General features: G+C 42.2%; 5 protein-coding genes and 1 pseudogene across 8 annotated transcripts; 2 read left to right on the top strand and 4 right to left on the bottom strand.

Annotated features, from left to right (window-relative positions):
• Positions 1-5186: 5186 nt before the first annotated feature.
• On the top strand, positions 5187-10961 carry LOC139555870 (bactericidal permeability-increasing protein-like). 2 transcript variants are annotated; one of them, XM_071369244.1, is made up of 17 exons: positions 5253-5339; positions 5421-5437; positions 6778-6895; positions 7030-7144; positions 7321-7452; positions 7599-7754; positions 7913-7976; positions 8066-8126; positions 8955-9046; positions 9234-9410; positions 9511-9570; positions 9788-9955; positions 10046-10113; positions 10195-10237; positions 10327-10390; positions 10476-10552; positions 10668-10961. In XM_071369244.1, the coding sequence occupies exons 3-17, from the start codon at positions 6793-6795 to the stop codon at positions 10707-10709; spliced, it is 1422 nt and encodes a 473-aa protein (XP_071225345.1). In that variant the 5' UTR covers positions 5253-5339; positions 5421-5437; positions 6778-6792; the 3' UTR covers positions 10710-10961. The 2 variants fall into 2 exon arrangements, with proteins under 2 accessions (XP_071225342.1, XP_071225345.1); XM_071369241.1 differs by lacking the exon at positions 5421-5437 and having other exon boundaries at positions 5187-5339.
• A 10710-nt stretch (positions 10962-21671) lies between these two features.
• LOC139555829 (dolichyl-diphosphooligosaccharide--protein glycosyltransferase subunit 2-like) lies at positions 21672-31429 on the bottom strand. Of its 2 annotated transcripts, XM_071369225.1 has the most exons (17): positions 31291-31429; positions 30572-30759; positions 30296-30391; positions 29948-30123; positions 29660-29735; positions 29385-29519; positions 28856-29032; positions 28462-28580; positions 28168-28273; positions 27596-27687; positions 27371-27485; positions 26988-27269; positions 25236-25331; positions 24889-24964; positions 24093-24222; positions 23132-23226; positions 21672-22347 (listed from the first exon to the last, which is right to left on the bottom strand). In XM_071369225.1, the coding sequence occupies exons 1-16, from the start codon at positions 31331-31333 to the stop codon at positions 23175-23177; spliced, it is 1959 nt and encodes a 652-aa protein (XP_071225326.1). In that variant the 5' UTR covers positions 31334-31429; the 3' UTR covers positions 21672-22347; positions 23132-23174. The 2 variants fall into 2 exon arrangements, with proteins under 2 accessions (XP_071225326.1, XP_071225330.1); XM_071369229.1 differs by lacking the exon at positions 23132-23226.
• Positions 31430-31936: 507 nt separating this feature from the next.
• mybl2b (v-myb avian myeloblastosis viral oncogene homolog-like 2b) lies at positions 31937-46236 on the bottom strand. 2 transcript variants are annotated; one of them, XM_071369219.1, is made up of 15 exons: positions 46127-46236; positions 42182-42278; positions 41997-42068; positions 41746-41838; positions 41312-41532; positions 40963-41107; positions 40807-40860; positions 38556-38762; positions 38072-38344; positions 35693-35865; positions 35472-35571; positions 35251-35358; positions 35038-35154; positions 34818-34949; positions 31937-34591 (listed from the first exon to the last, which is right to left on the bottom strand). In XM_071369219.1, the coding sequence occupies exons 2-15, from the start codon at positions 42257-42259 to the stop codon at positions 34463-34465; spliced, it is 1902 nt and encodes a 633-aa protein (XP_071225320.1). In that variant the 5' UTR covers positions 42260-42278; positions 46127-46236; the 3' UTR covers positions 31937-34462. The 2 variants fall into 2 exon arrangements, with proteins under 2 accessions (XP_071225320.1, XP_071225313.1); XM_071369212.1 differs by lacking the exon at positions 46127-46236 and adding an exon at positions 42765-43021.
• Positions 43515-44761, top strand: LOC139555849 (uncharacterized). Its single transcript, XM_071369234.1, has 3 exons — positions 43515-43644; positions 43794-44501; positions 44675-44761. The coding sequence occupies exons 1-2, from the start codon at positions 43620-43622 to the stop codon at positions 44498-44500; spliced, it is 732 nt and encodes a 243-aa protein (XP_071225335.1). The 5' UTR covers positions 43515-43619; the 3' UTR covers position 44501; positions 44675-44761.
• A 105-nt stretch (positions 46237-46341) lies between the features above and the next one.
• LOC139555859 (intraflagellar transport protein 52 homolog) lies at positions 46342-58533 on the bottom strand. Its single transcript, XM_071369236.1, has 5 exons — positions 58070-58533; positions 47157-47225; positions 46922-47072; positions 46690-46773; positions 46342-46443 (listed from the first exon to the last, which is right to left on the bottom strand). Exons 2-5 carry the CDS (start codon positions 47171-47173, stop codon positions 46342-46344), a joined length of 354 nt encoding a protein of 117 aa, XP_071225337.1. The 5' UTR covers positions 47174-47225; positions 58070-58533.
• LOC139540618 (general transcription factor II-I repeat domain-containing protein 2A-like) lies at positions 50277-53390 on the bottom strand (annotated as a pseudogene).
• Positions 58534-70444: the final 11911 nt, after the last annotated feature.

Genomic DNA, 70444 nt, shown 5'->3' with positions numbered 1-70444 from the left:
ATTGCTTGATGATGGGGAAGCTGGACCTGTCTATCTATTTGAGGACTAAGAAACTTTTATGTCACGTCTCTTGTGAGACGTGAAGAGGGGGAATCAAAAATTTGTCTTCTGACAAATTTTATCCCATAGCTTTGTCTTTTTTTACTTTTATGTCACGTCTCTTGTGAGACGTGAAGAGGGGGAATCAAAAATTTGTCTTCTGACAAATTTTAACAAGTTTATTCACGTCTATAAGACGTGAAGAGGGGGATTTGTAAGAAATTGTATTAGATACTGGTAACTTGTTTTACAACTTCTCAACACAAGCTATACTTGACACAACATGCACCCATCCCCACTATACCCCCACTACTTTGTCAGACCCACACACACACTCCCCTCCCCCATGAATAGGGCCTGTGAAAACAAACGCACATGCAGGATGCTTTTGGATGAGACTAAGACAAAGAATTGTGTGAAGAGCCAATGGAATGTCGACATCAGGCCCGGACAGGACTACCCACGACCCAGATCGACCAATCGGAAGGCCAGACTACAAGATCAACCTACTTTGCTTGTTGCCTATATAATCTGTATGAACTGTTTAGAGCGCTCTCTCCTCCGACGATTCCATACGAGTCAGACAGAAGGAGCCGTGCTGCACGATTTACTAAGATATTTTTACATGTGAATAAACGGCCTTATTATATAAATATCCACCTCGTCCTATGTCTCCACTTGATCTCCTGTCTCCAGTAAACGTTTTATCAACACTTGGCAAAAACGAATGTAGACATTCCAAAATATTTTTTACAATAGTGGAGAAGTACAAAAATGGCTGTGCAGTTGCTTGAAAACTCCTGTCAGTAATTTAGGGTATATACACATCCTTGGGCCAGACTGTGGATGAACGTAACCATCTAGTCTTCATAACATTTCATTCTCTGATCCTCGCCACTTTATTACAGATTATATTTGTAATCAAGAATATATAAATTAATGTAAATAAAATGCATTCTTAATCTAAACACTACTCGTGTTTCAGAATACACTGTAAGGGTTCAGATGACACAACACTGTTTTTTTAGCATCTACAGAATCATCGTTGCAGTGTCTAAAAGAAGGAAAAATGTCACACATTCCACAACTTTTTATAAAAATATAAAGAATTGGATACAGATTTCAAAGGTATGCCGAACATCCTTCCCCCAAAGGACCTTTTTAGGGATTTAATTTCAGGAAGATCAAAAACATGATAAATATCTTTAGGCCATCCATCCTTTCATGGAATTGCCCCACTATGGAAACATTGACTAGATTGCCCTTCTTTGCACAATGTTTGCTCCATGCTCTCTCTGTTACCTACAGAATGGGTAGTCTCAGTGAGTCCATTTCTCAAGCAGCTCTTCCTGGTTTAAAGAAGTGAATAAAAGGCCATGTGCATCTCTTTGCCACTTTCTTACCAGTTCATAGGTAACTACAGACTTGTAGATTTTTTCTAATACATGTACCATATGTCCATGAGTTTGACCTTGACTCCAGGGTTGGCGGCCAGTGATGTGGAGAGAATGTTGTTGAGAATGTTGTTGTTGATACTCTGTATTTTCAAGTATTGTGATGGCAGCATCATGTTACGGGTATGCTTGTCACCAGCAGGGACTGGGGAGTTTGTTACGATCAAAATAAATATGAAAGGAGCAAGGCCCTGGTAAGTTACAAGCACACATTTTAATGCCAGACACACAAGAATGGCTTTCCAAGAGATGCTAAGTGTTCCTGAGTGGTCCAGTCTCAGTCCTGACTTAAAATCTGCTTTAAAAAAACATGTTTAAGTATAGCTTTTTTTCACTTTGCCTTCTTTAAGGCAGCACAATGTGAAGACTAGGCACTGTACACTATACTCCTCGCAGCCCAAACTGCCTCAATGCTTTGCTCTGTCCCATTCACAGGGAAACAGACTGGGATGGCATCTCTGCAGCAGAAAGACCATTAAGGTCCCAGATCTCTCTGGAGAAAATAGAATGCGACCATTGGCAAGGTCAAGTACAGCATGACAGGGTAAGGGAACAAATTGAAAGTATCCTTTTCAAATATATTGCGGTCAAATACATTGTCTGCATATCTCATTTATGCCTTGGTTGATAATCAACTGTGTTTACAAATGCTATAGTGTTCACAACACGCCCCTATCCTACCAACTATGTACTGTGTTCTATGCTCCAGAATGACTATAGTGAATCTTCCCAAGTCTGCTTTGGTACTGGTGCCAGGTACTGGTGCCAGGTACTGGAGTCAGGTACTGGAGTCAGCCTTGCAATTACTAATGCCTTCATCAACCTGCACGGGAACTGGAAGGTCCGATACTTCAGGTTCATGTGAGTTTTTATTTTTATTTTATTTCACCTTTATTTAACCAGGTAGGCAAATTGAGAACACGTTCTCATTTACAATTGCGACCTGGCCAAGATAAAGCAAAGCAGTTCGACACATACAACAACACATAGTTACACATGGAGTAAAACAAACATACAGTCAATAATACAGTGAAAAATAAGTCTATATACAATGTGAGCAAGTGAGGTGAGATAAGGGAGGTGAAGGCAAACAAAATATATATATAAATAAATAAAAATATAAAAAGGCCATGGTGGCGAAGTAAATACAATATAGCAAGTAAAAAAAAAAAACACTGGAATGGTTGGTTTGCAGTGGAAGAAAGTGTAAAGTAGAGATAGAAATAATGGGGTGCAAAGGAGCAAAATAAATAAATAAATACAGTAGGTAAAGAGGTAGTTGTTTGGGCTAAATTATAGATGGGCTATGTACAGGTGCAGTAATCTATGAGCTGCTCTGACAGCTGGTGCTTAAAGCTAGTGAGGGAGATAAGTGTTTCCAGTTTCAGAGATTTTTGTAGTTCGTTCCAGTCATTGGCAGCAGAGAACTGGAAGGAGAGGCGGCCAAAGGAAGAATTGGTTTTGGGGGTGACCAGAGAGATATACCTGCTGGAGCGCGTGCTACAGGTAGGTGCTGCTATGGTGACCAGCGAGCTGAGATAAGGGGGGACTTTACCTAGCAGGGTCTTGTAGATGACCTAGTTCATGAGTGTTCTTCTGCCCTGGTTCTAGGGAACCTCTGGGTTGTGCAGGCTTTTGTTCCAGCACAAGAGTAGCACACTAGCCATTTAAAACACTGTACAATTTCCTCTTGGGTCTATCCACACTCCAAGGGGCTCAATCAACAGCTCTTACTTTCTGTGTGACATTACAGAAAAGACTGACGGTAAATGGACTCACCATCACTGCCAGTATTGCACTCAAGAGGGATAAGACTGGTAGGCCAACGGTCAGCACTGTCAACTGTGTGGCCAACGTGGGCAGCGCCAGCATCAAGGTCCATGGTGGGGCCAGGTAACTGGAGCATATACATGTATCTGAACTAAACACTATGGTGCACTTAAAACTTTTAGAACAGACGTTACCGACTTAATCAATCCACAATGTCATCAAATTATTGCAATGTGGATTTATTGTGTTACTTGTTTCCTCAAATGCTTGGTTTCTGTTTTCCAGCAGGCTGGACAATCTTTTCACGTCCTACACTGACAAGGCCCTGCACAGTGCTCTGTAGAAACAGGTGAGGGAGAGAGATACGGACAGTAATGCCAGACTACAAACTCAGCAGGTTAATCTCGTTCTGTTCTCGTGACAATAATAATCCCTCTGTTCATTTTTACAGATTTGCCTCCTAGTGGCTGATCCTATTACTGACATGAACCCACACCTCAAAACTCTCAAAACAAGATTTACAGAATTTAGCTTAATGAACATATGTGATTATTATTGTGTTATTCATAGGCTACTAAATGGATCCTAAATATTTCATATTTTCTGCCATCTTGACGATCTAGCCAAGAGGACAAGGATGCTGAAATTGAATATTACATTTTGAAATCATCCATTGACAGTCTGAAGGTGAGAACTCCAGATTTGTGACTCCTAATCTTTCCTCATTTCAGAGTTGGAGTCACTAAGGCAAGAGGCTAAAGGTAAAATCTCTCTCGCTCTCTCTCCCTTTCTCGTTCCACCTCTCTCCCTCGCTCTCTCCTTCCATCTTTTTCTCCCTCCTTCCGTCTCTCTCTCTCTGTCTGTATCTGTCTGTCTGTATCTGTCTGTTTGTATCTCGGTTTGTATCTCGGTTTGTATCTCGGTTTGTATCTCGGTTTGTATCTCGGTTTGTATCTCGGTTTGTATCTCTCTCTGTTTGTATCTCTCTCTGTTTGTATCTCTCTGTTTGTATATCTCTCTGTTTGTATATCTCTCTGTTTGTATCTCTCTCTGTTTGTATCTCTCTCTGTTTGTATCTGTCTGTCTGTCTGTCTGTCTGTCTGTCTGTCTGTCTGTCTGTCTGTCTGTCTGTCTGTCTGTCTGTCTGTCTGTCTGTCTGTCTGTCTGTCTGTCTGTCTGTCTGTCTCTGTCTGTCTCTCTCTGTCTGTCTCTGTCTGTCTCTGTCTGTCTCTGTCTGTCTCTGTCTGTCTCTCTGTCTCTCTGTCTCTCTCTCTGTCTGTCTGTCTGTCTGTCTGTCTGTCTGTCTGTCTGTCTGTCTCTCTGTCTCTCTGTCTGTCTGTCTGTCTGTCTCTCTGTCTGTCTGTCTGTCTGTCTGTCTGTCTGTCTGTCTGTCTGTCTGTCTGTCTGTCTGTCTGTCTGTCTGTCTGTCTGTCTGTCTCTCTGTCTCTCTGTCTCTCTGTCTCTCTGTCTCTCTGTCTCTCTATATCTCTATATCTCTCTCTCTGCAGGGTGAGTTCTACAACATTGTTAAGCACCAGACGCCTCCGTTCTCTCCCACGCCCTTCTTCCTGCCTCCTCAGGACAAGTTTGGCTTCAAGAAGCCAGACCACAGTAATTCTTATGTTCTTGATAAGAGCCTATGACCGAATGATACACTCTACAAGACATTACTTTATTACCGCAATTATTGGTTGGATTTGTATCAAACCTTGTGACCTAGTTCTCAATGGCACCCATAAACATGCCATTGTTTACTTTCTCTTTACTGTATGTCCTGAACAAATCCTTCTCTGAATGGTATGAATGGAAGTCTGAAAATATGAATCTATTAGATTTGCAGACATAACTAAGGGAATAGCTTAGATTGTTCTTCTTTGCACCATGTTTGCTCCATGCTCTCTGTGTTATTTACAGAATGGGTAGCCAAGTATCAGCCAGCCCATTTCTCAAGCAGCTCTTCCTGGTTCAGAGAAGTGAATCAAAGGCCATGTGAATCTCTTCTCCTTTCACTCTGCCCTGCCGCCAGCCAGGGAGCGACAACAACAGAAAAAATCCACTTTCTTACCAGTGCATGAGGTAGGTAACAACAGAGTCGTGCATACAAAATAGACTGGCCTGTTTCTCTCTGTCAATTTAAAAGTTATCTCTCTTTTACAGAAGTGTGTCAGGTTTAGGTGAGCACCCCATTTTATCATTTGTGCTAATGTGTACATACTGTATGTGGGAGTGTTTTGCAGGTATTCAGGGAAAATGTATTGTAGGGTAATTTTATGAAAGCTGTCACTCCTCAATCTCCACTAAGTAAGCAGGCTAGATGATGGGTTGACATGGACATACAGTGTGGAAATTATACAGTATGTCAAAAGTGATATCTTTGTCCCTGGGTAGTTGAGAAACTGTCTATACGATTAGCGTTTTTAAACATTCTCCATTTGCTCAAGCGAGGTAAAAAAAAAACACAGAAAACTGATTCCAATGGGGAAGTGGGGAAGCAATCAAGAAACAGCTAACTTTCTATAGATACAGACAGTGGTGTAAAGTACTTAAATACAAATACTTTAAAGTACTACTTAAAAGGTTTTTTGGGGTATCTGTACTTTACTATTTCTATTTTTGACTACTTTTCATTTTACTTCACTACATTCCTAAAACAAATAATGTACTTCATACATTTTCCCTGACACCCAAAAGTACTCTTTACATGTTCAATGCTTAGCAGGACAGGAAAAGGGTCCAATTCATACACTTATCAAGAGAACATCCCTGGTCATCTCTACTGCCTCTGATCTGGCGGACTCACTAAACACAAATGCTTTGTTTGTAAATGATGTCTATCTACATTTTAAAACAAGAAAATGACATCGTCTGCTTTGCTTAATATAAGGAATTGGAAAGTATTTACTTTTGATACTTAAGTATATTTAAAACCAAATACTTTTAGACTTTTACTCAAGTAGTATTTTACTGGGTGACTTTCACTTTTACTTGAGTCATTTTCTATTAAGGTATCTCTACTTTACTCAAGTATGACAATGGGGTACTTTTTCTATCACTGGATACAGAGTTCCTTGAGAAACACACCAGTCACATGTCTGTGAACCAAAGAAGGTGCCACTGCTCCGTAAAAGGATTGAAAATATGGGACTTTGTGTCACAAAGTGTTGATGGTATAAGGGAAGCTGCATGCAACAAAACAGGAAGTATTTGTCCATTCTAGAAATTCCCCTGCTCAGTTATAAGATTGTGGCAAACATATGGTTTCATTATTGGTCAAAAGAAACCACGTCAGACATAGGTCAATATTAGTGTTGAGACTACGTGTCTAGAGCGAAAATCAGTACAGTGGAAAATAAGGCTTTACACAAGAAACTGTCCAAACTTAATGTTCCTCCCATAAAAACGGAAGCCTAAAAGTCATACGATTTCATACCTACCCAATTCTATTCATTAGACAATACACAATACACCTGTATTGTAATGTAGATATATTATTGTTTGTTCATCTTCCCTACAGGTGACTGCAGTCAAGATGTCTCCATGCTGTTTGTTGGCTCTGTTGGCTCTAATCACCTTAACTCTGGCTACCAACCCTGGAGTCAAGGTCAAACTCACAGACAAGGGCATTGAATATGGTATGTTTGAGGCAGGTGCAATAACATTGCATGATTTTAGATCAAGATGAGGCTGTGTATTATGATCATGTGGCAAATAAATATACTCCTCACAGCCCATTCTGCCTCAATGCCTTGCTCTGTGCTGTCCACAGGTAAACAGATTGGGATGGCATCTCTGCAACAGAAACTTAAGACCATTAAGGTCCCAGATCTCTCTGGAACAGAGAAAGTGCCTCCCATTGGGAAGGTCAAGTACAGTTTGACAGGGTAAGGGAGAAAATCCTATGTCTTTTCCCAAACAAAATACATTGCAGTCAAACACATTGTTAATTGTCTGCTTATCTCATGTAATCATTTGTTGATAATCAACTGTGTTTACAAATGCTATAGTGTTCACAACACGCCCCTATCCTACCAACTATGTACTGTGTTCTATCCTGCAGAATGACGATAGTGAATCTGGGACTTCCCAAGTCTGCTTTGGTACTGGTGCCAGGTACTGGAGTCAGCCTGGCGATTACTAATGCCTTCATCAACCTGCACGGGAACTGGAGGGTCCGATACTTCAGGTTCATGTGAGTTCATGAGGGAGGGTCTGAACACCCAGTGCATCCCCAGGACCAGGATTGAACAAGACTAAAACACTGCACAATTTTCTCTTGGGTCTGCCTATCCATACCCAAAGGACTCAAACAATATTATTTTCTCATTAACAATCTAGACAAGACCGTGGCTCCTTCGACCTGGCAGTAAATGGACTCACCATCACTGCCAATATTGCAATCAAGAGTGATGAGACTGGCAGGCCAACGGTCAGCACTGTCAACTGTGTGGCCAACGTGGGCAGCGCCAGCATCAAGTTCCATGGTGGGGCCAGGTAAATGGAGTATATAGAGGCACTTAACACTATGCTGTACTTAAAACACTTGTGAGAACACATGTTATCGATTTAGGAATCATCAAACCACAATGTCAAAAAATGATTGCAATGTGGATTTACTTGTTTCCTCAAATGCTTTGGTTGCTGTTTTCCAGCTGGCTTTACAATCTTTTCAAGTCCTACATTGACAAGGCCCTGCGCAGTGCTCTGCAGAAACAGGTGAGGGACAGTGTCATGCCAGACTACAAACTCAAATTAATCTTGTTTGGTTCTCTTGACAATAACAATCACTCTGTTCAATGTTACAGATCTGCCCCCTAGTGGCTGATGCTATTACTGACATGAACCCACACCTCAAAACTTTCAATGGTAAAACAATATTTAAGGCCAAATGCAGCCAGTTTTTTATATCAAATCATTTCTGGGTAACAATTAAGTACATTATTGTAATATATTTATATTACAATGAGCAAAAATGAGCAACTCCCGCCCATGCAAACCTGATGATTAGAAGGTCCTGTGTGGATTGTATTTTCAACCAGAAACTATCAAGAAATAAACACTGATACATTTTTTTATACTTTTACAGTGTTATTTCATCAACTGTTGTACAATATGATACAAAACACAGAAAAAACATCATTTTGACTGCACTGGGCCTTTAAACACTTATCCTCATGAACATATTTGTATAAATCAAATCAAATCAAATTTTATTAGTCACATGCACCGACTACAACAGGTGTAGACCTTACAGTGAAATGCTTACTTATGTGCCCCTAACCAACAATGCAGTTTTAAAAAAGAATAAGAAATAAAAGTAAAAGTAACAAGTAATTAAAGAGCAGCAGTAAAATAACAATAGCGAGACTATATACAGGAGAGTACCTGTACAGAGTCAATGTTGAGGTAGAGTTATTTCGGAGCGGCAGGTAGCCTAGTGGTTAGAGCGTTGGACTAGTAACCGAAGGGTTGCAAGGTTAAATCCCCAAGGTTAAAAAAACTGTTGTTCTGCCCCTGAACAAGGCAGTTAACCCACTGTTCCTAGGCTGTCATTGAAAATAAGAATTTGTTCTTAACTGACTTGCCTGGTAAAATAAATATATATATTTTTTTATGTTATTACATTGACAAATTACGGTGTTATTCATAGGCTACTAAATGGATCCTAAATATTTATTTTCTGCCATCTTGAAGTTCTAGCCAAAGTGGACCAGTATGCTGAAATTGAATATTCCATGGTGACATCACCCACCATTTCAAAGTCCTCCATTGAATTCAGCTTGAAGGTAAAAACTTCAGACTCCCAATCTACCTTTCAACGCTACAAACATATGGGCTCAGTAAGGCAAGATGTCAATTCTCCCTCTCTCTCTGTCTTCCTCTCTGTCTGTATCCCTTTCTCTCTCTGACTCTCCCTCTAACTCGCTCTGTCTATGTATCTTGCTCTCTCTCTCTTTCTTTCTCTCTCTGCAGGGTGAGTTCTACAACATTGTTAAGCACCAGGAGCCTCCGTTCTCTCCCACGCCCTTCTCCCTGCCTCCTCAGGACAACAACATGCTCTACATCGGGGTCTCTTCCTTCACCCCCAACTCTGCAGGCTTTGTGTACAACAATGCTGGAGCACTCAGCCTATATGTCACAGATGATATGGTGAGTCTAAATCTGATTCCCATCTACAGGGAGTGAGGTTTAACATAGTCCCATCTGCCTCAGGGGTGAGGTTAAACATAAGTGTTTCTTCCCCTGACAGATCCCTCCTAGCTCTCCCATCCGTCTGAACACTGGAACGTTTGGAGTCTTCATTCCAGAGGTGATACACCAGACCCCACTTTCACCATTCTACCTCCATATCACTTCACTTCACTTGTTTACAGTAAAAAATCTATGAAATTAGTTTGGCTTTAGTGTCCATCCAGAGATGGAAATTAGCCTTTTGTTCAAACACATTTACTCTGTGTTTGTATCTAAGAGAGGATAAAGTTAACATTCTTCTCAGGATTAAAGAAAGATGATGTATGTTGTTTCAGATAGCGAAGCGTTTCCCTGGAATGATGATGAAGCTGCTGGTGAAGACGGTGAAGGAGCCCACCATCTCCCTTGAGCCCAACAACGTGACAGTCCAGGCCAGCGGCACGGTGACGGCCTACGCCATCCAGCCCAACACCACGCTCTCTCCCCTCTTTGTCCTCAACATGGTCAGTCTGTCAGTCACTCAGGAAGTAGAATACTGTAGCTTAGACTGTGAGAGTGATAATTAACTCTACAAGCTTTCTCTATCTCTGCAGGAGGGTAGTGTCAGCGCTCAACTGAACGTGACTGGGGTGAAGCTGGCTGGGGCTATCACTCTGAACAAGTAAGTATGATTGGTGCAAAAGGGGAACAAAAGCCCTTCAAACACTGACCAAAGTAAATTAATACTGTCTGCTTTTCACAGACTTGAGATGACATTGGGAACTAGTTACGTAGGACAGTTTCAGGTAAGAATGATATTTTCAGAGCTTATGACATGCATATAACTTGCTAACACTGAACCACTGAACCTAAACAATGAAATTATATCAAACAGGTTCAATCTCTTGACAACATCTTCCTGATGGTTCTGAAAGTGGTTGTGATACCTAAGGTCAATGGTGAGTGCTTTATTTCCATGTTTATTTATATTCATTGTTTCTGCACTGATTGGCCACTGGAAAACCATGTGTTTGTATCTTATAGCTCGCCTAGAGAAGGGTTTTCCCCTACCCTCTATTGGAAAGATGAACCTTATCAACACTCAACTGCAAGTCCTGAAGGTACAGTCAGATATCTAAGAGCTCATTGCTTCCTACATCTCTTCTCACGTCCAATATTTCCTATACTGTAGCCAGTGTGTGTCCTAACAAGCTACTGCTGCTTTTCTGTCTCCAGGACTACATGCTGATTGGGACAGACGTTCAGTTCACAGGATAAGTGCCATGTAAATCCCAGTGCAAGTCATCATTAATCGATGATTGATCATGCATCAAATCATAAATCAAACCAATGAGACATGTAATGAATGTTTGCAAATCAAATCTATTATACTGTACATTTATACTCTCAAACAATGCACCACATTCTGAAATGAAATACTGTATCTTCCAATCTTTTCAGTATTCCACTTCTATTCAATGTTGTAATTTATATTAAATACATATGTATAAATAAACAAATATCAGTAAAGCTTTCTTTTATTCGACAACAGTCTTCTTCAGTCTGTTGTCTCTGGTTTGAGGTAACATCTTTGTCCATCAACTGCTGGCTTTATAACGAGCTATGCCCACAAAAATCCTGCAAAGCACTGCTCAGCACCGTGGTGCCACAAAGGATATCCACTCCACACTCACCTTCAGGGAACAGAGGACTAGAGGACTAGACACTGTGTTGGTGGGTCAGACTGCCAGTTGTCCGTTATGGTGGTGGTCAGATGTGTAGCTGTGTCACGCAGAGAGGTGTGGCTGAGGGCGTGGCCTCTCAGGCTCTCAGAGTTGGCTGATGTTATCTGCTATCTGAGACAGGCCAGTCAGTCACAGGGCAGGAACAGAGCAGGTCTGAACATGGTGCCCCAGTGACGGTAGTGTCTCATAATCCCTATAAAAGCACTCATAAGCCATTATAAGCAATAGATGGACATGAAATGAAACATTTGAATCAAATCGAAGTTTATTTGTCACGTGCGCCGAATACAACAGGAGTAGTAGACCTTACAGTGAAATGCTTACTTACCAATAGTGCAAAAAAGGTATTAGGTGAACAATAGGTAAGTAAAGAAATAAAAACAGTAGCGAGGCTACATACAGACACCGGTTAGTCTGGCTGATTGAGGTAGTATGTACATGTAGATATGGTTACTTTCATACAGTATAATTGAGAGAGTGTGAGAAGTTAAAAAAATATATATATATATTTATTGAATATTCGAAACATACAATATACTTGCAGTGAAGCCGCTCAATAACCACATCATACCAGTCATCCAACAGATTCCCATTCAGAGCGACACACAGAAGCATCCAGGGTCAATGCCCTGCTCAAGGGCATGTTGACCGATCTACCACCAGGCCAAAAAACATGAACCAGAACCCTCCAAGATCCCCCCACAGTTCCCCAATAGCTGTCCCTCAACCATTCGAGACCGCTCCCACAGTCCAGGAAGAAAAATAAATAAAAAATGCAATTAATTCCATTCCCCACCCCAAGAACCCCCCAACGCACCAACAACCAAGAGAATGAATTAAAGAGAAAAAAGGAAAAGACAGAAGAAAACAGCAAACAACAATGCAAAACAATACATTTAAAACGAAGGACATCAAGGACAACTAAAATCATAACAGCAATGCCAACTGTATATGTTTGTGTGTGTCTGGCACTATTACATGTATGATTGTGTTCTTGTATGTGTTTATTTGAATGAGAGTGTGTGTATATGCATGTGTACAAACACCTGCACAGCATCAGCCTCAGGCAAACCGGCATTAGTTGTAAAAACACTGCCACTTAGTGTCTTTCAAATGTGCTTTTTATTATGTTTTATTTGGACTTTATTTTTTTTAAACTTTTTTATCTTTGACCATCATTCTATCTCTCACACAGTAACTCCACTCCCACTTGTCTCCAATTCCACATGTCTCCAATTCCACATACCAACCCTCAGTTTCCATCCGCCCATCCCATCTATCTCTGCTGGCCACCCACTTCAGGTTTCTACGCAACACATATCTTTCAACTATGCTGTGATGTTTAACGTACAATTTCAATCTATATAATCGAATAGAATCCACAGATTATGATGAATACTTTTACTAAGAGTATTAGTATATTAGTAATCGACTGACCTGGTCTCTCCAGATCTCCTAACAGTACTATTTCTAGGGTCAATTTTAGATGAATGTTATGCATTTTCAGCCATTCCTGAACCTGAGACTAGAAACAGGCTACCTGAGGGCAATACCAATAAATGGTCTATTGATTCTGTATCCTCACAACAAAATCTGCAGAGCTTCGATGATTTTATGCCCCAAATATTCAACATTTTGTTGGTGGCAAGAATTCTATATAATAATTTTAGCTGAAAAGCACGAAGTCTTGAATCGTGCGTTGTTTTATATATCAACTCATACACCCTGTACCATGGAATCGGTACATCAAAAATCTCTTCCCAACTATTTTGCAATCTGTATGGCACAGTTGTCAACATCCTGATCCTCAAATGAAACTGGTATACTTTCCTATTTATGCTATTGTTATTCCTCCGCCAGTTTTGATGCTTTATATTGGGCAGACAGACCAGTTCCCTACCGAGCATCACAAACACCAGGAATCTTCCCCGGCAGTTGAACCACTTTCACATTTACCGCTACCCCAATAATCATCATTTCAATGGCACCCTTTTCTTGAGAGCAAAACAAGTCACAGCTCTTGTCCCCATTCACGTGGCGCTGCGCGCCTGCTCCCTCTGACCAGCAGAAACACAAACAGACCACTTTGATTTTCTTCTCGTATCAGGTCGGTGAGCTATAATAAGAACTGATTGTGTGTAAATAAATATCCGTCTTTCAAATACGTCCTCAAGGACGTCCAACATTGTGGTCTGTCTTGAACATCTTCCTTCACAAAAGGTTCCACTGTACTATACATTGTACTATACATTGTACCATACATTGGCCCACAGTGAACGTGCCAGCGTTGTGCACCTTGAATGAAACTATAGAAACATTTTACCATAAAGATCAATATCTACAGTCTATACATATTTAAGAGAGAGAGAGACAGAGAGAAAAAAAAGAGAGCGAGAGAGAGCAAGAGAGAGAGAAAAAGAGAGAGCGAGAGAGAGCAAGAGAGAGAGAAAAAGAGAGAGTGAGAGAGAGAGAGAGAGAGAGAGAGAGAGAGAAAAAGAGAGAGTGAGAGAGAGAGAAAAGAGACTGAGATAATGACCTGAACTAACATCAATGACTGCAGGAGAACCCAATAGAATCAACTCACAAAGGATTAATCCAGAAGGTTTGTTTAAGATTGTAATGTTTTTGTGTGTGTCAATAACACCATTTGGTTATGATGATGTCATTAATTGATAGTGTAACCCTGTCAAAGTGATGTACAGTTTATCAGAATTGCAACAAAAAAAACTATACATGAATATAATATTTAGATTGTTATCTGTATCAACTATACATGGTTATTTATTCTTCAAATAAAATTACTAAACTAACTGTTGTGCTTTATTTTGGATATATTGGTTGAAGAATCAAACAAAGCCAGACTTTGATTTTGCATTTTTTATGTATTTTACATAATAACTAAGATTTGGTTACATCCAGTATTGCTGCACTAAATAGTCTTCCTCTTGGTCAAAGTAATCATGAAAACAATGTCTACCTCTCCTAGAGAACTCCATGTCCACTGCAGTGATATCAGATCAGGGGCCAAGTGAGGAAAACTGTGGCTTCAGAGTTGTTTTCTAATGCAATTTTAACACTGACATTTTTTCTTGCTGTTTTCCAGAATTAGCCATTATGATGGAGAGAGCTGCACTGCTGGTGTTCTCCTGTCTGGTGACGTCTGTATCAGGCTCCCCACTCTGGCCATCTATTAGGTACTGTAAGAAACCAAACATTCTGCATAACAGCAATTTCATTTCAAATCCAAAGTCATTTTAATAGTATTCAAATATGTTGCAGAATATTAACCAACATGCTAATTTGACAAATGCCTACCACGGGTTGTATGACATATGACAAAAGATAGCTTATTTTGCTTTAATGTGACTTAAAAAACTAAAATCTCAGAACTTAATGAATGAATGTTATTTAGAGAATGTTTCTAATAAAACATTATTTGAAGTTTGCTATCTGAAAATGCATTCTGATACAGCTATGGTCATTTAATAAATTAAATCATTAAGTATTAATATGAATGCAACTGTAAAAGCTCACTAACCATAATGCACTTGAATAAGAAAGAACGATTTATGATTCTAGTACATTACTGCTAGAGTTTAAAAAACAAGGCTATCATCTATGTCATATGAAGATCTAATTCAATTTAATTTTGAATCAACTGGACTTCCATGAACCCCTAGTAGCTATGTTAGTAGTGGTGTGCATTGCCTTTTGAGTGACATAAACAACACGCAAAGTAATTCTGGTGTATGGGCTTTGCCAGCAGACCAACAAAACAATTGCAATCATTAAATGTGTAAGTGTTCTAGTACCAATCTTTGGGGAACAGGAGCTAAACCCCCTATTATGTTACTCACCCTCTTGTTAGACAGGTTAATAATGTAGAGCACGTTGAGTGAAATAATCCACACCTGAACTGCAGTTATCCCCCCTACTCCGCCCCCAGTCTCATTGACCAGGGCCCAGGCATACACAATGGGCTTGCTCTGCTAGCTCCCTTTTCAAGAATTCCCTTTGCAGTCTGAAAAATGGATGTATGCTTCCTTCCTCTGATGGATGGTGTAACAATGGGAGCTAGCAGAGAGAGAACTGAGAGAGAGCATGATGTGTGGTTATCAAGGCTGGGACAGGCAGCCCAATTATTATATTTTTTTCATGAATTGGTCTTTTGTCCAATCATATTAGCTCTGAAAAATATCTGATGTGAAAAGATCTGATGTGATTGATCAAAAGACCAATTAGTGAAAAAAAGATCAGAATTGGATTGCCTGTGTAAACACAGCCTACCAGACAGACTGGACTCCCACAAGAGGCCAGAGAGAAACAGAGAATCCCTGCAGCCAGCAGTCTGTCTGAACATGATGCACTAAATCTCTCAGGGGTCAGTCTGCCTGTCATAGTGTGCCCTGTTTTCTTGTTATGCTAACAGGGGTCAAGATGTTTGGATTAGTCACTAAAATGTGTAACATTTGTACAACACATTATTAATCACAGCGTTCGGGGACAAAGTATCAGATCATTATTATGCATATGAATGAAAAACACATCTACTGAAAATTATCACCTGACCTAACTATAATTGAGATAATGGCATTTAAAATATGGTCGTTTTTTTACATAGCATGTGAAACAAACTGTTCACTTATACTACAGTCATGTCCACAAAAAAATATTTGTTTATGTGGGTAGGCTTATCAGCATCACATGCTCTGCAGCCAAAAACCGCTTGCATTTGTTTGCGTCAGACAGACATGGGGGAGAGAGCGCCGGCGAGGCGTCTGGTGGCACGATTCTCACAATTGTAGTCTTTCTCACAGTTTGAATGGTTTGAGACATATTTGACTATCATGGAAACATCTCAGGAACGGTGTGTCTAGTTTAGACAAGGCATGCCCTCATTGGTGGTTCACATTCATTCTTTACTCTCTCTTTCTCATCTCCAAGCTGTCTAGAAACTGTTTTTCCATGTGTCGGGCACCAAACAAGGTCGTTTAGTTCTTTACTAACTGACAGTGTACCTAAACGGTAACACTTTATTTGGATAGTCCATCTGTAGATGCTCTACAGACTATCAGTAACATTTCAACTATCTACTAACCTTACACTCTAAAAAGAAAAGGTTCCTGGAGTATCCTGGTTCTTCAAATTGAAACTGTGGGGGAACCCCTATAAGTTCTTCAAAGAACCCCTTTTAATGGATCCTCGAATAACCTTTTGTGGTACATTTTTTAACTACACCGCCCCCTTCCTCCCCTATTATAATGATTGTTATTATTATTATTAATAATAATATGCACAGTAATAACAACAATAACACAATATTTGTTATAATAACACACAATATTATTATATTATGATTTTAGTGGCAAAGCAGAATAATAAATCTAAATATGAAGTAAACTCCCAACAAGTCCAATGGGTAAATCCTCTGTGTTGATGTTAATGTGTTGATGTTCTCCGTATCCACAGCCAGAAGGATTTTGCAGTGCATGGTGATTGAACAGGTTTCCTGTTATATTCATCAGAGGTGTAGGGAGGGTGAAGTCTGTGAATCCAAAAAATAGTAGTTATACATGTAACGGATGTGAAATGGCTAGCTAGTTAGCGGTGGTGCGCGCTAATAGCCTTTCAATCGGTGACGTCACTTGCTCTGAGACCTTGAAGTAGTGGTTCCTCTTGCTCTGCAAGAGCTGTGGCTTTTGTGGAGCGATGGGTAACGATGCTTCGTGGGTGACTGTTGTTCATGTGTGCAGAGGGTCCCTGGTTCGCGCCCAGGTCAGAGCGAGGGGACGGACGTAAAGTTATACTGTCAGAGCGAGGGGACGGACGTAAAGTTATACCAAAGTGCTGGATTTTTAACCCACACGGTGGGGAGGGTGAAGGTTATCGCAGTGTCTTGTGTTATATAGATGGATTTCAGAATTAACCTGGAAGAATATATTGGTTTAGGTAAAGTGTCTGGGAGGTAGGAGTATTTGTAGATGAAAGTTGATAATTGGCGTACGTTAATGTTTTAAATAGACAAGATATTGAGTTTCTTAAACAAAGGTGCAGATGGAGCCAGGTAATTAGAGGAGGTGGCTAGTGGCTAAACTAAAGGAAACACTTGTGTAAAAGAGGGATACAAAGTATTTTGAAAGCAGGTGATTCCACACGAGTATGGTTCCTGAGTTAATTAAGCAATTAACATCCCATAAAATGCCCAGTTGCCCATTATTTTGACTACCATGGCTAGAAGAAGAGATCTCAGTGACATTGACAGAGGGGTCACAAAGGAGCATGTGTGCGTGTGTGTGTGTGGGTGGGTGGGTGGGTGTGTGTGTGTGTGTGTGTGTGTGTGTGTGTGTGTGTGTGTGTGTGTGTGTGTGTGTGTGTGTGTGTGTGTGTGTGTGTGTGTGTGTGTGTGTGTGTGTGTGTGTGTGTGTGTGGGTGTGGGTGGGTGGGTGGGTGTGTGTGTGTGCGTGGGTGGGTGGGTGGGTGGGTGGGTGGGTGGGTGGGTGTGTGTGTGTGTGCGTGCGTGCGTGGGTGGGTGTGCGTGCGTGGGTGGGTGTGCGTGGGTGGGTGGGTTTGCGTGCGTGTGTGCGCGTATGTGCGTGTGTGTGCATGGGTGGGTGTGTGTGTGTGCGTGGGTGGGTGTGTGTGTGTGGGTGTGGGTGTGGGTGTGTGCGTGGGTGGGTGGGTGTGCGTGCGGCATTGCAGCACAGGTTTGAGCACTGGCGTAATATCATGTGGGTAGTCACTTGCAGTGTTGGTTTAATTACAAAAATACTGGATAGCACTGGAGGCTGCTGAGGGAAGGACGGTTCATAATAATGGCCCGAACGAAGCAAATGGAATGGCCTCAAACACATGGAAAGTTGGGTTTGTGTGTTTGTGGGGGTATTATGTTTGCTTCAAGCTGGACTAAATTTTACTAACCTCTGACAAAGTTTAACAACACACAGAGACACAGTCACGAACACAATAATGTGGGATTCAAGGTTCGGGTTAGAGGGAGTGTTATCAGTTCCTTACTTTGGTAGCCTAACATAGTATATTGGCCTACTTTAATTAGATGACAACCATTTAAACTGGCACATGGCCATCTGGATCAGCACCGTGCACCAGAAAGATGATGAGGATATGAGGGGACATGACTGTCTGGGACATAGTTCCAAATGTCACCCTATTCCCTACACTCTTAGAAAAAAGGGTCCAAAAGGGTTCTTCGGCTGTCCGCATAGGAGAACCCTTTTTTGGTTCCAGGTAAAAACCCATTTTGGTTCAAGGTAGAACTTTTTTGTGCTCTATGTAGAACCCTCTGTGGCAGAAGTTCTATGGAACCCAAAAGAGTTCTACCTGGAACCAAAAGGGTTCTACCTGGAACCAAAATAGTTCTACCTGGAACCAAAAGGGTTCTATCTTGAACCAAAATGGTTCTACCTGGAACCAAAAAAGTATCTTCAAAGGGTTCTCCTATGGAGACAGCTGAAGAACCCTTTTAGGTTCTAGATAGCACCTTTTCTTCTAAGAGACCTGGGTGCTTTATGGGACAAAGACAGCTTAAACTATGCAGCAACTAGGCATTCTAGTGGTTAGCTACTACAGTTATTTTTAATCACTTTGGTATAATTTTGACAAGTATGTGAATTCGGCACATGTGACAAATAAAATTTGATTTGATTTGATGTATACAACTCCTAGTACAAAACTCAAAACAGATCATCGAAAAGGCAGTTGTTTCAAAACTCTAAGCACATTTTCAATTGACTAACACAAAATCATACAGTCACTTTTTTTACCAAACTTAATCAGTGTTTTGTCTAGAAATATGTTTTATATTACAATACATGTTAATTTACACTGCGTGTACAAAACATTAAGAACAGCTGCTCTTCCCATGACATTGATAGACCAACCAGGTGAATCCAGGTGAAAGCTATGATCCCTTATTGATGTCACTTGTTAAATCCACTTCAATCAGTGTAGATGAAGGGGAGGAGACAAGTTAAAGAATGATTTTTAAGCCATGGAGTGTGTATGTGTGCCATTCAGAGGGTGAATGGGCAAGACAAAATATTGAAGTGCCTTTGAACGGGGTATGGTAGCATGTGCAAGGCGCGCTGGTTTGAGTGTGTCAAGAACTGCAACACTGCTGGGTTTTTCCCGCTCAACAGTTTCATGTGTGTATCAAAAATGGTCCACCACCTAAAGGACATTCAGACATCTTGACACAACTGTGGGAAGCATTGGCGTCGACATGGTCCAGCATCCCTGTGGAGTCCATACCCCCAGCGAATTGAGATTGTACTGAGGGCAAAAGGGGGTGTAACTCAATTTAAATACGCTGTTTTGTACATTCAGTGCATCTTTTGGATCAATAGTTGTGTGGGTGGGCGTGGGTGTGCGGCATTGCAGCACGTTTGAACACTGACGTAATCTCATAGATAAACAGCAGGGGGCAATCCATTATACATTTTGACTGATGATAACGGGTGCGTTTGACATTAAAGCAGAATTTAAAGGCAAGTCGAGACTGACTGATTTACAAATCACCTTGCATCATAAATAACTACTCAATATTATTTGCAGATCAGTCAGTCAGACACTATTTACCTATGAATAGGGTGGCAGGTAACCTACCAGTTAGAGAGTCAAGGTTGCCAGTTCGAATTCTGGGTCAATAAGAAAAATCTGTCACGAAGTGAGCTGGCAACCAGAGGGTTGCTGGTATCAGATCCTAGATGCCATTGCCTGCAAGGCACATAACCACCCACAACAACAGCTACGCAGGTGCCCAGTGTGGCAGCTCCCTGCACCTCTCCAAAACATGTGTCTATCGGAGGGGTTGGGTTAAAAGCTGAAGTAACATTTTGGTTGGACCTTGTGTGTAATTGACCAATAAAGTGATCCTAATCTTAAATGTTTTATGTTCTTGAACACGGCCAGTGAGGTACAGTACTGGCAAACACACAGACGAGTTCAAGGTCGAGTTCCTCCCCGACTACAGCGCCTCGATAGGTATTTAACATATCAACTAACCACATATGATATAGCAATCTGATGCCTGACTGCACAGTCGATGGCGTGGCATGCAACCATTGGTTGACGCATTGCAATGCCTCCGCATCTAGTCGGGCAGAAACTTGACCTATGTCAAGCAAGTAAAGTTGTGCAAGTGTGTCGTAAATGCTAAAATAGCTATAAGAGTTGCACACACAACATACAGCATTGTGAGAGATGCTGCACACTTCTCTTTTTTAGAACTATTCTTGCAACATTTCCGAAATCCGTTTTCTGTCCAGTATTCTGTCATTGTTGTACTACGGTAGTAAGGGAAGGTTCCTTCCGTAGTGTCCCAATAGCTTTTACATTTGTTTCCTTTACTTGTCTCCTTCCATTCAAGGCCCCTTCATTACATCTGAATAAACTGATCACTTTTTTATGGTAGCGAGGAGACAAGGGAGGGAAGCCATTGCAGACAAGAATTGGAACATGGCCAGCGTATGGTCGTGGTTATGATACTGTATTTAATTGTACAACTCCACCAGAATAAAAATGCTTCAAAAGTATAGAAGCAATGCAGATGTTTATACAGAACGTAGTACATTCTTTCTCTCTTTGTTTTCAGTATTTTAAACCCAGAGAAGAAGCTGGGAGCCATAAAGTGAAGTGCCAGTCAGACATTTGAAAGGGCACCTACAAACGGAAATTCACATCCATTCAGAGAAAACAGAGTTACAGGGGACAGCAAAACAATGTCAAGAAGCCGATGTACAGTTCCCACACAGAACGCAGTTTGAAAATCTCATGATTTACAGCAGTCAAGTTAAAACAAGCTATTTGTAAGCATTCAAGGCATACACGTACTTACACTCCCCTACGTATTTATTTGGACAGTGAAGCTAAAACTTTTCATTTGGCTCTATACTCCAGCATTTTGGATTTGAGAGCAAACGTATTTTCTTTTATATGAAGCTATAGTAAAGTGTCACCTTTTATTTGAGGGTATTTTCATGCATATCTGTTTTACCGTTTAGAAATGAATGCACTTTATGTGTATAGTGTACATTACCAATTTGTCATCTGTGAAGTGTGTTGTCACATGGAAATGCATTTTAGGAGTTAACTGACATTCCTACTTACGGTTCTCTTCCAGACTTCTACGTAGCGAATATAAGCGATGTATCTGGCGATGTGTCTGGCGATCTCCTACCCTAAACACCACTCTTCAAATGACCTGAAAGTATGTCATGACGATACTTTCTTTTTTTCAGAGGAAAAAAATATGCTGTTTTCCTATCAATGCTTAGAGTTCAAATTAACACATTGCTCAGTTCATACACTACTCTGCCAAACACAATTGTACTGAATAACGTAACCGCACAGTTTCCACAAAGCAGAGTTAGTTTCCTTCATCCAATACATTTATTGCAAAAGCACTATTAAGTACTTTTAAAAATATTACAACACTACAAAGGGTGTATTGCACCCAGAAGAAAAAGCAGTACACTTATTAATCCCCATTTCTTTATTTCATTACAAAAACATGTGATTTTTTAGAATTACCCATCAAAATGTTGTTCTAGAGGGGGTTAGGTCTTTATTGTAAGGGGAAAATAGCTCACACCCTCCACATGTAATTCATTGAGAAGACAAGCATACATTACAGACTTATGATGAACATGTCAGTGAAGACACCATCAATAAACCTCCATCAAAAAGCCTTGTAAAAAAAATCAATGGCTTACTTCTTGACGCACCTTTTGATACATAGCAGTGGTAAGATGGGCACAGAGAATCTGGAACGTACAAAAAAACTAATCCATCCCAATTACATTATGAAACCACAAATGATATCCCTAAGCCTGTGGTGAAAAAAATATATATATGAAAAAAGGCATTTGCAACAGTCACAGAAAAATGAAGTGCAAGGATGGTTAGCTTTCCACCCCTCAGTAGGAGTATTGTGTCAGTGAGAGTCTGTCCGGACCCTCTACCAACACCTTTGACTAGAACATTTATTATTTTCAAGTTGAAAAAGAAAAAGTTAAACTGCATTTCAAATTGTCCATTGGATTCATGGAATAACCTCTGACAGTCTGATGGTTGACGATGTGTCAAACGAATCCTTGAAAACCAAAAACTAAGCATCTTTAAATCTTCTTCAATCTTGTCATTTACTTGCAAGTCTGCAAGAGAAGAAAATACATACATTAGAATGTTTGTTGTACACTTTAAACAATCATCTAATTTAAAGCCTGTTAACGGAATGACAAGTCCTGGATACATGTTTAACACATCTGATGTGTAAAACTTCCTCATGCATTTCTTTACAGCATAAAGATGAAGTGTACAGGACTTTCTCAGCAACAGAACATGAACTGCAGAACAATCAGGATGACATAGGTTAATTCTGAGCTCAGCCAATGATGACACACCACACACGTTGCATCTGAGAATAACTATGTACAATGGCAGGCAATATGAAGATGAATAAAATGGTGTTAAAGGTGATAGAGCTGGGTGATATGGACAAAAATCCATATCGCAATAAATTGCCTGAACTGATGCAATAAAGATAAATAGAGTGCTAGGTTAATAACAATGTGCACCACAGCTTATTTTATTTTCCTTTAAACTACTACTAGTTTGATGGTTGTAGCCATAAATTGTCCCATTAACAAATAACCCATATTAGCAAACTCCTTTCAATTTCACATCTCTCTAGAATAGGCTACTTATCGTAATGAACGATATCAGCAAAATGCCTGCGATGAGTGATCGGTATGGTTGGTGTTGATCACTTTTGGTTTATAGTCCCAGCTGTAAAAGGTGAGCAGATGATTTTGTGGTGGGATGAGCAAGATGCTGGCCAGAACACTAGATAGAGAGAGCCCTGACTGCACCACACAGCCATGCATTAGACAGGGCAATGGGGATGCACTGGGATGCAGTCCATAGAGATGCCCTTACTTCAGCCTGGAAGACTGGCCCTTTGTTATTAGAAAACAGGCCTTTACCGCAGGCTCCTATACTTTGCCAACCTACAACTTTGCTCTGCGGCAATCCTGAAAAAGAGAAATGTAGCAAGGAGTACACAGGAGAGTTAAGGAGACAGGCAGTCACTATAGGAGACAGTGGCTAAAGAAAGAAAAGCAAGCAGAAACAAGTCAAGATTCATCAACTGAAATTAAATCCACATCAACCAGAAGGATCATTAGACTAGCAAATGGTTGAAAGGACCCGGTTAGAAATTGGCATGAACAAGGTGCAGTAATTCCACAGTAAAACTGGCCAATTAGACCTTGACGTCTTCAGCCAGTGACACACGTATTACCTCTGTGTCTCTATGGCCTTTGGAGAGATTTACATGTTGAAGAAGTGAGGGGAATCACCCACACGGTGCAATCTGGCCAGGCCCTCATGGTCCCAGTGGTTATACGCTCTACAGTGGAGGCACACACCAAGGGGGCAGTGCGCCACCGTAGGCTCTTACACACCCTCTCAAGGGCCCTGAGTGAACAGTAGTCAGCCACATCTCTGACAACCAACAAAGAGGTCCAAAATCCCCAGAGTCCTTGTCATATTAAAATCCCCAGAGTCCTTGTCATATTAAAAATAGGTCAAACTTTCTACCTGTGGTCGAGAGCTCTCCAGAAAGAAACCCTGACAGCGATCGCAACACAGACTAACAGGAGCCATACCTAACCTAGGGCTCTACAGTGCGACCATGTTACTTGCATATGCGCCTAAATATTTGACAGCGCATTCTTTATTTATGAGCACCAGTGCGTCTAGAGAAATTAAGGATTCTAGCTTAAGTACCTGAAACATGTTTAATTGTGCTCCTAAATTTCTTACTGTGCGACAACATTTTTTCAAATTTTCACACGTGCTCCTTGTAAAAAAGGTCAGCGTAGAGCTCTGGCCATACCTCTTCACTGCTTTCTGGGCCAACATGCGGTTTCCAGCCAGGAAGGTGAGACTGCCGATGATAGCCAGGTACTTGAGGGTCTGGAACATGTTGAGGTGAGTCCAGTAGACGTACATCAGACCCAGCATGCCTGAAACAACCAGAACAGAGTAAAAATAAACAGAATACAGCTAAGCACAGCCAAAATCCTAGAGGAAAACGTTATTTCCAACAGACACTGGGAGACAAATTCACCTCTCAGCAGGACAATAACCTAAAACACAAGGCAAGATCTACACTGGAGTTGCTTACAAAGACAACATTGAATGTTCCCGAGTGAATAGTTACAGTTTTGACTTAAAACTAAAGCAAGACATGAAAATGGCTTTCTAGCAACGATCAAAAACCAACTTGACAGAGCTTGAAGAATTTTTTTAATAATAAAAAGGGCAAATATTGTACAATCCAGGTGTGTACATTTCTTAAGAGACTTACACAAAAAGACTCACAGCTGTAATCGCTGCCAAATGTGTTTCTAACATGTATTGTCTCTGGGAGTGAATACTCATCTAATCAAGATATATTAGTGTTCTATTATTCATTAAAAAAGTATATAATTTTTCCTTTCACATTGCCGATTCTTTTTTGTAGATCGTTGACCAACAATTTCAATTAGAATCCCACCTTGTAACAACAAAATGTGGAAAATGTCAAGGGGTGTAAATACTTTCTGAAAGCACTGTATCTGTGGAGTGACAATGCCAGTAGTTTCCATTGTAATCCTAGACTCAGAACTACATCATTGCTCAGTACTCACATGCGTGGCCCACATGGAAGAGCACAGAGCTGGGGGAGAAGCTGAAGTTTGAGATGTTGGCCCCGAGTTTGAACCACTGAACAGAGAGGGGGAGAGAAGAATAAACTATACCACAGCAGTACAAAGGATCTGAAAATAGATTGTCCAGGTAGCACACAATGCAGTGATCCAAGCCTTAAACAGTAAGGACAATGTCATCACTCAAAACTGTAAATGTCATAGAAAATACATAGCTTTATTCTAAGCCTGGGTAAATACAAAAAACAGACAGAATAGAGGCAGATTTGAACCCTTTCTAAAAGGTTACCATTAAACAGTTCCAAACAGAGAAGTAAAGTGAGCCTCACCAGAATAAGCAGCAGGAGAAACGGTGAGAGGACGAGGGCTGTGAAGGTGTTGGACACCACCGTGGGTGGCTTCTTCTCAGGCTCCCGGAACAAGTGCTACAGAGGAGGAGAACATCATTCAAGTCATTATTTATCCATTTATTATACAACGGGTGGGTCTAATCCTGAATGGTTAAAATTGCATTGCAGCCGGTGTCTATTCCACAAGTTACCACCAGCTAAATCTATGAAGTTAAAATGCCTATTTACTCTGTTCCATCTGACTGCGCAATTCATTGTCTCATCAGCCCAGCAATTTCTAAACTTGATCTCCACTATATAAAGCATCTAGACATAATCTGACATTTCTTTTAGACTAACATTTAGTTTTCAACAGAGATTTGTATAAACCTTGCTGTCTTTCTCTCCGACATTTGCAACATTGTTTCAATATTCAAATTCAAAGCCAGACAGGAAGGCAGCTTTTCACAGCCAGTCGAAATCATGAATCAGCATAACTTTTATGGATATACAGTGATCCCTCGCCACTTCGCGGTTCACTTATCGCGGATTCGCTATTTCGCGGATTTTCATAATGCATATTTTTTTTTTTTTTGGTGCATTGTGCTCTGCATTCTGATTCGCTAAAAACTCACTCCCGCTTCTTGTATCAAAACATGCTACGAATTGTGCTATCATTTTGTCGTCTCGTGCAGTTATGTGTACGTACATAAAACAGCTTGGCAAATTTACATTAAGTTGGCCAAATTATCTTGTAATTTCGAACATCTCCTAAACCCATAATGTCGACGAAACGGCCTACACGTGAGTCACTGTATTTGTATACATGTAATAGTTGCTAATTGTAAAAAAAAAAAAAAAGTTTTCTATTTCGCGGATTTCACTTATCGCGGGTCATTTTCGGAACGTAACCCCCGCGATAAACGAGGGATTACTGTATACACAAAGAAATGTCAATTGAAAAAAGATCAAACTAAACAATGTGCAGCTAGTTTGCAGTCATTCCAGTTTCAGTTGGAAGTTATTGTGTTAGCTGTGTTGTTGACTAGCTCCTCTTAACAAGTGTCCTGATGAGTGAGCACATTTTCTATGCGCGCCTCATTAGCTCATTGTCATGGATGTGTCCAGATAAATGTCACTAGAAAACAGCTTAAACAAATGCGGCTACTTTTCTGTTAGTTTGACATGACTAAGTTAGCCCTGGTTGGCTAGCTAGCAAGTAAGGGATAATTACGTTGCCAGCCAGTATGGAAATAGAACATTTAGAACGAACGACTGGGTTGCGTCCATAGATACAGAACAAAAAGACTGAACGAATCGGCCACGTCTCTAGCTGCCAAACCGATAGAACAAACGACCAGCTGGCTTGGGTAGCAAGCTAGATTTGTGTTGGGACTAAATTTTGTGGAAGGATGAAATATTATGAATAAATTCATGAAAATAATGTTAATGAAAATATGTCAATCAGTATTTGAATATGTTGTTAACCCGTTGTATCAAAGTGATAATGCCCTCGAAGCCGGTGTTGAGTATATATTGGCACGGTTTGCCAATATATCAAAACACCAGCTTCTCGAGCATTATCACTTAACTAGTTTATCTATCAGCAACTATGCACCAGAGTTAGATTTATCTCATCTTCATTAGTCATTTCAAGCTATGACTAGTAGCCTCAAGAGTAGCGAAACAGCTAAATGTTACATAACTCATCACAATGTTAAATGATATGCAAGTGTTTGGCTTGTTGTTAACCTGAATATCTGGTTTGGGCATGTAAAGGGTCTTGGACTGGATGGCTGCTGGGGCCTCCTCATCAAGGAACTTCAGGACAACATCAGCCACGTTCCACAGAATGGGGTTCTCCAAGGTGGCATCTCCCACGATGAGGTGGAGGACATAGGTCCCAGACATGGAGTCAAACTCAGACTTCCTCTCTGCTGTGTCCAGCTCAAACTTGTAAAGGTTCTTACTGTCAGGTTCAGCAACAAACACAACCTCCTGGCCAGTTTTCTGATTGTGAAACCTCACAAAGGTCTGGAAAGAAAATCAAAATACCCTCAAGAGGTGTAGCACAATGCAATGTTGACAGAATGAGAGCAGAACATAAAAATGTTCACACAGGAAAAGCCAAATACCTGGTGGGGAGTGAGCTCTACTCCCGTGTTGACATCCACTAACTGGAAAGTCATGGCAAAGTTCTGATGGCTGTCTGCAGTAAAGGAGCCCTTGGCCTTGAAGGGATAGTCCACCCTGAAAATGACATAGTTTAAATTTATTTTGTGTGGCTATGGGTAAGGACAACCTCTGTGTTATTGGTCAGTATTAAAAAGGCCTTCATATACGTGGTTGGGCTCTCTGACCTGGATGACTTGGTGCCGATGCTCTGGTCCTTATCCACTACAGACAGGTCCATATTAGTGATGGCTACGTCAGTGGACACCTTCACTTTCAGCTGAAGGCAGGTGGAGAGAGAGAGAAATTAAGGAATTAAATGGAATTTATATGATGAAATTCAAATGAAGCAGAGTGATTGTCACATGTATGGTGAGTCAGAGAAAGCTAAAGTAAAATGCTAGAGGTTAATAGTTTTGATACCTGGTCAAGTAACATAAAAAGATATGTATGCTAATGAAAAAGGCTACTTTGTAAGAATAACCTTCCTTGGCAAGCACAATGAACTGCTAACCTTCTGACAAATCCCAAAGAGGCAACTCTGACTTAACTTCCAACAACTAGAACATTTAGACTAATTGATGGTTCTCAAAATAACAAATCCAAAACTATAGACCTTTTATACTTGGTATTGTGTGTACCATGCCCCCATTTAAGAAAATGCTAAACTTCCAAATACTATATAGAAGATTCTGTTTATGTTACATCTGGGTACCAAATGATTCCCAATAAATTTCTCTTCAATAGAAGACAAGCTCACCTCAACCTGATTGGCAACCAATCGGCTGTCCCCGGTGACAGCCACAGTAAACTGGTAATATCCACTGGCTGGCTGGCTAGCCATGAAGTTAAGTTCAAAAATGCCACTGTAAAACAGTTGGAAATAATTATTACAAACACTACAACGCTGACATACAAATAACATACATGAACAGCAGAGACATTTCCTTGACAGCAAAGAATTGATTAAAGCTTGGAATCTATAACACTCAATATTAATCTACACAAAATTATTGCCCAGACAAATTCAAATCGGTCTGTCTACCATACTTACTCTCTGAGGGAGAAAGGTGCCTGGCTGAGTACAACACTCTTAGAGGCTACAGCTTGAGCAGATTCCACCAGCACATTGGCTGAGGCAAGAGGATTGGACAGGATGTCTGTCACCAGAAGCTGTGGGTAAAGACAAGGAGGCAGATAAAGGGTCAGTGAAAAGAAAATGTGTGAGACCATTGCCCAGTGGTGGACTAGCAAGGGCACTGAACCTTTTGCTCCTCAAGGTCCACTAGTGTTCATGTCAACAAGGTTTGGGCTCAAGTAAGAAACAACAATATTCATGTGACATCCTTCAAATGTGTTTCCAATTGATGACATCTAAATCATATATATATATTATTTTTTTAAATGTCACTGGATGATAAACACTGGAGTAGTAGAGGAGAGCATACATGCAGGATTGGCTGGCTGTGGGAGACTGTGGCAGGCCCCTGGGTGCTGACGATGACTGGCACGTGGAAGCGGTTTCTGGAGAGGGCGGCAGCAGCACAGGCTACGCTGAACGCCTCAGACCGGGAATCCCAGGACTTCTTACTGAACACAGAGTTCACCAGCTGGATCACCTGGTCCTGTGGGGATAACAGCTCACATTAGTTCCACATTTAAAGTAATCTGATAAGAAGATAGCTGGAGTTTCAAGTTTTATTGTCACGTGCACAAGTACACTGAAAATCTTTTCTTGCTTGCTCTTTCCCAACAATGCAGTAATCGATATCAGTAGTACTATTTGTTTTGTAAAAGTCAAGTAGAACAAAAAGACACGAGAAATATAAAATAAACAGGAGAAAGTAAGCAAGCTACTCTGGAGTTCCATTCCAGAGATCTAATACAGAACACATGATCAGGGGGGGAAAAAATCCCCCCCCCCTCATGCAACCTGCGTCTCTTCTACCACCCACATAAATGGTGACAGCAGGTTACCTCTTTCAGAGGAGGCGCCGTGTCCACATGGTCTGACAGTGTGTAGGCTGCTGTCACAAAGAGGGCGGTCGCCTCAAGTCCCTCCTCAAACTGGAGGTACACTCCACCCAAGTCATCCAATCGTGCTGCCAGATCCTTAAGAGGGAGAGAAAGGTTCAAATACAACATCTCTGCTTGAGAATCCAGTTTGCATGAGAGAAATTTGCAACTTTGCAAAGTAATTCACCTGACAAAACCTGTAGCACAGCACCACCTGGTGGGCTTGTGAAACTCACCTCAATCTCCTCCAGGATTCCTCCGAGCTGAGCCTGCTGGGAGAGACGGGTGGCAGTCTGGAGTGCAGTAGTGATCCTGTACAGAGAGACAAGAAAAAGAACAGTCACTTTACTATGACAAAGCGGTGTTAAGTCTTTAGATCAATGGCCATAGGAATGCGTTATCTGTTCAAAAGCGAAGTTTGTTAGAAAGGACAAAGTAACAATGAAGTTCAAAAACCCAAATGATCAAAGAAATGATTCAGCAGCAAGTCTGTTCCATCTGCCAGGCCAGCGGGTATTACTCACGCCAAGACGTTGTCCTCCTTGGCAATACGGGAGACGAGGGCAGCGACGACTTCCTGTGAAGCCAGAGGAAGCCCCAGGGAACTGAGGGCGCTGACAGCTCTGAAGATCTGTGTCACTGTAGAGTCCTCGCTGACTGCTGCCAGAAGGATGTCACGGGTCTCGTTGGATACTGGCATCTAAATAAGTAATTAATAAAGAGGGAGAACACAGAGCTAAGCGAGGACTTCACTGGCAGAGCATCCAAAACCACCATCATAAATGTTGTCTTAAGTCCATGCAAGCCACCATTTATGTTACTGGAAGAGCAAATTTGTCATACATAAGTAAGCTCCCTATAGGACTACTTACCTCACAGTCTGAGATGGCCTGACTGGCCTCAGCAGTGAAGAAGAGGGAGTCGACACTCATGGGGTCCAATTGGGCCTTCAGAAACTGACAGGCATCCTGCAAAATAAAAAACAAGGATTTAATAAGGCAACAAGCTGTACAGTAAAACACATAGGTAAACATTGTGGTGATTATGGAAGTGAATAGCCTAAGGTAACTAAACATGCCATAGGCTACACGTTTTGGATACAACAGTCAAGCCTCTTTCCTTCAATAATTAGAGGCTAATTTTCTTACATTTTCATCAGCAACTGAGGCTCCAAGCTTGCTCAAACCAACGATGGAGTAGTATGCTGATGCCAGGTCTGTGAAGGGTTGGCTCAGGAGGCCTTTAAGTCTCTCCACGTCTGACAGGGAGAGGTGATGTGATGGGGTCAGAGCCTGGGCCCCGAGAGCCACCGTGAGGAGGACCAAGCAGAACATACCTGTGGGGACACATGCATGATGGTTACAGCCAGGTCAGTAGGAGAGGGAAGATCGCAACTATTTGAGTTCCCATTTTAGAAATGTAGACTTGTTTGTGGTCTCGATCATGCAACCATTGCACAGCAACCCATGCAGAACACTCCATTTCTTAACTAGAGGAACCAGCTAGAAAGCTAGCTAACCAGCTAACGTGAGCGATAGATTTTACACAAGCTCACTAACGTTGGCAATCATAATACAGACAACGTACATTTGTATACAATCCAATGGTATTCATGATGATGTAACGTTACATGTATTGCAATATATAGTTAACTACGAGTCTACGACATCCTAGCTACCTGCTAACGTTAGCTTCCACATAGGTCCTGTCACTCCAGCCTGGAGTCCAGGCGTTACATACCTGCACGCACCATTTGTAGACTTTAGCAATATCAAAATCAGCGCTAGACGATATTACTCAATTTGGGTGGCAACTAGGAATTAGAAGTTTATTTCGATCGTATTTAGAAACAACTCTTTATACTTACGAGGCTGGGCCATGTCCACTCCAATGATGTATAGATAGATCATTTGCCCACTCTTGTCGTCTAATGTATCGTCACCTAAGAGCCGCAATTGCTTCCGGGTTCCAAGCCTTGGAGACTACCATTTCAAAGACATGGGGTGGTAATTGCATTTTCAGACTTGGTATGTGTTATTATTAAACAACCACCTATCACAAAACGTATTATTTCCCAAATATATTACAATAAAATATTTTAAAATCATATATCCTCAGATGCTTTGTTTTATGAAATGTCAAATCTGACAGCTAGTGTCGTTACCCCTATTCGTATAATTGGTTACAACTAACTGCTGCAAATGAATGAACGCGTTCTGATATCAGAACCAGAGGGTTGTTGGACATGTCTGAAATGTGGGCCAGAATAACAACAAAAAATGTATATCAAATAATCGGGTATAATCTGTGCAAATATTATACATTTACATTCTATTTCAGTGCCTTTCAAACGTTACCGGGCTCATGTGACTGCCCCTCAACACAAAAAGGGGCGGGTTCACATGAGCATTGTGTTCGTTTTTCATTGGTCCTCATCAAGAAACAAGCCACACTCAAAATTCCTAATCTGGCCCATCAATGATTTATCACAAAATCAATAGCTCACCCACCGATTAAGTCAATAAAAAGACAACATACATTTAATACTTTTTCAATCACACATTGTAAATGCACAGATAATTTTACAAATTGTTCATATAATTTAATATTTTTAGTTTGTTTACATTAGTAAAAAAATGAGATTCTTATACATTTTGTTATCTGCACAGAACATTATCAGGTTTCAGTAGAAAAATTCTGTTCCTCTTAACATTTTGGACATGAGAATAGGGCAACCCGAGTGTATGATTCTTCTATGGTGATGCATATTCACCTCACATGCTTCTATTCTTAAAATAGCAGCCTATAATACAACTACAGTTGACTACATATTGTCAAAATAGATCATAGGAAACAAACATTTCTGCAACCTCACCAACCATCTGTTCGCCTGTGAGTCAACTTGTTTCGATTCATTATTGATTGATCAGGTAATCAAACGCAACCATGACAAACATAGTTACAAACAACTCCAATACTGATAGATGTAAGTGCAAAATGACATGTGAACTTTAGATATCAAAATGAAAACATTTAGACCTTTCTATTACATTTGAGTATGACAAATTTGATTTAAGTGTGGATTAAATTGTTTTTGCACAGTGTTAAGACCTTTACTAGAGAACGATGCGTGTAGATTCAAACTGCATTACATTTTAAACACTTATATATCCATAAAGTTGCCCTACAATACAATTCTTTCCATATTTACAAGTATCTAGGACTGAGAAAACATTACTTCAGTTGAGCATTCTCAACACAGCACGATACTTTTTTTGTTGCAAAATTTTGTTTTATAAACATAAAACCATGCTATCATTGAAAATACCAACACAATAAAGGCTGGGTTTACTCAGGCTACCTGTATAAACGCTGCCTAAGGTTGGGAAGAGACGCATTGAAACATGTTTACCATATTTAATCCTTAAGAGTCTAAGCCAGGGTGTATTTAACCTTTTATTTTAAAAGGCACTAAACTATCTCCATATATACAGTGCTTTCGGAAAGTATTCAGACCCCTCCCCCTTTCCCACATTTTGTTAAGTTACAGCCTTATCCCAAAATGGAATAAATAAACATCTCAATCTACACACAATACCCCATAATGACAAAGTGAGAAGAGATTTACAGAATGTTTTGCAATTGTATTAAAAATAAAAATATACCTTATTTACATAAGTATTCAGACCAGCTCAGAGACAGGATTGTGTTAAGGCACAGATCTGGGGAAGGGTACCAAAAACTTTGTGCATCATTGAAGGTCCCCAAGAGCAGTGTCCTCCATCATTCTTACATGGAAGAAGTTTGGAACCACCAAGACTCTTCCTACAGCTGGCTCCCCAGCCAAACTGAGCAATCGGGGGAGAAGGGCCTTGGTCAGCGAGGTGACCAAGAACCCGATGGTCACTCTGAAAGAGCTCCAGAGTTCCTCTGTAGAGATTGGGGAATCTTCCAGAAGGACTAACATCTCTGCAGCACTCCACTAATCAGGCCTTTATGGTAGAGTGGCCAGACAGAAGCCACTCCTCAGTAAAAGGCACATGACAGCCTGCTTGGAGTTTGCCAAACTCTCAGACCATGAGAAACAAGATTCTCTGGTCTGATGAAACCAGATTGAACTCTTTGGCCTGAATGGCAAGCGTCACATCTGGAGGAAACCTGGCATCATCCCTACGGTGAAGTATGGTGGTGGCAGCATCATGCTGTGGGGGTGTTTTTCAGCAGCAGGGACTGGGAGACTAGTCAGGATCAAGGGAAAGATGAACGGAAGAAAGTACAGAGAGATCCTTGATGAAAACCTGCTCCAGAGCACTCAGGACCTCAGATTGGGGCGAAGGTTCACTTTCCAACAGGACAACGACCCCTAACAACGACCATGTTTTAATGCGGCTCTTCCCAACCTTAGCACACAGCCAAGACAGCGCAGAAGTGGCTTCAGGACAAGTCTCTGAATGTCCTTCAGTAGCCCAGCCAGAGCCCGGACCTGAACCGGATCGAACATCTCTGGAGAGACCTGAAAATAGCTGTAAAGCAACGCTCCCCATCCAACCTGACAGAGCTTGGGAGGATCTATAGAGAAGAATGGGAGAAACTCTTCAAATAAAGGTGTGCCAAGCTTGTAAGGTCACACCCAAGAAGACTCGCTGTAATCGCTGCCAAAGGTGCTTCAACAAAGTACTGAGTAACGGGTCTGAATACTTATGTAAATGTGGTATGTATTTTTTGTCATTATGGGGTATTGTGTGTAGATTGAGGGAAAAAACTATTTAGTCCATTTTAGAATAAGGCTGTAAGGTAACAAAATGTGGAAAAAGTCAAGGGCTCTGAATACTTTCCAAATACATCGACACGGGGGAGTTTTTAACTAGGGTTGCAACATTTCGGGAACTTTCAATAAATTCCCTGGTTTTCTAGAAGTCGCGGTTGGAGGAAACGAGATTTTGGGAAAACCAGGCAATTTATTGAAAGTTCCCAGAATTTTGCAACCCTATGTTTAACACAATGGAAATGTCTGCAGAGAGGATGAGGTTGGTGAGGGCTCAGGACAGGATGAGGGCCCGGTTAGGAGCGTGGGATTTCAGTAAACGGAGGTAACGTCTTGCTTTCTCTGTCATTATGAGCTGGTCCTTAGTACGTCCACATACCACTGCTTCCCATGCCTTGGACATCTGAGAACACAGCAAAGCATATCAATAACTTCAGATGCAAACAGACAAATAGAGGGACATGGAAACCATTACAAAAGATGATAAAGGACATGTACAACAAAATAGATGTGTGCATTACAGGCTATTAGAAAACTCATGTTTATGATATAGTATACAAATAAACAGCTATATAATAATTATTTAACTTAGATAGCAGCCAATGGTAGCGTTTCATTAGAGTACTCACTGGGGTTGGGGGCACTGTGTTGGAATATGCACCACTCTCACTGGGTCCTAAACAGAAGCCCTGATCCAGAACATTCTCCTCTTTATCTTCAGTCTTCATACAAAAGGACGAGGAGTTGAGAGACATCTCAGCCTGCCACAAGGATGACAATATACAAATCAATGGAGGAAATCACCATCAACAATAACAGCAGAATTCAATCCATTTCTAATGGATGTACCTTAGAAAAGGTTTTGGGCTCGGACTTCATGGACTGATGCCTGGCAGTGACTATCTCTTTGCAGTCCATGACATCCAGAGCCAGAGATTTACGCACTTTCTTCATTGGAGGCCGATGCTGGAAGCAAAGGAATGGACCACATAGTCAGACCATTTCATAAGACAGAAGCATCATCTGTGTAAGTAAATTATCGTAAAATTTCATCATACTCACCACCTGCTTGCGTCTTTGCTCAGGTGGACTCTCATCCGTCACAATCAGCTCAATCCCAGCCTCTTTCAAGAGGACCTCTTTCAAGTCCTCCTCATTCGGAGTCTGAGGCTAAGACATACAGAAATAAACTATTTTCAGCAGGATATTGAAGAAATTATCCATACAAATCTTCTGACAATCCAGGTGCTTTCATTGACAACACTAGCAAGTGAGGGACTCACCATTGGTCGCAGATGACCATACTTCTCCATGGCATTTTTGAATGGAGTTGGAGTCCGCGGAGTGGTGTCAAGATTTGACTTGTGGTTGGGTGTGATGAACCTTTATAAAAAGACAAACTAAATATAATTCTCTACTGCTACGAGAGATTAATCATATACCATGCCAATAATAACTTGGCGCATACAAGACAATTGTTTATCAATAATGCCTTATTACATACACTGAGTTTGGGTACAGCTTGGATGCGCAAACAGAGTTTTCCTTCTGTGTGAGTGGAGTCTTGTCACGGTGTAGTGGTGTGGTAACCCCAGACTTCTGATTGCACACTGGGGTAGAGGTGAGAGATGGATTCTCCAGCTCAAAGTTGTCCTGTTTGGTCCACATGTTGAGGAACTGGAAACACACACCTCATTTAGAAACCATTTCACTAATATGACACCTAACATCCATTTGCAATAGTACCCCCCACAGCAACTCGCCCAAGCCTCCCCCATTTCTCCTTCACCCAAATCCAGATAGCTGATGTTCTGAAAGAGCTGCAAAATCTGGACCCCTACAAATCAGCTGGGCTAGACAATCTGGACCGTCTCTTTCTAAAATGATCTACCGAAAATGTTGCAACCCCCTATTACTAGCCTGTTCAACCTCTCTTTTGTATCATCTAGAGATACCCAAAGATTGGAAAGCTGCCGCGGTCATCCCGCTCTTCAAAGGGGGAGACACTCTAGACCCAAACTGCTACAGACCTATATCCATCCTACCCTGCCTTTCTAAGGTCTTCGAAAGCCAAGTTAACAAACAGATCACCGACCATTTCGAATCCCACCGTACCTTCTCCGCGATGCAATCTGGTTTCAGATTTGGTCATAGGTGCACCTCAGCCACACTCAATGTCCTAAACGATATCATAACCGCCATCGATAAGAGACATTACTGTGCAGCCGTATTCATCGACCTGGCCAAGGGATTCGACTCTGTCAATCACCACATTCTTATCGGCAGACTCAACGGCCTTGGTTTCTCAAATGATTGCGTCGCCTGGTTCACCAACTACTTCTCAGATAGAGTTCAGTGTGTCAAATCGGAAGGCCTGTCGTCCGGACCTCTGGCAGTCTCTATGGGGGTGCCACAGGGTTCAATTCTCGGGCCGACTCTTTTCTCTGTATATATCAATGATGTCGCTCTTGCTGCTGGTGATTCTCTGATCCACCTCTACGCAGACGACACCATTCTGTATACATCTGGCCCTTCTTTGGACACTGTGTTAACTAACCTCCAGACGAGCTTCAATGCCATACAACTCTCCTTCCGTGGCCTCCAATTGCTCTTAAATGCAAGTAAAACTAAATGCATGCTATTCAACCGATCGCTGCCCGACCTGCCCGCCCGTCCAGCATCACTACTCTGGACGGTTCTGACTTAGAATATGTGGACAACTACAAATACCTAGGTGTCTGGTTAGACTGTAAACTCTCCTTCCAGACTCACATTAAGCATCTCCAATTCAAAATGAAATCTAGAATCTGCTTCCCATTTCGCAACAAAGCATCCTTCGCTCATGCTGCCAAACATACCCTCGTAAAACTGACAATCCTACCAATCCTCGATGATGTCATTTACAAAATAGCCTCCAACACTCTACTCAACAAATTGGATGCAGTCTATCACAGTGCCATCCGTTTTGTCACCAAAGCCCCATATACTACCCACCACTGCGACATGTACGCTCTTGTTGGCTGGCCCTCGCTTCATACTCGTTGCCAAACCCACTGGCTCCAGGTCATCTACAAGTCTCTGCTAGGTAAAGCCCCACCTTATCTCAACTCACTGGTCACCATAGCAGCACCCACCCGTAGCACGCGCTCCAGCAGGTATATCTCATTGGTCACCCCCAAAGCCAATTCTTCCTTTGGCCGCCTCTCCTTTCAGTTCTGTTGCAAATGACTGGAACAAACTGCAAAAATCACTGAAGCTGGAGACTCATATCTCCCTCACTAGCTTTAAGCACCAGCTGTCAGAGCAGCTCACAGACCACTGCACCTGTACATAGCCCATCTGTACATAGCCCATCTGTAAATAGCCCATCTGTAAATAGCCCATCCAACTGCCTCATCCCCATAATGTATGTATTTATCTTGCTCCTTTGCACCCCAGTATCTCTACTTGCACATTCATAGTCTGCACATCTACCATTCCAGTGTTTAATTGCTAAATTGTAATTACTTCGCCACCATGGCCTATTTATTGCCTTACCTCCCTTATTCTACCTCATTTGCACACACTGTATATAGACTTTTTCTACTGTATTATTGACTGAATGTTTTTTTATTCCATGTGTAACTCTGTGTTGTTGTAGTATGTGTCGAACTGCTTTGCTTTATCTTGGCCAGGTCGCAGTTGTAAATGAGAACTTGTTCTCAACTAGCCTACCTGGTTAAATAAAGGTGTTTATTTTATTTTATATATAAATAAAAATATGGAATTTAATTTTAGGGAAATTAAACATGGTAAAATGTGTTTTTGACCACGTGATTATGTACAAAACAATGGAAGTGACGAGTCATTTTACTGTGTTAGGTCATGGTGGTTGAGCCATTACCTGTGAGGGAGAGAAGGGCAGGATCTTGACCGGGGTGCTCTTGGGGGTCCTGGAGTTGTTGGAGTCAGGGGACAGAGCTATGCGACGGCGGCTGCGGCGGTTCAGTATGGAAGGTGGGGTGATTCCTCCAGGGGAGATGGGGATCAGCTCCCCCCGGTTACCCTTACTGAGTTCCTGTAGGGCACTGCCCTCCAGACGGAACTGGGTCCGCTCTGGGCTCTGGCTCTCCTCGGGCAGATCAAAGACAGCCATGTTACACCAGCCATCCAGGTCCTCGTAGATGAAAAGAAACAGAAACAAAGTAAGGAAGAATTTATGAAAATAAATATAATTTGCCAAACTAATTCATACCAAAATAGTCAGACATCTTGTCTGCCATATCTGATCATCAAATGAGATCTCTTTGGTGTTCCATTCAAAGCAGAAGATGAACGTGGTGAAATTCAGAAGACAGAGGTATTATGACCACATCCAGCACTCTTACCCCATCCACCATCTCCATCACCTCTTTTAAGGCTGGGCCGTTGGGAGAGAGGAAGCCTGAGCTGTCCACCACCCAGCTACTGGTATTCAGTTCACCTCCTGGGGTGTTTGGCTCACTTTTGGGGGTCTTTGACTGTTGAGGAGAGACAGCCTTGTGGGAGCCTGCTTCTTTCGGTCCGCCTCTTACAGTGGATGTACTGGCATTCTCCTGTAGGGAGCGACATAAGCTTGAAAAACAGAATGGAGATCCAGAAGAATAGATTAAATGAATATGTACACACACACAGCTACAAGAGCAATGTGTACTACCTTGAAGACTAGTATAAACTAGTAATATTCTAACATGCACATGCTCTAACACACAAAACTCCCAAAATGACAAAGGTAAAACAGGTTTTTAGAAATGTTTTCAAATGTATAAAAATTTAAAATAAACAGAAATATCACATTTACATAAGTATTCAGACCCGTTACTCAGTACTTTGTTGAAGCACCTTTGGCAGCGATTAGAGCCTTGAGTCTTCTTGGGTATGACGCTACAAACTTGGCACACCTTTATTTGGGGAGTTTCTCCCATTCTTCTCTGCAGATCCTCTCAAGCTCTGTCAGGTTGGATGGGGAGCGTCGCTGCACAGCTATTTTCAGGTCTCTCCAGAGATGTTCGATCGGGTTCAAGTGCCGGCTCTGGCTGGATATTCAGAGACTTGTCCCGAAGCCACTCCTGCGTTGTCTTGGGTGTGTGCTTAGGGTCGTTGTCCTGTTGGAAAGTGAACCTTCGCCCCAGTCTGAGGTCCTGAGTGCTCTGGAGCAGGTTTTCATCAAGGATCTCTCAGTACCTTGCTCTGTTCATCTTTCCTTCGATCCTGACTAGTCTCCCAGTCCCTGCAGCTGAAGAACATCCCGTAAGCATGATGCTGCCACCACACTTCACCGTAGGGATGGTGCCAGGTTTCCTCCAGATGTGACACTTGGCATTCAGGCCAAAGAGTTCAATCTTTGTATCATCAGCCCAGAGAATCTTGTTTCTCATGGTCTGAGAGTCCTTTAGGTGCATTTGGCAAACTCTAAGCGGGCTGTCATGTGCTTTTTACTGAAGAGTGGCTTCCGTCTGGCCACTCTACCATAAAGGCCTGATTAGTGGAGTGCTGCAGATGGTTGTTTTTCTGGAAGGTTCTCCCATCTTCACAGAGGAACTCTGGAGCTCTGTCAGAGTGACCATCGGGGTACCTATTTTATAAAAAAACTTTTTCATGATTACGATCTTGTCTCATTGCTGCAACTCCCCAACGGGCTCGGGAGAGGCAAAGATTGAGTCATGCGTCCTCCAAAACATGACCCGCCAAGTCGCGCTTCTTAACACCTGCTCGCTTAACCCGGAAGCCAGCCGCACCAATGTGTCGGAGAAAACACTTTTCAACTGAAGTCAGCCTGCAGGCCCGCCACAAGGAGTTGCTAGACCGTGAGGAGCCAAGTAAAGCCCCCCCAGCCAAACCCTTCCCTAACCCGGACGATGCTGGGCCAATTGTGCACCACCCTATCGGACTCCTGGTCACGGCCGGTTGTGAGAGCCTGGGATTGAACCCCAGGCTGTAGTGACGCTGCTCCACCCGGGAGGCTGACCATCGGGTTCTTGGTCACCTTCCTGACCAAAGCCCTTCTCCCCTGATTGCTCAGTTTGGCCGGGCAGCCAGCTCTAGAAAGAGTCTCGGTGGTTCCAAACGTCTTCCATTTAAGCATGATGGAGGCCACTGTGTTCTTGACCTTCAATGCTGCAGAAATGTTCTGTGCCTTGACACAATCCTGCCTCGGAGCTCTACGGACAATTCCTTCGACCTCATGGCTTGGTTTTTGCTCTGATATGCACTGTCAACTGTGGGACATTATATAGACAGGTGTGTGCCTTCCCAAATCATGTCCAATCAGTTGAATTTACCACAGGTGGACTTGATCAATGGAAACAGGATGCACCTGAGCTCAATTTTGAATCTCATAGCAAAGGGTCTGAATACTTATATAAGAGATGTATTTTTTATTTTTAATACATTTGCAAAAATAACTAAAAACCTGTTATTGCTTTGTGTAGATTGATTAAATAAATAACAATTCTCATCAATTTTAGAATAAGTCTAATGTAACAGATGGTAGAAAAAGGGAAAGGTTCTGAATACTTTCCGAAGGCACTGCATTTATAATATAAAACACTCAAGTTGATCTGCTTTCCCCCATAGAAGTTAGCAGTGTTTGCATTTTACCGGCAGTGTGGGGTCTTGGTCTGGTTCCCTCTCCATAGAACCACCATTGTCCATCTGTAGAGACATAACAAATCATGGTTCACAGAAAAACATTATAACAAGGATTAGTTTGAGCATAGCCCAGATGTTGTCAAACTGATTTCAGAAGGAACCAACCTGCTGATCTCTACTGTGGTGGGCCATGCTCTCTTCTGGTTCCATCTGCTGACATTTCAGATTAGGATCCACCCTGCTGTAGAAGCCCATCTCAACCTTACGCTTGATGGTTGAGTTCCAGTGGTTCTTCACAGCATTATCTGTCCTGGAACGTGAAATTTGAACATAATGTTGTAGTAATCAAGATATAGCTAGTGTATAAGTCGAGCACTAATCCAACTCCAATCCATTCAATTGCATTTATCACAAAATATGTGGAGACTAATAAACTGTTCTGAGTGATCCTGACATTTCAGCTCAGACATGTCAGAGTGACTCTCTTAGCTGGAGTACATGTCAACACAGTTACCTTCCGGGAAGCAGCTTGGCGATCTCAGCCCAGCGGTTTCCCAGCATGCAGTGGGCCTTGTAGATGATGAGGTCCTCCTCTGCTGTCCAGGAGGATTTCTTCACGTCCGGGTTGAGGTGGTTGTGCCAGCGTTCCCGGCACTGCTTCCCCAGCCGGCCCTTCAGGTGCTTGGCCACGATAGCCCACTGCTTGTTGCCATACCTGTTCACCAGGTCTATCACCTGTGGAGAGGAATGCAGGGTTGGTGGCCGTCTGAAAATGTGGCCTCTGAGTGGTAGTACAAGCCACCCGGAGGCTGTCCTTAGATAGGAGTCAAAGCAGCCAGTTGAAAGTAGAGCTGACTGAACAACTATTGGTAAAACTCAACAACTAAAGTTTCTCTCACAAAGAAGTCTAGTAAAACTGATTGTAGAGTAGTCACCATCACAACTAACCTTCTCGTCCTCCTCTTTGGTCCAGGGCCCTTTGACCAGATCTGGATCCAGAACCTTCAACCAGCGGTGCTGGCACTGGTGTTCTGAGCGATTCTGTGCCATACAGCGTTACCATACAGTTAATGATTTAATGCAAAATAAACCACACACGCCTTCAGAATGTATTTAATATTTTAACCCTTCAGTTGTATTATTTGTATTGTCAACTGGATATAACAGAATATATACTGTACTCCGTCGAACTCGCTCACCGGTAAAATGCTGGCAATGTATTTCCAGTCATTTGGCCCCCGGTTTTGGACCAACGATTTCAGATTGTCATCCTGAGAATAAAGTACAGGCATTTTATGAAGAGCTAAGTAACTAGCCCATTCCAAATAACCAACCATTTATAGATCAGCATTGGTGGGGGATGTGTAAGGGGACATGAACTCACCTCATCTTGTGTCCATTTCACTTTGACCTTTCCACAGTCTCTCTGTTCAGCCACGTCAGAGTCAGTGTCCTGATACATTGCCTCCTCCCCATCCTCTCTAAAAAGACAAGCAACAGGGTGTGGTGGTCGAGATCAAACTCATGCAAAGGGCGCACATGCATTGTACTGAAAAGTAGCTGGCTTGGGTGTTAGTCACAGAATTCTCAAACAAAGCATTTTTATACCTAACTAAGTACTTACTACAAGCAACAGATTATGTGAGCTAGTAAACGTTTGTGCTCTCTGATTACTACGGTATGCATTAGAACATTCGCTAATTTATTGTTTCATGCCATGATTTGACTACTGTAACGTTAGTTAGCAACATCTGACGTCGACCTCAACTGGTGGGGTGACAAAAGCGCGGTCAAATCACGTAAATGCGCAAAAATAATCGATGACATTCAGTAATCTCATATTATAAAATTGTACATAGATCCCCGTCCTCTTAAAAATAACATTAGGATATGGGCATTGTTATTTATCCAACTGCTGTTGTAGCTAACAATAACAAAGGTTAGAATCCGATTAGCTAACTACTTACCCGCGCGACCACCAGGACATTTCCCTTTGCTTTACCTCCATCACTAAAATATATTGTATATATTTTTTGGGCCACGTCGTGCATATATTTACAAACTATATTATAGGAGAAAGTCTGTTTGTCGTATATAATCCACGTTGGTAAAAACAAAAAATCGAATTGTCGCTGGGGTAGGTACACTGGATTGCAGACAACACACTAGTCCGCGCTCAAGTTCCTATCTCGCGCGCTTCTTTTCTCGCAGGCTCACGGCTTTCCCGGGAGTGACGTGACCAGAGGTGTGCGCGCGCAGAATTGAAACGTTCTATTTGTTCATATAGTCATTGATTCGTTCCTATGATTTGTCAAGGGACACAAATATATATATATATATTATTTTTTTTAATTGGCCCGGATTGTCTGACTAGTGACTTTTCACAATGCTGTTTCTCTGTCTACCGAATAAACTATTCATATCTATTCATGCATATAAAGACTAGAGATAAATGCTCACTTTTATCACAAACTATAAACTGGGTTGTTCGAGCCCTGAATGCTGATTGGCGGACAGCCATGGTATATCAGACCATATGACAAAACATTTATTTTTACTGCTCTAATTACATTGGTAACCAGTTTATAATAGCAATAATGCATGTCCGGGTTTGTGATATATGGCCAATATGCCTGGACACAGCCATTAGCCATGGTATACTGGCCATATACCACATCCCCTCGGGCATTTTTGCTTAATTATACACCCCCCTCCACCTTATCGTTGCGGGCCTTCATTAACAAACAGGTGAGACAATCAACCAGCAGATTAAAAACAAGCTGCATTGTAATTAGGCAACCATTCAATGATTGTCTAAAAACATGGATGAGGAACTTGCCAGTGCTGGTAAGAAAACAGATTTATTTGGCAAAGCAATTTGAATCTCTGCATAGGGTACATTTATGCTAATTAATATGAAGAATAATCAAAACAATTGCATGTTAAATCATGTGGTGGTGAGACATTTTAACTGCGTTGAATTATTTGCTTTACAGATGCATCCATGAGTTTTCAGTGCCCATCTCCCTCAGAGTTTGACAGAGGCTTCTTGGACCAGAGTTTGTCTGTGTCTGCTCTGTCACTGATGGGACAGTCCACATCGGTGCTGCCTCCAAATAGAATTGTTGTTGAGTACTATGGTTCTGAACAATCCCTCCTGGCCTCCCTGTGTCAGTCTCCCAACCCTGTGTCCCCCTCTCAAGCCATGAACCTGAACTCTAAGGAGGCTACACAAACACCACGGCTCACTATACCTGTAGAGAGCAAGTCCTCTACTCCCGCTGAGCAGGTCCTCCTCCAGAAACCCAAACTAGCCTGCCCATTGGATCTGTCCTACATTGATCTGACTGCCTCGCAGGTTGCCTGGGAGGTCTCCCTAATCCGACCTGAGACTAACAGTCCAAAACCGATCCTTGAGTCAAGCACGTTGGAGACTACCTGGAGTCCCAAGTTCCAGTCTGCACCACCATCCCTGGCTGAGATCTCCCTGATCTGGTCAGGCTCACCCCCACATGGAAATAACACAGAGGACAACCAGAGGTCCTGGAAGGAGGTCACTATGGGTTCTAGTCTCAGTTCCAGCCTGAGCCAGACCTCAGGTTCAGCATCAGCAGCTGAGGATGAATGGCAGAGACGCACAGCCATCCCTACAGGTTTTGACAAGCCAAAGTGGGGATGTGACAGTGCTGTACTGAAAAGTTGAGGTAAGATTCTCCGGTTCAGTGACTTATTTTTTTAGTTGCTGCTGTGTCCTGGCCAGAAAGTATTTTTGCTGTAAGTGGGCCAGACCTGGCATGAGATGTCCTAGTTAAACTAAGACTTCAGAGTTTGTTTAATGGCTTGTATATTGACATGTTCTCTTATTTCACCTTTACAGACCTTAAGGAGGATATTCAAGATGCCTGTGAATTTTATTTTACATGAACCTTTTAAAGTAAATAAAGTTTTGTATTGATTAAATCGACAATGCCTCTGAGTATTTAGGGAATGACAAATGCCAACATTTATGATACTATAGCACAAACATACTAAATCAAATGTATATTGTATGAGGTTTCCCACATTTAGAACACTAAACAAATCAACTATCTCTTCAGTTTGATGGAGGATATGGTGTTACATTTTGTATTTAATGGAAACACTATATACAAGGATCTAGACTGTGGATTTGGCTATTTCAGCCACACCCGTTACGGACGTGTGTAAAATTGAGTGCACAGCCATGCAATCTCCTCAGACAAACATTGGCAGTAGAAGGGCCTTACTGAAGCGCTCAGTGACTTTAAATGTGCCACCTTTCCAACCAGACATATCGTCAAATTTCTGCCCTGCTAAAACTGCCCTGGTCAACTAAGTGCTGTTATTGTGAAGTAGAAACTTCCAGGTGCAACAATGGCTCGGCCGTGAATTGGTAAGCCACAGGAGCTCACAGAACAGGAATGCTGAAGCGTGTAAAAAATCTGTCCTCGGTTGCAACACTCACGAGTTCCAAACTGCCTCTGGAAGCAATGTCAGCACAAGAACTGTTCATCGGGAGCGTAATGAAATTGGTTTCCATGGCCGAGCAACCACACGCAAGCTTAAGATCCCCATGCTAGAGTGGTGAAAAGCTCACCGCCATTGGACTCTGGCGCAGTGGAACGCTGAATCACTCTTCACCGTCTGACGGATTAATCTGGGTTTGGAGGATGCCAGGAGAAAGCTACCTGCATAGTGCCAACTAAAGTTTGGAGGAATAATGGTCTGGGGCTGTTTTTCATGGTTCGGGCTAGGCCCTTTTAGTTCCAGTGACGGGAAATCTTAACACTACAGCATACAATGACGTTCTAGACAATTCTGTGAATCCAACTTCGTGGCAAAAGTTTGGGGAAGTAAATTCCCTGTTTCAGCATGACAATAACCTGTGCAAGGTCTGAACAAAAACACCTTTTGGGATGAATTGTAACCCAGGCCTAATCGCCCGACCTCACTAATGCTCATGGCTGAATGGAAGCAAGTCCCAACATCTAGGAAGGCTTTCCACTAGAAGAGTGGAAGGCTGTTATATCAGCAAAGGGGAGACCAACTCCATATTAATGCCCATGATGTTCGACAAGCAGGTGTCCAAATTTTTGGTCATGTAGTGTAAATGCACTGCAAAATGTACAAACTCTCACTGGTTGCTAGAGTCATCAGAACTGGGAAAACCTGGTCTGTGTGTCATGTTCCTGTATAGGAGAGATGGGATAAATCATTTAAATTACACTAATCGCAAATGAATGTCAACCAAGGCCTAGATCAACAAATACTGTGCATCTTTATCAAAGACTCAATTGGTCATATCGCTCACCTGGTTGAGCTTCTTGAACTCTACAACCTGGAAGAAGATGTGCTCCAGGATGTGTTTGGTATCCCTTTGGTCTTTATCCAACTTCCCCGTCACCCCCAAGACGGACCCACACTTCCTCACGTAGAACTCTAGATTGTCGTCAGTGCCTGCAGGAAGAATACAGAAAACACGTTCCGTTAATAATGCTCGATTCAAATATAACCTGGGGTTAACACTTACATTTGTTGGAGAGCTGTGCCAAACGCACTCTCAGAAGAGAAGGTTTCATCCAGGTCAAGCATGGGGGGAGGCAGGTCCCTGAAGACAGGTGGAAAGACCTGCTCAAAGCAACCCATAGGAGAACACACACACACATTTTAGAGGGATGGCAAATTGATCATTTTCTACAATGATCAAGTGTGTATTGTCACATTTTAATAAATCCCAGTCAATTAGCAAAAACTGTTGAATACAGTCTAGTGCACATGCCATTCTCAGTTGAGTGTACAGAATCCACATCCAATCACGGCTGAGCTAGACAGGAGCTGGGTGAGATTGTGTAGAGCTGGAGAGGGGAAACCTACAGCAGGCTCCAGCTGGGGAAGGGGAGTCTCAAACTGAGGTGTGATCAGCTGGAGGGGCTCATGTTTGACATCTGCTTGTAGGAACTGCAGTGGGACAAGTCAAACACATTGGTGTCAACAAACACACCGTAAACATGTAGGCAAAGCAGACAAAACATCCTGTAGCCACCAACTACAGCCTACGGTAATGAACTGATGTCTGTCCAGTTTCTAAAGCAGTATGTGTTTCCACCTGATGACTTGGGGCAAAGTGTTTGACAGCTTGAGTAGACATGTCAAACAGGGAGGTCAAAGTCTCTTGGGTTTTCCTCTCCATCTTGCAAGCATACTCGTAGTCGCACAGACAGGCAGCCTGTGTCTGGTAGCATGGTGTAATCTGTGATCTGGGCAAAACACAGAATGATAAGTGTCACTTCTAGAACTAAAAGGTAAAACTGCAGATCCTAAAACATTCCTTGGCTTCTCACCTCGGAGTCCTCTGCATCCATCTGGTTCAGATTAATTTTATCACCCATTAGCCACTGGAAAACGACATCCTGCATAACAAAAATAGACAGGCAACATTACAACCTAATGGAGTCAGTAGGGGATCAAATAGTGTTTCACCAACCATTACATCATCACCATTACAGTGGTTGTGATCACACTCTCACAACTATTCTGGAGTTGCTGTGAAGAAGTTAACGAGCCTGCCATGAGGACGTCGTCAAATACCCTTTTCACACTCACTACTGAGTGGACCGAGACATGCACAGCCAAGCTGTACTGTGCTGGTCCGGTTAAGCCTCCATCATAATTGAAAGAACCATGCTGGAAAGGACAAAAATATCCGAACCAGCACAGTATAGTTTAGGTCGATATGATCATGTGAAAAGGGTAAAAGAGCGGGCACAATTGGCTCTCAAACCTAACAGAAGTCTGAGTGTTTTAAACTGACACTGCAATCACCATTCATTTACTGTTCTCCTCTTTGTTCAGGTACTGGTCACTGAACATGTGACAGGACCCCATCACTGCCAGTTTGCCTGCCTCCTGCATTACAAAAAAACAATTGACACAACTAGTAAATAACTGACATACTGTATCTTTGAAAAACAACAACGTATGATCTTCCAGTGGTGTTTGCAGGTCAACGGGTCCTCTCTTGTACTCCCTGTTCACTCATGACTGCATGGCCAGGCATGACTCCAACACCATCATTAAGTTTGCCGATGACACAACAGTGGTAGGCCTGATCACCGACAACAACGAGACAGCCTATAGGGAGAAAGTCAGAGACCTGGCCGTGTGGTGCCAGGACAACAACCTCTCCCTCAACATGATCAAGACAAAGGAGATGATTGTGGACTACAGTAAAAAGAGGACCGCGCACCCCCCCGTTCTCATCGATGGGGCTGTAGTGGAGCAGGTTGAGAGCTTCAAGTTCCTTGGTGTCCACATCACCAACAAACTAACTGACATGGTCCAAGCACACCAAGACAGTTGTGAAGAGGGCACGACAAAACCTATTCCCCCTCAGGAGACTGAAAAGATTTGGCATGGGTCCTCAGATCCTCAAAAGGTTCTACAGTTGCACCATCGAGAGCATCCTGACTGGTTGCATCACTGCCTGGTATGGCAACTGCTCGGCTTCTGACCACAAGGCACTACAGAGGGTAGTGCGTACGGCCCAGTACATCACTGGAGCCAAGCTTCCTGCCATCCAGGACCTCTATACCAGACGATGACAGAGGAAGGCCCTAAAAATTGTCAGACTCCAGCCACCCTAGTCATAGACTGTTCTCTCTGCTACTGCATGGCAAGCAGTACCGGAGCACCAAGTCTAGGTCCAAGAGGCTTCTAAACAGCTTCTATTCCCAAGCCATAAGACGCCTGAACATCTAATCAAATGCCTACCCAGACTATTAGCATTGCCCCCCCCCTCCTCTTTTACACTGCTGCTACTGTTTATTATCTACACATAGTCACTTTAATAAAACTACCTACATGTACATATTACATCAATTACCTCGACTAACTGGTGCCCAGGCACATTGACTCTGTACCGGTACCCCCTGTCTGTAGCCTCGCTATTGTTATTTTACTGCTGCTCTTTAATCATTTGTTACTTTTATTTATTATATATTAATAGGTATTTTTTTCTTAACTGCACTGTTGGTTAAGGGCTTGTAAGTAAGCATTTCACTGTAAGGTGAAACACCTGTTGTATTCAACGCATGTGACAAATACAATTTGATTTGATAGTAGGTGAAATTTCAAAATTTGGTTGTGCATCAGCAGTTTTCCTCTTGTTATGTCAGTCACTGACAGTCACTAAATTAGCCCATGTCAGCTAACATTTTATAGATTGCTAGGTAAATTAGTCTAGCCAGCTATTTAAATAATATGCCCGAATTACTGACCGGCCACGCAAGGCACATGACCATGGGCCCTGACCTCTAGCGGACCCCAATTGATTTTGTTAATCACTCTCACTCAGGTATCATATGAACACGAGTAGTTAATAGAGGTGGATTTTGTTAATCACTCTCACTCAGGTATCATATGAACACGAGTAGTTAATAGAGGTAGATTTTGTTCACTCAAGAAAATGAGTGTTGATTTATGACCTAAAGGTCAGGTAAAAGGTCATGTCTGTGTAGGCGCGTTGTTTAGACAATGGACGGATTTTGTTTAAGAATGTGAGTGTTGATTGATGTACATGTACGTACAAATTGATGAACGGCAAGAGTCAGACAAACGTCAACACTCAACATGTCATCAGGCACGTTTTATCTGAGACTCATCTCTTAACAGGTAGGCTGGTAGTCTTTTTCTGAAATAATTATTTTCAACTGGCTTGCAGTAGATCTGTCTTAACTGAAATGGTGCTCACATAACTTTCATTAGCTGGCTAAGGTTAGCATGCTAGCTAGTTACACTTACAGCTGTCAGTCAGTGCCCTATTTGTTGTTATTTCTCTGCTACACGTGGAGATCACCACAACATGTCCATCCCAAATTCCTGAAAATGTATTAGCAGCCTGCACCAGTCTTTGAGGTGGAACCTAAATGAGAATTTTTGCTCTAGGACAGGAATTACTCGAAATAGATGTGGCAACTTCTTCTGAGGTGTGCCTTGTTAACATCCAAAAATGGAAGTCGCTTCACAGGCTCTCTTTTGAATTTCCTGAGAACCGGAACATCCGGCTTTTGGGGACTAGTGTTTGACTAATGCACTGGTCTGATGTGTGTGTCTGGGTGTGGTCGGAACAATTTTGTTCATTCAGGAACGTGTAATGATTGATGCTGTATGTGTCCGAAGGCCTACATGAGCAGGTACGGTTGTTTGTAAGTACTGTGCGGCTTCCTGTGCGGCTGACTTTGTGTTTTTCCCCTCTCCGAGGTTTGTGTGTGTGAGACAAAGACACTATGTGTGTACTACTACAATTAGCTTGTGTACTACTTACACAAGCTGACCTCTGTGTGTGTGTGTGTGTGTGTGTGTGTGTGTGTGTGTGTGTGTGTGTGTGTGTGTGTGTGTGTGTGTGTGTGTGTGTGTGTGTGTGTGTGTGTGTGTGTGTGTGTGTGTGTGTGTGTGTGTGTGTGTTAAGCATGGGAGCAGGTGTGTGAGAGGAGGATAGAGTTTTCCGAAGAGTTGGTGGGATAGCCCAGACCCAGGTCCTGGGGTGGACAGTGTTTGAGAGAGGGAGTTTTACTAAGAGTGGAGCAGGCCGATGTGGCCATAGAGGCCCATGAGTCTTGTATGAGAAGGGGGGAAAGAGAGAGGTGGAGTCTCAGAGAGAGGCAGAATTTTAGACTATGTCCATAACCAAGATTCCCAATTACTCTCTGTGTCACACTGTCTACGGTTTGTAATTAACAGGCCTCAGCTCAACGCTCTCTCCCAAGTCTTGTTTCTAAGTCATTCTCTTCATTGGCATATCTGTAAAAGCCAAGTCCTGAAATACAAGATACAGATTGTCTCGTCTTAGACCTAATCAAATCTAATGTCCTAGTCAGGCACTAATATATCATAAAGAGCCTACATAAATAAACTGGTGCCTGTACAACTCCATTTGAATCCATACGAAGTAGCTCTATATCCTCCCTAAATAGGCTTTAACTCCAAATTCTTAAGGTTAGGCCTTAACTCCGAATGTTTAAGATAAGGGTTAAGGTTTGGGATAGGCTTCAAACAAAAATATCAAACACAACTTTCTATCACTGGATTCAAACTGGCAACCTTTGGAATCAGAGGCAGATGAGCTTACAGCAATCTGCCATCCCCGTCCACAACACCCTAGCAAAACCGAAACCTACTTGAAGGTGCTCATTGTTGCCCCTAGTGGCCGATTTCCACATCATCTCCCGATGTTCTCAGACATGGATGGACGTCGAATAATGACTTGTATCACGGGTGACCTTTCTGATTATTGAAACATTGTATTATTTCACCTCCAGTGTATCATCTGCTTCAACAAGTTTGTATCTTATTTCATTTTTGTATCACAAAGCTCATTTTGTATCTCATCCGACTGTATAAAATAACTGTCCAAAGGTTCTACACGTTCTACATTTTCCCTTCTGTACATACACTATATATACAAAAGTATGTGGACACCCCTTCAAATTAGTGGATTTGGCTATTTCAGCCACACCCGTGGCTGACAGGTGTATAAAATCGAGCACACAGCTATGCAATCTCCATAGACAAACATTGGCAGTAGAAGAGCCTTACTGAAGAGCTCAGTGACTTTAAACATGGCACCTTCATAGGATGCCACCTTTCCAACAAGTAAGTTCATCAAATTTCTGCCCTGGTAGAGCTGACCCGGTCAACCGTAAGTGCTGTTATTATGAAGTGGAAGCGTTTGGGAGCTACAACGGCTCAGCCGCAAGGGGGTAGGCCAAACAAGCTCACAGAATGGGACTGCTAAGTGCTGAAGCGCGTATCGCGTACAAATCGTCTGTCCTCAAGTTGCAACACTCACTACCGAGTTCCAAACTGCCTCTGGAAGCAACGTCAGCACAATAACTGTTCATCGGGAGCTTCATGAAATGAGTTTCCATATCCAAGCAGCCACACACAATCCTAAGATCACCATGCGCAATGCCAAGCTCGCCGCCATTGGACTCTGGATCAGTGGAAACGCGTTCTCTGGAGTGATGAATTGTGCTTCACTAACTGACGGTCCAACGGACGAATCGGGTTTGGCGGATGCCAGGAGAACGCTACCTGTACCAATGCATAGGGCCAACTGTAAAGTTTGGTGGAGGAGGAATAATAGTCTGGGGCTGATTTTCATGGTTCAGGCTAGACCCCTTACTTCCAGTGAAGGGAAATCTTAACACTACAGCATACAATGACATTCTAGACCAGGCCTGGTCAATTATTTTCCATGGAGGGCCACATTAGAATATATTTTTGCCATCGCGGGCCAGAATCACATTACAGGATTATACATAATGTGTATGACTGACAGATATCTACTGTACACGTCCAGATATGCCACTTATTTAACTTTTTTAACATTCACAGAAATAAACCACATCCATGTTCTCCTTTTGGTAGGTATTTTCACTACACAAAGGGAAAAGTACACTGTGCATTCAGCACCACGGACAGAACTCTTGTTAACGGGTATGCACAAAAACCCAAGAAAGAGAGAGAGCTCAACATTACATTTAAACTACTCAATCAGTGTGAAGAGTGAAGTCACTGATGGGCATTGTCTAGAGCAGTGAAGTCAGGTATAGTTTGTGACGTCGCTATGCGCAGGATTGCTGAGAGGTGAGTCAGTAAGATATGGGACTTGTTATATTTCATCACTGAAAATGTATGTTCACATACATAGGTTGACCCAAACAGTACAAATATCTTCTGAGCATGACTCCTAATCTTTGGAAAGGTTTGTTAATCGAGAGATGCATAGAACCTCGTCAGTGACATTGGAGAACTATTCAAAAAAATCACTGCATCACACTGAAGATCGATAAGCTCAAGTTGCAGGTCAGTGGGAGCATTATCCACATTGAAGGTGAAAGGAGAGGAAACAAACAGCATGTCATTTTCCAACACTTTGAAATCCTCAGAACGATGAGAAAACTCACCGTTCAAAGCACGCAGCAGTGATGTATACTTCTCCCACTGGTCATCTGATAGGGAACAGACTAGTAGTGTTGGACGGTGGGTGAGATTGTTGGCTTCTACTTGGCGGGTCAGGAGGAGTAATTTTCCCTTGAAGGCTTTGACAAGCCTGTACAGCTGATGTGCAAAACAGTCCTTCCCTTGTAGTTTGGAATTCAGTTCATTCATGAGGGCCATGATGTCCACAGTGAAGGCAAAATCAGCCAACCATTCTTTATCTTGCAGTTGAGGGAAATCCACATATTTTCCTTTCATTTGCAAAAACTCAGCAATCTCCGACTTCAGGTCCCACACCTTTTTAAGCACCTTCCCCAAACTCAGCCATCTCACATTTGTGTGGTGGGGAAGATCTGCATGAACCGACCTGTCTCTTCCAGCAGTGAGACAAACTGCCTGTGGTTTAAACATTTTGCTGTTATGAAGTTTACCATTTTAGTGACTGTATCCTAAACATGGCTCATTTTAATAATGCAATACAGGAAAAAAAATGTCTGATCTGGGTTCAGCTCAACTACTTGATCTCGTATCCTTTTCAAAAGGCCAACGTTTTTCCTGTCAAGTTTGGCCACCCATCAGTGATCACACTGGATAACTTTTCAAAACTCAGTCCCAGCTTTGCCACACACTTATTAACCTCCTCCAATAAATCTTTCCCTGTGGTTGTGCTCTTCATTGACTGCACTGAGGCAAGCTCCTCTGTAATTTCAAAGTCTGGGGTTATGCCTCGTAAGAATATCAACAACTGCGCCATGTCACGTGCATCACTGCGCTCATCCAGGGCCAAAGATAAATAGGTGAAATCCTTTACCTTGTCTTTCAACTGTTGTTCCATATTCTCTGTGATGTCCTCAACAAGCCGTGTCACTGTTCGTCTTGACAGGGAAACATTTTCAAACAGCTCTTTCTTGTTGGGGCAAAGTATTGCTGCAGAGTCAATTAAACGTTCTTTAATGAGTTTGCCCTCAGCAAATGGCTTGCTATGTTTAGCAATTTTGTGGGACAGTACATAGCTAGCTCTCGCAATTCCGTGTTTGCTGAATGCAGTTTTGTGAAAAGTCCTTGCCGCTTTTGCAACTGAGAAAGCAACTCAGAAGACATATTCCCATATTTCTCTGCATGCTTCGTCTGGAAGTGTCGAGACAAGTTGTATTTTTCAAGACAGTGATGCTCTCTTTGCACACTAAGCACACAGCTTTCCCTGATACCTCAATAAATGAATATTTCGATGTCCACTCTTGCTGGAACACCCTACATTCATTGTCTACTTTCCTTTTCTTTGAAATCCTTAAACAAATTTTTCTGCAATTTCTAGCTAGCTACTATTTGTAACTGTGACGTGTGTGTCAGCCTGTCAGTCACTGTCTGTCCTTGTGCAGTTGTTATTTTACACAAAGGCGAGTATTCATTGGGCTTTTAATTTGAATAACAAATAGGTTTTTCAAGACTCTACTATCGCAAATTCTTTATGTGATCTGAGCATGACTCATTGGGCCATACTGAATCATGCCCCTTTGCCCAGGCCTGTTCTAGATGATTCTGTGCTTCCAACTTTGTGGCAACAGTTTGGGGAAGGTCCTTTCTTGTTTCAGCATGACAATGTCCCCGTGCACAAAGTGAGGTCCATACAGAAATGGTTTGTCGAGATCGGTGTGGAAGAACTTGACTGGCCTGCACAGAGCCCTGACCTCAACCCCATCGAACACCTTTGGGATGAATTGGAACGCCGACAGCGAGCCAGGCCTAATCGCCCAACATCAGTGCCTGACCTCACTTATGCTTGTGGCTGAATGGAAGCAAGTCCACGCAGCAATGGTCCGACCTCTAGTGGAAAGCTTTCCCAGAAGAGTGGAGGCTGTTATAGCAGCAAAGGGGGACCAACTCCATATTAATTAATGATTGTGAGGCACTATACATATTCGACAGTCACAAGATGGGACTTCAAATAGACCTCTGTCATGTCAAGGGAACTGTAGCCTACTGTTTAGATGGGTTAAATGGGAACTGAAATCTGGACACTGACTGTAGGTCTATAACCTCACATAGCCTTAATAATAACTCCAGCCGAATTAAGCATTTCTTGCAGTAAAATGATACACCAAATGTAGGCAAAATTTGGACTTGGGAACAGGAGTGGGAGAAATATGATTTATTTCTGCATCTTGAGAGAATGCAATGCTCAGTTAGATACCATCTGTAGAGGTGCTGTCTTCATAAAAGCTGATAGTATTTCAACCACATAAAATATGCATCGAAGCCGAACTGAAATCTTATATGAAACATGTTGGGTCATTTTCACAGCTTTCTTTTTCCTTAACGTGTCAAACTGATGTAATATGGACATTTTGCACAGATTAGTTTTTTTGGCAGTTTATTTATGTTTGCGTTATTGGATTTTTTCCCCGTCTCTAAATACCTTTTCTCTGCGAAAGATGACAGAGAAAACTTTACAGATGTCAACTAGATTGAAGCATTCATTCTATCAATCTATTACATTATTCCGTTGAGCAAGGGTTTATTTAGTCTTTTGGGGCAACATATGACAAAAGAGAAGCTACATGAATCTATTTATAGACAAATTGACTAACAAATAGCATCCCAAAATGTAGTAAATTATAAGCAGAAACATATCTAAAATCAGACAACAACAAAAAAATCCTGCACCCCCTGTCAAAAAACATGTCTCTGACATGCATGCAACATTCTGCATACAGTGGAATTCACTATTCGATGCAAGACTGATACCCTCTATAAGAAATGTGCTAAAGGTCATCTTTTACAGTGTGAATGTAATATTAATGGTACATTTCTTGAATTAAATTCTCTAACATTAATGAATAACTTAAAATAAATATAACTTAAATATACATTAACCTCTTCAATTAAAATAAATGTTTGAACTAAGTATACATACCAACTAGAGAATAAACAGCTGTAAAAGTGGAAATGGAAATGGAAAACAAAATGGAAATGCCTGATGGTGGCGCTAGAGGAAAGGTAAAGTGGTCACCAAATCAATAGGTTTCTTCCACTTGGGGTCTTTATTGTGCACAACAAATTTCATGGAAATCCAGCCATTACTTTGAGATATATCTTGTTTGCAGTCTGTTCTCAGTCTGTGGGCATCATGTGTGTAGTGATCCAATATCCATAGCCATGCCATTTAACAGTTATCACTGGCCCTTGCTCAGCCTTACTCACCAAGAGCCCAGCACCGAGCCTTCTTGCTAGCAAAGTCACTGATCAAGTCTTTGAAGTCCAGCTTTCTAACTAACTGACTTTCAATGGACAGCATGGCAAGACTGCAAAGCAATTTTATCCGTTTTAGCTTACTGAAAGCTCTCTCGCCACCAGCAACAGTCACAGGCAGTGTGCAAAATATACGTAAAGCAATGCACACTTCTCCAAAAATGCTTTGCAACTGCATCTTACAAATTGCATTCAGGAGACCAAGAGGGGACAAGTTAGGGGGGGAAGTGGCAGCATATAAAGTGTTCAGGTGTCTTACTTCATTTTGAAACTCAGGTATAAGATCTCTGGAATACTTCATGATCAGTGGTTGGCACACAGAAGGGACTTTATCCTCACTAATCTGCCCAACTTTCAGAACAGCGGAAAATTCTTCTACAATTTTTGCGGTGGTGTGGAACCTAGTGTCCAAGTCACTTATGATGTTGTCAATAGCAGTAAAAAACAGTGTGTTCCGAAACACTATTTCTGCACTGTCCTGAGCTGTCTGTCTCCTCTTGAGAGGTCTCATCATGGAATCTCTTCCTTTTCCTCTGGCGGCTGTGTTCCTTGCTAAATTGAGGTGCAACATCCATTTGCGTAGCAATCAGTGTTGCCTCAGACAGGAGAGACTCCCATCCATCTCTAAGAGCCTGCATCTCTTCCTTTAAGGCTCTGATATTGGCTGCCTCTGTGTCAAGAGAGATTTTTCCTGACTGGAGAATCACATTCCTGTCCTCAATGCATTGCAGTACCTGCAATTATGCCAACTGACATGTCATTCAACACAATGCTGCTCACCTCCTTCAGTTGGGAGTAGGGCTGGTTCAGGGGTATGGGGATGGGGAGACAGGGCTGCTGAGCCTGAAGCTGCATCTGTTGGGCCTGGCACCAGGCAGGGGCAGGGACAACTGATTTATTATGAATAGCTTACCTGCATTGATTAAATGTCGGCTAAAAGAGGAGCGAAATGTAAACACTATAGATATTAAGTAACTAATGTTAGGGGAGCAAAAGTAGCCTATTTCACTATGGACTAAGCTAACAGGTTAATTTCCACCACTCACGGACTACACCCACCTTCCTTTGAGAAACATTGGGTGACATATTGTCACCCTTTCTTTTCATTCTCTCCTGTCTTTATTTTCCTTCTTTTCGTTTTTGGAAGCCAGATTTTTCTTTAGAAAGCTGAGACATGATGCTTCACCAGCACTCCTCACTCGCAATTCACTGCTAGCAAGTACCGTGGGGGGATACAGAGGCCCTCTGGATGTTTACTTTTTGCCAAAAACAAGAAAAGAAAAAGAACCCGTTAGTTGTATTAGTACATTGTAAATTAAATATGAATGATGATAGGTACAATTCTTTCAACATTAAATTATTAACCTAATGTTCTAATAATTGTTTAGGGCCCCTGTCAGTCACAGACCCTTAAAATCGTCCTAACTCCCCCGTTCATCCGCACGTACCGTTTAGCAAAAACAATGCAGTATGCCACCGCCACAACCCAGTAGTGGCTCCTGACTGCCTGAGTAGGTGGGGTATTTTTCCACATCAAGCATATGGAAACCAAATGTTTGACTCCGTTCCATTAATTCCATTCCTAAACCTAAACTTTTCAAATGTTCAAATCAAAAGACTATTGCAGAGAAAGATTTACAGTCGAGTACATTGCAAATTCAGAACCGCTGGACAGCAACATAATAAACCAAAGCACTGATCATTGGGAAAGAGATCAGAATGACTGCTAAGGCTTGATCCAAAAATGACATAATTAAATAGTTAGCATAGCCTACAAAACTAAACCAATCCATATGTTCAAATCAAAAGGACTGATTAACATGACATCAATAACGCAGCCACAGAGTCCTGGTACCGACACATTCAGAAATCAAAAGACGGTTAAGTATTTAGTTAAACAGCTCGAAGAAAACAGAAATCCACTTTGAATAAATAAATAAAAATCAAAGATGTAGCCTACGATGCAATACTCGTGATCATTTTAAGGAGAACAAAAACAGCCTACATTTTAACACCACTGCAGAATCTTCGCTATTCGGCATCTTCCCAATTAAGTAGCCTAGTGTTGTTGTTTGGGTTCTTGAAGAGAACTAGAGTCTATCACTTGCAGCCCACATCTTCCAATGCATTGTGGAAAAGTGTGCATCGAATTATAATAGATGAAGAGCTGAAATGAGTACAACATCCTGGCATTTAAGCCATACTCGATTTTCGAAAATTCACATAGCCTACTATAAAACATATTTTCGTATAATGAGAATCCGTCATGCGCGATTGCGTTGTTTCCCGCTATTCGTTGATTTCGGTAGCGAGTCCCCTGATACAATTGATCAGCTGTTGTCAAAACCGAAATGAGTATGACATCAGGGCATTTAAAGTGTACTTGATTTTCTTAATGTCGCACACTATACTCAAAACGGCCTACTATTTGGGGTATGGTTATTCGGGCACGGCCAGTGTCTTAGTCACACGTCTTAGAATTGTAATATTTAAATCCATACACATACTGTAGAAACACACACCTCTGAAAGGGGAGAAAAACATTCGAAAAACACAAAGTCCGCCGCACAGGACTTAAAAACAACCATACCTGGGCCCGGTTTCCCAAAAGCATCTTATTAAGGCTAAATTCATCCTTAGAACCATAGGATCCTATTAACTTAACCTTAACATGCTTTGGGCAACCGGGACCTGCTCATGGAGACCTACGGAAACTTAGCGTCAATCAGTGAACAAAATCTGTCCGACCATGCCCACACATCGACCAAGTGCATTAGTCGAACACACACGCATATGGGGGGTGATAGGGGACATGCATAAGCCTAGGCAACCGTACCACCTGACACTGATACCAACGCCTTACATGCTGACCAGACCGGACACGTCGCGTGCGCGAGCGTCGCAAAATAAATTTAGAAACCCATGTTATTCAATTATTGCACCCACACTGCTTGCGCGCGCCAAGGAGCGTCTGTGACACCAAGGGCTAAAATAGATGTCGTTCCTATTTCTGACGCAGATCGTGCTGCAAGTCCTGCCTCTCCCATCTCCTCATTGGTTTATAGAAGCAGGTATCCACGTGTTATCTCCTCATTGGTTTATAGAAGCAGGTACCCACATGCCATCTCCTCATTGGTTATACCCACGTGGGTGATAGAAAGACGAAAACTGTTTTGCCGGTAGTCTGGTAATACAATGAAAGTTTAGATGTGATCACCATATAATTTAAACGATTAAAAAGCCTGGAAGGAGGAGAGATGACTAGAAACGATTCGGTTGGCCGTTTTATATGTGGATTAATTGTCGGAGTAGAGATCCTTGTCCATTTCAGGTAAAATAACAACTCAAGGTTTATATCCCAGGACAAATTAGCTAGCAACAGCAAGCTAGCTAAACAGGACAAATTAACGCTAGCAAGTGCAAGCTAACTAGCTAAAATACCATACATGTTTAATGCTTTTCGACCTGTCCCCAAATGAATGTCATTGGTTCAGAGTTTGTTTTGATATTTTAACCTGCGTGTCGTGATCGCGTTTGGTGTGGGGGGGAAAAATAAATGTATGCACGATAGCGCACGATGGCGCACGCGCGCAGCCGGTTTGGGCAAGGTGTTACGAACGTCTGCGTGACTCCTGCGTTAAGCTTCTGATTTACATGACATGATACCAACGCCTTACTAACTTCTGCGTGACGGCTGCATCGCGTGTTAATGAAAGTCATAATGTGCATAGTTTATATTTATATGAATTAAATCTCAACCATAAATGTTAGAAACATACATTTCTTTCGTGCAAGCAGACATTCCGACGTTGCCACCTTGAACTATAGTGTAGCCTAGGGCTTGTGTATTTCCTGTTATTGCTAATGGCCTAGAAAAGATTATGTCCAATCTATAGGTAATATGTCTTTCCTTCAACATCTCATGGCATGGTATGTTATCACCAAATCTCGATAAGGGGCCCAAAAAGCTAGAAACAGCCCTGCTCCTTTACCTCAATAACTAATACAACCTAGCCCTTTTGAATATATGACTCGGAAAATGTATATCAGTCACTAGTCATCACGCTAATATTGAGAAAAATATTTACACTGGCCAGATTGATGTACATGTATGTGTAACGGATGTGAAATGGCTAGCTAGTTAGCGGGTACGCGCTAATAGTGTTTCAATCGGTTACGTCACTTGCTCTGAGACTTGAAGTAGGGTTTCCCCTTGCTCTGCAAGGGCCGCGGCTTTTGTGGAGCGATGGGTAACGCCGCTTTGTGGGTGACTGTTGTTGATGTGTGCAGAGGGTCCCTGGTTCGTGCCCGTGTCGGGGCGAGGGGACGGTCTAAAGTTATACTGTTACATATGTACAAATTGATGAATTTATTAATCGAGCAGGTGCATCGGTTTGTAGTAGAATACTCTGTAAATACATAATAAATGTGAATTGAAATAAATGCAAATTGAACCCCCAAAATTTGGAGCATGGGGATAGAGTAGACTAAATTAAGTTTGACAGACAGCTCACTTTTTGTTAGTCAACTACATGCAGCTTATCTTCTGTCTTTACTTGTTGCCCAATAATACTAAATAAACCCCTGCTCATCAGAATGTCATAAATTGATAGAATGAATGCTTCAATCTAGTTGACATCAGTAAAGTTGTCTTTCGTCTCTGCTCTCTCATGCAGCAAAACATTTCAGGGACCGGAAAGAAAATGCAATTGCCAAAAAACGAATCATTTGAAATATTTTCTGTGCAAAATGTCAATGAAATCAGTTTGACCGGTTTTAAGGAAATCAAAATCTGTGGAAACTACCCAACATGTTTCTGATAGCACCTTTACAGATTTCTGAATCGCTGTGTCTCCAGCTCGCCTAGCGCAGTAGCGACTACCGAATGGCTCCCTGACTCACCTATTGCTGCTCATTGGACCCTATGATCACTCGGGCTACACATCCCTCTCCCCAATGTCAATATGCCTTGTCTACTGCTGTTTAGGTTAGTTATTATTGTTTTATTTCACTGTAGAGCCCCCAGCCCCACCCAACATGCCTTAGATAGATCTTTTGTCCCACCCCCCACACATGTGGAGTCCTCACCTGGCTTAACTGGTGCCTCCAGAGACACAACCGCTCTCATCGTCACTTAGTGCCTAGGTTTACCTCCACTGTAACTGTACTCGCATCCTACCATACCCTTGTCTGTACATTATACACTGAATCTATTCTACCACGCCCAGAAATCTGCTCCTTTTATTCTCTGTTCCCAATGCACTAGACGACCAGTTCTTATATCCTTTAGCCGTACCCTTATCCTACTCCTCCTCTGTTCCTCTGGTGATGTAGAGGTTAACCCAGGCCCTGTAGCCCCCAGCACCACACCTATTCCCCAGGCGCTCTCATTTGTTGACTTCCGTAAAAGCCTTGGTTTCATGCATGTTAACATCAGAAGCCTCCTCCCTATGTTTGTTTTATTCACTGCTTTAGCACACTCCACCAACTCTGATGTCCTAGCTGTGTCCGAATCCTGGCTTAGGAAGGCCACCAAGAATTCTGAAAATTTCAATCCCCAACTACAACATTTTACGACAAGATAGAACTGCCAAAGGGGGCGGTGTTGCAATCTACTGCAGAGATAGCCTGCAGAGTATTTCCATAAAATTTGAGCTTCTACTTTTACCTACCTTTCCAGAAATAAGTCTCTCACCGTCACCACTTGTTATAGACCCCCCTCAGCCCCCAGCTGTGCCCTGGACAGCATATGTGAATTGATTACCCCCCATCTATCTTCAGAGATTGTACTGTTAGGTGACCTAAACTGAGATATGCTTTACACCCCGGCCGTCCTACAATTTAAGCTAGATGTTCTCAATCTCACAAATTATCAAGGAACCTACCAGGTACAACCCTAAATCTGTAACCATGGGCACCCTCATAGCTATCATCTTGACCAACTTGCCCTCTAAATACACCTGTGCTGTCTTCACCCAGGATCTCAGCGATCACTGCCTCATTGCCTGCGTCCGTAATGGGTCCGCGTCAAACGACCACCCCTCATCATTGTCAAACTCTCCCTAAAACACTTCAGTGAGCAGACCTTTCTAATCGACATGGCCCGGGTATCCTGGAAGGATATTGACCTCATCCCGTCAGTAGAGGATTCATGGTTGCTCTTTTAAAGTGCTTTCCTCACCATCTTAAATAAGTATGCCCCATTCAAAAAAAAATTGAACTAAGAACAGATATAGCCCTTGTTTCACCCCAGACTTGACTGCCTTTGACCAGCACAAAAACATCCTGTGGTGTACTGCACTAGCATCAAATATCCTCCGCGATATGCAACTTTTCAGGGAAGTCAGGGAGTACAGGAGGGGACTGAGCACGCACCCCTGAGGGGACCCCGTGTTGAGGATCACCGTGGCGGATGTGTTGTTACCTACCCTTACCACCTGGAGGTGGCACGTCAGGAAGTCCAGGATCCAGTGTTCCTTTTATCCAGGCGTGAAAGGGCAGTGTGGAGTGCAATAGAGATTGCATCATCTGTAGATTTGTTGGGGCGGTATGCAAATTGGAGTGGGTCTAGGGTTTCTGGGATAATGGTGTTGATGGTGTTGATGTGAGACAGGACCAGCCTTTCAAAGCACTTCATGGTTACAGACGTGAGTGCTACGGGTCAGTAGTCATTTAGGCAGGTTACTTTAGTGTTCTTGGCACAGGGACTATGGTGGTTTGCTTGAAACATGTTGGTATTACAGATTCAGCCTGGGAGAGGTTTAAAATGTCAGTGAAGACACTTGCCAGTTGGTCAGCACATGCAGAGTACACGTCCTGGTAATCCGTTTGGCCCTGCAGCCTTGTGAATGTTGTTAAAAAGGTTTTACTCACATCGGCTGTGGAGAGAGTGATCACACAGTCGTCCGGAACTGCTGATGGTCTCATGCATGTTTCAGTGTTACTTGCCTCGAAGTGAGCATAGAAGTAATTTAGCTCGTCTGGCAGGCTCGTGTCACTGGGCAGCTCTCATCTGTGCTTCCCTTTGTAGTCTGTAATAGTTTGCAAGCCCTCCCACATCCGACGAACGTCGGTACTGGCCTAGTACGATTAGATCTTAGTCCTGTATTGAGTCTTTGCCTGTTTGATGGTTCGTCGGAGAGCATAGCAGGATTTCTTATAAGCTTCCGGGTTAGGGTCCCGCTCCTTCAAAGTGGCAGCTCTACCCTTTAGCTCAGTGCGGATGTTGCCTGTAATCCATGGCTTCTGGTTGGGGTATGTACGTACAGTAACTGTGGGGACGACGTCATTGATGGACTTAATGATGAAGCCAGTGACTGATGTGGTGTACTGGAACATATTCCAGTCTGTGCTAGCAGAACTGTCCTGTAGCTTATCATCTGCTTCATCTGTCCACTTTTTTATTGACCGAGTCATTGATGCTTCCTGCTTTATTTTGAGCTTGTAAGTAGGAATCAGAAGGATAGAATTATGGTCAGATTTGCCAAATGGAGAGCTTAGCTTTGTATGCGTCTCTTTGTGTGGAGTAAAGGTGGTCTAGAGTTGTTTTCCTTCTGGTTGCACATTTAACATGTTGGTGGAAATTTGGTGAAACGGATTTAAGTTTCCCTGCACTAAAGTCCCCGGCCACTAGGAGTGCTGCCTCTAGATGATTGTTTTCCTGTTTGCTTATGGTGGTACACAGCTCATTGAGTGTTGTCTTGGTGTCAGCATCGGTCTGTGGTGGTATGTAGACAGCTACGAAAAATACTTCGTAGATATTAGCTTATCATGAGATACTCTACCTCAGGCGAGCAAAACCTCGAGACTTCCTTGGACATCATGCACCAACTGTTGTTTACAAATATACATAGACTGCCACCCCTTGTCTTACCAGAGGCTGCTGTTCCATCCTGCCGATACAGTGTGAAACCCGCCAGCTGTATGATGTTCATGTCGTCGTTCAGCCACAACTCGGTGAAACATAAGATATTAATTTTTAATGTCCCAGTGGTAGTTTAATCTTGCTCGTAGGTCATCGATTTTATTTTCCAATGATTGCCAATAGAACGGATGGCAGTGGGGTTTTACTCGCTCGCTTACGAATTCTCAGAATGACGGGGATTTGGGCCTGTTCCCCGTAAAGCAGTATATCCTTCACGTCAGACTCGTGAAAGGAAAAAGCTTCTACCAGTTCGTGGTGAGTAATCTCTGTTCTGTTGTCCAGAAGTTATTTTCTGTCATAAGAGACGGTAGCAGCAACATCATTTACAAAATAAGTAAAAAAAATAAAAAATAAATAAATAAAAGTTAGAAAGCTTCTTGTCAATAACAACCACATCAACATTAAGGGACATGGGCAGCTGTGAGGAGGGGTTGAACCCACAAAGAGAGAACTGCTCCTTAAAGTAACTAACTTTGGCCTCCCGGATTGCCTGAGTGCACTTATCTCTCATTTGCCTGAACGAGAGCCAGTCAGCTTGAGTATGCGTGTGTGGAGCCTTTCGCCAAATGGAATTCTTGAGGTTGAGTAACTCTGCCAGATCATGGTCAAACCAGGGGCTAAACCGGTTTTTAATTCTCATTTTCTTTATGGGGCCGTGTTTGCAGTGGCGACCCGTCATTTAGGGCAGGTGGGGCTAAGCCCCACATGTTTTGAGCCCCACATTTTTTGCAAAAAATACATAAATATATGCCGTGATTGGCTCAGTGTTCTGTCACTCATGGGGATGTTAAGTCACTGCCAAGTGTAAGAGGAGACATTGAAAATTCTAGCCCTTCGGCCCACTACAGGAGTCGCTGGAGCGCGATGAGACAAGGATATCCCTACCGGCCAAACCCTCCCTAACCCAGACGACGCTAGGCTAATTGTGCGTCGCCCCACGGACCTCCCGGTCGCGGCCGGCTGCGACAGAGCCTGGGCGCGTACCCAGAGACTCTGGTGGCGCAGCTAGCGCTGCGATGCAGTGCCCTAGACCACTGCGCCACCCGGGAGGCCCCTATAACCTGTTTTTGAGAAATGTAATAATCAAATATTGTAAGAGCTTTCATTGTCTGCTTATATGCCCCATTTATTTATCCTACGGTTCTAATTTGGTGTACAGGGAGAGCACTGTAAGAACGGCCCATGTTCTGAATTCTGTCGCTGTACATTTCAAAAGTGCTAAACAAATAGTTATATTGACTAACTTTACGTCCGTCCTAGCTCACTCATTGTTTTAATCGAAATTATGGATTGCCTCTTATCCGCTTGTCGTCCCCTTATGCCATAGTTTGTACATCTCAATTGTCATTAGAAACCACATTTGTTTAATGAACTGTTTCGCTGCCGGACAAGGCTCCGCTGATAGCCAGGTGTAGCAGTGGTAAGATGTTGGGACAGCTTTATGTAGGCCCTAACAGTTTGTGGGTACCGTTTGTCACCATTATATTGCAATTAATGTATTGTTTAGTGTTGTGGCTTTGCTGGCATACATTCCACTATTTATTTGTTTGGCTCCACCAAGATTTACATGCTAAAATCGCCACTGCTTGTTTGTTAACAATACCACTGAAAATATCAAAAAGAAGGTCCAAGCGGATTCTATACCAATTTACAGAGGCCATGTCATGAAGGAAGGCTTGCTCATCAAAGTTTTTTAGCAAGAGTCTATGACAAATCAGGACAGGTTGTTTCACTGAGCAGCCATTATGAACACAAGCTGTAAAACAGTGATTACTAAGGTCATTATAGAAAACACCCGAATGATACCTATCAGGATTATTTGTGAGGATAACATCAAGGAGAGTAGCCTTTTCTGGGTGGTTGGTAATAATCTGAGAAAGATTTAGGGAGTCCCATTGCTTTAGGACTTGGTCAGGTGGTTTAAGCATGTCCCAGTTTAGGTCACCTAGCAGGACAAATTCAGATGTAGGTGTAAAGGGCCAGGAGAGAGCTTAGGGCAGGTAGGGTAATACGTAAAACCACCAAATCAAATTGTTTGGGGACAGACTTGGAGGAGACAACTGAGCACAGAAGGTGTTCCTTGGTAAAGATTGCCACCACCACCTTTGGAAGATCTGTCTTGCTGAAAAAGGTTATAATCAGAAAGGTTAACATCAATTTTCAAAACACTCTTTCTTAACCACGTCTCAGTAATGACCAACATATCTGGATTGGTTCTGGGAACCCACACTTTCAATTGATCGGTTTTAGATAATAAGCTTCTTGTGTTAATGTGCAGAAAACTCAGGATTTTACGAGAGCAGAAATCAGTGAAACCGATATCAGAGCACAAGTCAGAATTGGGGTTGGCAACAGTAGATATGGGCCATGGTGTACATGCATTTTTCCAGATATCATCAACAGTAATACAATCAGGACACGGCAGAGGACAGTGAGAACTCTGCAGTGTTGATTTATGACATTTGAATGTGCATCAGATGGCCACAAGATCATATTGTACAGCAATTTCATCAGGTAACGTGAATACAAATTCAGCAAGAGGTGGTTGGAATAGGATGGGAGGCCAAGAGACTGTGTAACCAATAGAGAGTCAGAGTCCCGAGTGTGGGAACAAACAGTCTGTCCCACGGTTGGGTAAACAAGCAAGAAATGTTGTGTGGTCCTCCCACTACGACTTGGGAAAGCATGCAGTTTATTATGCAACAGATGCAATAAGTTATGAACTTCATGAGGTGGTGAAAGTGCAATGTGATGAGCTTGATGCTCCTTTCCAATAAATATTGAGGGTCTAATTCTGGTGACATGATTATTCTGGCTGCCGTTTGACAAAAAATACAAAATAATTATCCATAATAATCTCATAATGTAGGCTATATACATGCACTCTAGTAAACGTGCCATACTGGAGTGAGCGCACCTGCCAATACCGGATTGAACGCACTATATAATGGATATTTTTTGGTGAGAAAACCATCAATAAAGTTGAAAATGTGATGGAAACCCATTTAACTTGTATTTCTTTATTCGGTACATGGGAATTTAAATGCAAAAGGTACTTTTATGTGCATCACGCACAGCCTTTTATCTGCAACAAGTCAATTTGATGGAAACACATCTCTGATGGGAAAATGAGCATATTGTTTTTATGCTGATTTTAGAATATTTGCATATAAATCTGTGACCAATTGGATGGAACCCTAGCTATTGTCCTTGTTTTCTCAGTGGATTGACGTAAACTTTTTATTCCCAAAAGCATTTGTCAATTGCCTTGTATTTGGCGCGCTACAGTTTAGGGCCTAAACAATAGGCTTAGGATACTCAATAAGGTCAGAAACAAATCATGAAAAATAAATGTAGCCTATAGATATCAATTGCACAAGAATGATACATTTATGGATTTTTAATGCATTGTTTTCTCTGTATTCAACCCACCTACCCGCCCTTCACCCACACAATATTTCATGACCTTAAGCCCGCACGCCCTGTGGATATAACCACAGGGAGGGAGGGTTATGAGTCAACCCGCGTATCACTACAACAGTGGACTAATGAAACAAACACCAAAAGATAGTTTGAGTAATATTTTCCTTTAAGGCGTTGGTTTAAAAAATAACTATTCCTCATGTAATTGATTGCAGTATGTTTAGTCAGGAAAACAGTGACACAGCAATATGTAAATTGTGTTCATGATTGGACTGACTGTATGTCCTAGAAGAGATCCTTTGTCTTACAGCAAACTCTTCAGGCCCCATTCATACTCAGGTTGTGCAAACAATGTACAAATCATTTGACACAATGGTTGTGATACAACTTTCGGTTTTGTGATACAATGTTGTCTCCACAAAGCTTGTGTAATCATTTCTGTTTGTAAAAACGTTCCGTTGTACTACTTGAGTGTGTACGAGCCAAATCAGTAGTTCAATTCTACACTGAACAAAAATATAAACAAAACATGTATAAGTGTTGGTCCCATGTTTCATGAGCTGAAATAAAAGATCCCAGAAATTGTCCATACGCACAAAAAGCTTATTTCTCTCAAATTTTGTGCACAAATTTGTTTATGTCCTGTTAGTGAGCATTTCTACTTCGCAAGATAATCCATCCACTTGACAGGTGTGCCATGTCAAGAAGCTGATTAAACAGCATGATCATTACACAGGTGCACCTTGTGCTGGGGACAATAAAAGGCCATTCTAAAATGTGCAGTTTTGTCACACAACACAATGCCACAGATGTCTCAAGTTGAGGGGAGCGTGCAATTGGCATGCTGATCGCAAGAATTTCCACCAGAGCTGTTGCCAGATAATTTAATGTTCATTTCTCTGCCATAAGCCACCTCCAACATTGTTTTAGAGAATTTGGCAGTACGTCCAACCGGCCTCACAACTGCAGACCACGTGTATGGCGTTGTGTGGGTGAGCGGTTTGCTGGTCAATGTTGTGAACAGAGTGCCCCATGGTGGCGGTGGGGTTATGGTATGGGCAGGCATAAGCTACAGACAAACAAAATTGCATTTTATCGATGGCAATTTGAATGCAGATACCGTGACGAGATCCTGAGGCCCATTGTCGTGCCATTCATCCCCTGCCATCACCTCATGTTCCAGCATGATAATGCACAGCCCCATGTCACAAGGATCTCTACACAATTCCTGGAAGCTGAAAATGTTCCAGTTTTTTTCATGGCCTGCATACTTACCAGACATGTCACCCATTGAACATGTTTGGGATGCTCTGGATCGACGTGTACGCCAGTGTGTTCCAGTTCCCTCCAATATCCAGCAACTTCGCACAGCCATTTAAGAGGAGTGTGACAACATTCCACAGCCCAAACTCAAAAATAAAAAAAGGTAGGTGCGTTGTTTAGAAAACCAGTCAGTATCTGGTGTGACCACTATTTGCCTCTATGCGCTGCATGAGGGAAATAGTTTGTCACACCAGATACTGACCAGATTTCTAAACCCCTACCTTTTTTTAAGGTAATCTGTGAGCAACAGATGCATACAGTGTCTGTATTCTCAGTCATGTGGAATCCATAAATTAGGGCCTAATGAATTTATTTAAATTGACTGATTTCCTTATGAACTATAATAATTCAGTAAAATCTTGGCATTTTATATTTTTGTTCAGTATAAGATGCCAACAAATAATTTGGCTGTGACACTGATTTCAGAGGTGTTCTCAAAACATTCTCTTTCACACAAAAAACATGTACACTGGCAGCCCCACAAAAATGTTTTACCAAGTTTTTATTTGTTTTGTTATTAGTTGTTGGGGGGGGGTTACAGGTACAATATTCATATCAATTCATATTCTGTTCATATCATACTTTCCCTTCAATATTCTCCATATTCCTATTGTACCCGTGGGCTCCCACTCAAAAGTAAGAAATGCATGCAGAGGAATGATCCCATTAGAGGAGTTCGTAGTAATAAAAACAGGTGGGGGTTTCCCTACCTTTAAAAATAAAGGAGAGCCGCACACTCTAGGAGCTCAGATGCAAAAAAAAATATTTAATTTACCAACGTTTCGGATTGTACCCTGATGAAGACAGCTTGCCTGTCGAAACGTTGGTAAATTAAATATTTTTGCATCTGAGCTCCTAGAGTGTGCGGCTCTCCTTTATTTTTAAGTTTTCTACTCCGCAAGCCAGCACCTCGCCTAAATAGGTGTGCGTTTCTTTTTCTTCTAGGGGGTTTCCCTACCCCCACCACCTGTCCCCTAAGTCCCCCTTTCCAACCCCCTAAACCACCAAGGTTGCCATTACAGCCACCCACCCACCCACCCACCCAACCCCTTCCCTGTGGGCCTGAAAGCAAAGAAAGTAACAAAGATTAAAAAAGGTATATCGTTTGTATGTGTTGGGCTTTAGCTGATATTGTTCCTTTACAGAGTCAAGCATTTACACAGGCAACCCAATTCTGATATTTTTTTCTCCACTAACTGGGCTTTTGACCATTTTTATCAGCTCTGAAAAATATCTGGATGTGATTGGTCAAAAGACCAATTTGTGAAAAAAAAAAAGAAAAGAGGGTTGTGTTCCTCTGCTAAGACGTTGATGACGCATGACATATCTTACAACACCTGGATAGATATTTTATGCATCAGCTAACCACATCATATGTTATAGCAATCTGGTGCCCGATGGCACAGTCGACGACGTGGCACGCAACCATTGGTTGATGCATGCAACGTCTGAGCAGGGGGTACACGACCAAGGTCACTGATTAGTTAGGAACTCCCCTCACCTGGTCTAGGTCTTACACAAGTTGAAAGAAAATAACAAAAAAACAGCAGACACTCGGCCCTGCATGGAATGAGTTTGACACCCCTGGGATAGAGTATCTGTGGCAATTGCGACATAGTCGCTTTATACATGCGGTAAAGAGATTGATGAAAAGCAGACCGTAGGTAATAGAAGGAAACGATCATTGGCGTCCATTCAAAAAAGCTTATC

Source organism: Salvelinus alpinus, chromosome 2 (assembly GCF_045679555.1).
Source record: "Salvelinus alpinus chromosome 2, SLU_Salpinus.1, whole genome shotgun sequence".
In the NCBI taxonomy this organism is placed as follows: Eukaryota; Metazoa; Chordata; class Actinopteri; order Salmoniformes; family Salmonidae; genus Salvelinus; species Salvelinus alpinus.
This window is presented reverse-complemented; position numbering and strand designations above follow the sequence as displayed.

What these genes read in the sequence shown, in the direction of transcription:
- LOC139555870 (XM_071369241.1), top strand. Translation starts at nt 6,793, where the DNA reads ATGTCTCCATGCTGTTTGTTGGCTCTGTTGGCTCTAATCACCTTAACT. An exon ending in AGACAAGGGCATTGAATATG is followed by an intron (nt 6,896 to 7,029) that starts GTATGTTTGAGG and finishes TGCTGTCCACAG; the next exon opens with GTAAACAGATTGGGATGGCA. An exon ending in GTCAAGTACAGTTTGACAGG is followed by an intron (nt 7,145 to 7,320) that starts GTAAGGGAGAAA and finishes TCTATCCTGCAG; the next exon opens with AATGACGATAGTGAATCTGG.
- LOC139555829 (XM_071369225.1), bottom strand. Translation starts at nt 31,333, where the DNA reads ATGATCTATCTATACATCATTGGAGTGGACATGGCCCAGCCTC. An exon ending in ACAGCCAGCCAATCCTGCAT is followed by an intron (nt 28,581 to 28,855) that starts GTATGCTCTCCT and finishes CTTTACCCACAG; the next exon opens with CTTCTGGTGACAGACATCCT. An exon ending in TTCTCCTGCTGCTTATTCTG is followed by an intron (nt 24,965 to 25,235) that starts GTGAGGCTCACT and finishes CTCTCTGTTCAG; the next exon opens with TGGTTCAAACTCGGGGCCAA.
- mybl2b (XM_071369212.1), bottom strand. Translation starts at nt 42,805, where the DNA reads ATGGAGGTAAAGCAAAGGGAAATGTCCTGGTGGTCGCGCGG. An exon ending in TGAAATGGACACAAGATGAG is followed by an intron (nt 42,069 to 42,181) that starts GTGAGTTCATGT and finishes CTTTATTCTCAG; the next exon opens with GATGACAATCTGAAATCGTT. An exon ending in AGCCCAAAACCTTTTCTAAG is followed by an intron (nt 34,950 to 35,037) that starts GTACATCCATTA and finishes TCCTTGTGGCAG; the next exon opens with GCTGAGATGTCTCTCAACTC.
- LOC139555849 (XM_071369234.1), top strand. Translation starts at nt 43,620, where the DNA reads ATGGATGAGGAACTTGCCAGTGCTG. An exon ending in TGAGGAACTTGCCAGTGCTG is followed by an intron (nt 43,645 to 43,793) that starts GTAAGAAAACAG and finishes TTTGCTTTACAG; the next exon opens with ATGCATCCATGAGTTTTCAG.
- LOC139555859 (XM_071369236.1), bottom strand. An exon ending in ACTTTGCCCCAAGTCATCAG is followed by an intron (nt 46,774 to 46,921) that starts GTGGAAACACAT and finishes GTCCCACTGCAG; the next exon opens with TTCCTACAAGCAGATGTCAA. An exon ending in TTCCCCAGCTGGAGCCTGCT is followed by an intron (nt 46,444 to 46,689) that starts GTAGGTTTCCCC and finishes TGCTTTGAGCAG; the next exon opens with GTCTTTCCACCTGTCTTCAG.